This window comes from Miniopterus natalensis, chromosome 16 (genome assembly GCF_054644295.1).
Source record: "Miniopterus natalensis isolate mMinNat1 chromosome 16, mMinNat1.hap1, whole genome shotgun sequence".
Classification (NCBI taxonomy): Eukaryota; Metazoa; Chordata; class Mammalia; order Chiroptera; family Miniopteridae; genus Miniopterus; species Miniopterus natalensis.
Genome location: NC_142096.1, coordinates 43392663 through 43454313, shown reverse-complemented (window position 1 = coordinate 43454313; position 61651 = coordinate 43392663). Strand labels below are relative to the sequence as shown.

At 57.3% G+C, this 61651-nt stretch overlaps 1 protein-coding gene across 1 annotated transcript; it reads right to left on the bottom strand.

The window, feature by feature from the left end:
* Positions 1 to 21533: 21533 nt before the first annotated feature.
* RHPN1 (rhophilin Rho GTPase binding protein 1) lies at positions 21534 to 33205 on the bottom strand. Its single transcript, XM_087825220.1, has 15 exons — positions 33125 to 33205; positions 28473 to 28588; positions 27300 to 27428; positions 26994 to 27069; positions 26287 to 26364; positions 25688 to 25812; positions 25417 to 25583; positions 24998 to 25191; positions 24466 to 24622; positions 24276 to 24386; positions 23658 to 23852; positions 23186 to 23262; positions 22851 to 22997; positions 22568 to 22729; positions 21534 to 22176 (listed from the first exon to the last, which is right to left on the bottom strand). The coding sequence occupies exons 1-15, from the start codon at positions 33203 to 33205 to the stop codon at positions 22006 to 22008; spliced, it is 1986 nt and encodes a 661-aa protein (XP_087681346.1). The 3' UTR covers positions 21534 to 22005.
* Between the last annotated feature and the right edge of the window lie 28446 nt (positions 33206 to 61651).

Sequence of the window (61651 nt, the reverse complement as noted above, 5' to 3'; positions counted from 1 at the left end):
CAAAGCAGAGCCTGGCAGAGGAGGTGCTGAGTAAGTAGTTGAAGGGGAAGCAAGGGAAGAAAGGTGCAGTGGTGGGCTGACCCTGTAACAGCCCCATCTCTTCCCTGACAGGGTCATCTTTCCACATGGCTGTCCCCACTGCCCCACAGCCGGTCTGTGGCTCCCATGTCCCTCGGAACAGGCCCCGCCGCTCAAGCTGTCCCGAGACCCTCCCTCTCCGCCCCTGCCCTCGCCTGCCCCCTTGAGGGCTCCCGGAGTCACTGTCCCTCAGAGGTGCACCCACTGCTGCCTCGCTCCATCCAAGCCCGCTTCCGCCCCTGCTACCAGAGTTGGCCAGGTCCAGGGCTTCGCACACAGGTGGGGGCACTTGGCAGGGCCGGACAACCCCCACATTGGCCTGTTTTTTGCTCCATGCCCACAGGGGGTTCCTTCACCCAGTAAATACCACCTGGGTCCAGGTGGCCCTTGTGCTGTCTTCTACTCATTAACACAGGCTTACTTGGGCACAAGGCTCTGGCAGAACCTCCAGCCCTCTTCTGAGCCAGGCCCAGGTCTAGTCTCCTCGACAGCAGATCTCTGCTTCCTTGTGACTGGGCGGGACCAGTGGCTCTGACCAAGACAACCGACTATCCAATAGGCCGCTGCTGAGCCTCTAGGGGCCTCCTCCTCTCGCCGGGACGGGAGCACAATTGTCCCTTTCCCACCTCTCTGCTCCTCTCTGTCATTTCGGTTGCTTCTAGGGAGGAGCGACGCCCATACCCCACATCTAAGGAAAGCCTGGGCTCCGGGGTCTAAGGGGGCTGTGGCCACTGGACCTCCCTCGTGGCTGCAGGCAGAAGGGAGGATGTCAGGTCAGTAAACAGGGGTGCTGCTGCCTCCCCATGTCTTGTCCCCATTAAGGGGACAATGGGAGAGTAAGCACTTTTCTTTCTTCATTTCCCCGCTGTCTGCTAATATCATATTGATGATAATTTCTCTTTAATGGGCTATTTGCAGTAATTATGATGCACTGAGTGAGTAATTGTGTCTGACTCCAGTGCCCACCATGGAGGGGTAGGCAGCACAGGGCCTAGTGTGGCCCTCTCAGCCCAAGTAGCTCTGCCCTCTGCCTGGGACCGGCCTCTAGCCCATGACCCTGGTGCAGGGGTCCTCCTTGGCTTGCCATCTAGAGAACACAGGCCTCCAAGGACAAGATTCTGGGCTCTCAGCTTCCCAAAGCTTATAGGACCTCTTCCCAAGACAGCGCTTCATAGCACCCCTATCAGAGCCCAGATGGGGCTGCACACCCCAGGACAGGGCACCCTATCCCTCCTTCCCTTCCAGGGTGGCTCCCATCTGGGTTTGGTTTGGCCTCTGTGATTCCTCAAAGGGCCTTGTCATGGGGGACCCCTGGCTTCACAGGTTGTCCCTCATTGGCCTCCATCTCTGCTAAGACATGAGCTTCACCAGCAGGGACTTCCAAACCCTGATCTGCTGCATTCAGGCCCAGTCACACAATGGGCAGCCTCAGTCACTACAGGGTCCTGCAAGGCAGACACCTGGGCACTGCTGCCCCAGCCTCCCTTGTTAGGAGCTGCCACCAGCCCCTCCGACCTGTGTCGGAGACCCCCACAGGGCTCCTGCCTCCTCCCTCACCCTGCCCAGTATTTCCACTTTTCCTTCTCCCCTTCTTGTCTCTCCTGGTCCTTGTCACATACCACGCCCAGACCCAGCTGGGCAGAGGGCACTGAGGTCTCCAGCAGTAATTGGGCTGTACTGTGTGCCTGGGATGTGTCAGAGGTCAGGCAGAGCTCTGCCTTGTGATTTCTCACGCAGAAGGTGATGTCAGGCCCAGTTCTCTGGAGACATAGGAACCCATAGTCCATTGAATCTTTGTTGAGGATCCCCAGCCCACCAAACATCCTCCCAGTTCCCTGGGGCAGACACCCTGCCCTGCTATCCCCAGACAAGAGGCTATATTCAGGACACACACCACTTAAACCTGTGAGGAGCATCCACAGGCATAGACCCTTGCGTCTATCACCACTGTCGCCTCTGCCATCACCACCATCACCACCATCGCCACCATCGTCATCACCCCATCATCACCATGGCTATCACCACCATCACCATCACCATCACCACCATCAGCACCATCACCAACATCATAAAATACAACTTCTTTAATTTCTGAGAAACACTAAATAGCAAATTGGTTATTTTTGCCCATGAAGCAGTAAACAGAGAGGTGTCACTGGGGATGGGGTTTTCTGAGAGGGTCTTGCACGTGGCCACTGTGGTTGGTGGTCAGGAAGAATATTTAATGAGTTGAACTGCATGACCAGACAGGTCGGGGGAGTGTGCAGGAGGAGGGCACTCTAGGCATCCTGAGTGGCCTGAGACAGGCTTCAGGGAGAAGGCACACAGGCCTCAAAAGAAGAGGGCTGGGCAGGGGTGTGGCCTCCATTCTGGGGGTCCAGACCATGCACCCACCATGCCTGGGATGACTTCAGATAACTGCAGTTTGCAGGAAGGTGGGTATAGGTCAAAACTTGGAAGCCAGAGGTGGACTGAGGAGGACTCGCCTCCAGGGACCTGGGGGGGACTGGTGGAGGATGCCAGAATGCCCCACACAGAACTGAAGGTCTCCTGCCTGCCTCTCATATCTCTCCATTTATCCCCCACTGCATGGCCAGGGTTTCTTCATGTCTTTTCTGGTCAATAAACCTTGCCTGCTGGGAGACCTGGGACCTGATAGCACTGTCCCACCCCCACAGACACAGTCTGTCACAATTAGGCATGTGCAGCCTAATTAATTGAGTGGTCAGGATGCTAATTAGCCACTTGATTGAGACCGGAGGAGGGTGAAGGGCAACCTTGGCAGTGAGCATGCCTCTCCTGCTGGGTCTGCTCTCTGCAGCCCCAGCCCTGTCCTGCCCAGTTGGGCCGTCTTGCTCACCCTGTCATCTTCTGGCCTTTTCTGCGTCTCCTGGCTGGGCCCCAGCCTTGGTCCTTGCCCCTCTGACTTTATGGCTCCTCTCCCTGCACCCCCTGGCCACAGTCCCATGACCTTGCTTGTCCCTCTCTGACTGTCTCAGACACGATGGGCCTGGCACCAGGCCACTCTGACTCTCCCTTAGCGTCCCTGCCCAAAGGACAGCTGGTGGGACTTGTGCTCCTCAGTGACAGAGCCCACTCCCTTTCTGATCACTGTGTCCTGGCACCTCTGGCCACCGGCCCTGATGGCATCCTGGACATGAGGGCCGTGTGCTCCCCACTCATGGCAGGCCTCTTGCCCCTCTAGGGTCCTGGCTCATCTGTGATCACTTGGACTCCTCCGAACCCTGGCTTTCCCTCCTCCACTCCAAGCAGCCCCAGACCCATGGGGGGCCTGGACACAGTGGCCTGACAGGCAGGTGACTGTGGCCAGACCCCCACCTCGCCGGAGCCCCTCCCCCGCCGGCTCAGGGAGTGAGTAGAGCAGGTAGGGGTGGGAAGGCTGCTGAGGAAGGAGAAAGCAGCAGCTGGGGGCAGGCGCGGCGGGAGGGGCGGGGTCTGTCCGGAGACCTCCTGCCCCCTTGTCCAGCTCGCGATCCCTGGGCTGCGTCGGCCAGCCCGGGGCACCCCTCCAGGCGCTGGCCCGGCCGGGTCCAGCACATCCCCCTCGTCTGTCAAGTGGGCCGCGAGGACAGGCCTCCGCGGGCTGGGGGGCCTGAGCCCCTTGGGCACAGGCGCCCGGCTGCCCGGGGCTCGAGCGCGGCCCGAGGGGCCCAGAGCCAAACTGCTTCGGGTCCCCGCGGCGGGCAGAGCGCCCCTCCTCTCCTCCCGGGCGTCCCGTCCCGCCGCAGGGTGTCCCCGGGGGAGCAGCGGTTCCGCCTCTAGCCCGGGGCGGGGGGCTTGGGGCTGGGGGCGGCGGGGTGTAGGGATGGGCGGAGGGGTGTCAGCTGGGTGGCCCAGGAGGCCTGCTGGGCCCGCTGCGCCGCGCGGGTGGCGGGGCAGGTGACACCCCGAGCTGCCACCGCGGGTGCCTGAGGCCGTCCCGTGGGAGGCGGGGCCGCGCCCGTGGGCCGGGCGCGGGAGCCAGTGCGCATGCTCGGTTAGTGGGGTGCCGCCCCCCCGACGTGGGCGGGGCCTCGAGTCCGCAGTGGGTCCAGGCCGGCTATGCCCAGGATGGGCGTGGGGTGCATGCAGCTGAGAGGCACAGTGGGCGCAGGTGGCCAGCGTATGACTGCAGGGGACCTCCATGGGGACGGTGGGAGTCCCAGGAGTGACCCTGCCCCTGTGGGATGGCTCTAGGGCCGCAGGGGAGGCAGCCCCCTCAGCTCCCAGAGGTTGCTGCGCACTTGTCTATGAGCACCTGTGAGGCCCCCAGTGTGGGGAGTGGAGCTGAACACCAAGGAGAAGGGTGAGGCCAGGTGGGGGGCAGGCAGAGCCCAGGGCCCACCTCCTGGAAGCTTCCCTCCTGCCTCCTACCCTCCTAGGCAGTGAGTGGGCCCTGTGCTGGGTGCCCTGGGCAAGGTGAAGGGGTGGGGGCCTGGGAGGTGCGGGATCCCCAGAGGGGTGGCGTGCCACCTGGCCCTGGAGGAGCTGGTGGCAGTGTCACTGGGGGGCAGCACTTGGACAGGGCAGGAGGTGAGGAGGGCAGGCACTGGGGGAGCTGCAGCCAGGTGACCACTGAGGGCAGTGGGGTGAGGTCATTCGAGTCAGGCTGCAGAAGGGTCTAAAGGGACATGAGGCCTCATCCTGAGCTTGCTCCTGAGTGGAGTGTCTTATGACCCTTGGCTGTGATAGGGGGAAACCTCAGACAAGGCTTATGGACAGACAGCCTAGCCAGGAATTATCTGGCCACCCATTTGAGTGGGGGCACTGTTGTACATCCTGGAGGCTGCAGATGAAGGGAGGAGTGCTGGGAAGGCCTCTGGGGTGCGGCCTTCTTTTAAAAACCACTCAGGCCAATACTCTTTCATTGAAACAAATAAATTCAATTTTAGCCCACATTTCCTATGTTTTCTCAAAACAGTGAAACAGCTCTGTATTTTCCCAGTCAAATCCATTTGAACAAAGTGGAGTAAGGTGACCACAGATGACACAATCTGGCTGGGGTGGGGGTGCTCCAGGGCTGAGAAGGGTGGCTGGAGGAAGGGAGGGGACTTCAGCCACAGCCAGGGCTTCTCACAGGTTCCTGGCCTCCGGGAGGCTCTGGCTCTGTAGAGGTCCTTGTCCGAGTATAGTTACTGGGGAGCGCTATGAGGCTTCCTCAGAGGCACCCACCCAGTGCCCACCCCACACCAGGAGGAATGGGAGGTGCACACTCCTGCCCCCTCATCCCAGGCCCAGGGGCAGGCCTGAGAATGTGAATGTTTACAGACACTCAGAGATCTTGCCACCTACTCTAATGAGGACACTTGTCCTTAGACCAGGCCTACGGGAGGCCAAACCTTGGGTGAGTGGGAGGGGCAGTCTGGAATGGAAAGGAACTTTGGTCTTGCTGGGGAGGTGTCCATGGACAAACAGATGGACAAAGGAACATTTGGAGATTCCGGACCAGGGGGGCCAGGCAGGTGCTGGGACAGCCCAGAGGCCAAGGACCTGCTCAGAATGTGCCCTTGGGGGTTTGGGGAGGGATGCACAGGGGCCAGGCTGACCATGTGGCTGGATCACAAGGGCCTTGAGGAGGTGGAGGGACAGTGGCCAAGAAAGAGGCTTCCAGGCATTTGAAATGACTTCCCAGGTGGCCTACTGCCAGGGCCAAAAAACCAGAGGCCAGCCCGTGGATGGAGATGTCAGGGCCCTGGCTAAGTGACTGTGGGCAGTGCCCCATGATGTCTGACCTCACCCTTGCCTGCCTCACCTGCTCTGGCCCCAGATGGCACACCACTCTCCCACCCCCTTCCCGCAGCTGTTTTTGGAAGCCATTGGGAACTGGAGCTGTGGGGTTGGGTTTCAGGCCACTCTGCTGGCATGAATAATGCAGCTGGCTGAGATTGGAGGTGACCTCAGCCTAGGGGTGGGGGCACCCCCAAACCTCCTGCCTGTCCACCAGGACACAGGGTTCCCAGTCCTGGTCCTTGTCTGAGCATGCAACTGGCTGTCGGTCCACCTGTGCCCTGGCCTCCGCTGGGGCAGGAGAGGGGGGGAACCCCCTTCTCCATAGAGAGGTGGGGCCTCCCTGGTGGGTCTCAAAGTCTCTATGGCTTGTTCCCCAGACCACTCAGGAGGGGACGGTGCCAAGCTCTGCTGATCCTGAGATGTGCCCCACCTTTGGCCCGCTGGGTGAAAGAGGGCGCACGCCAGCCCAGACTCTCCCAGACTGAGGACAGAGAGAAGACCCTCAAAGCTGGGCGCAGGTCACACCCAAAGGAATCAGACAGCAGGGCACCCCTTCCCTCACCCACCCTCCAGGGCTGTGGGATACGGGCATTCTAAGGCAGGCAAAGTCCCCAAAAGTTTGCCTCCCTGTGTCCCCTCTGAGGAAAGGAGCCCACAGCAGGGAAGAGGGAAGACATGGATTCCAGGAGAGAGGCCCAGGGAAGCAGCCGCAGGACAGTGGCAGGTCGTCCCAAGATGAGAGATAGACTGCAGATAGAAGGTCCAGAAGTAAGGCCTAGGAAAGCCCACTGGAGCTTCAAGCTACTGACATCAAGTGTGGGAGGAGGGCCACACAGAAGAGTGAGTAAGTGGCAGGGAGAGGGAGGGAGGGAGGGACAGAGGGAGACAGAGAGAGACAGAGAGATAGGGTGAGAAGGAGAGACAGAGATAGACAAAGAGACAGAGGGGGGAGAGGGGAAGAGAAAGACAGGGAGAGACAGAGAGAGACAGAGGGAGAGACAGAGACAGTAGGGGGGAGGAGAGGGACTGACTCCCAGAATTGTGAGTCCTGGGACACCACGGTGTTCAGCTGTGGATAGATCACACTGTCACAGCAATGAACAAGAAATGGGGCTCTTACACCACTGCCAATGATGAGGAAGCGCGCAAACCAGGGGTTGGGCAGAGACTCCTGCTGTGTGGGAGGAAGGCAACAGGAACCTGCTAAAGCTGGAAAATCAACAAAGCCACATTCACAGGTTCTTAAAAATATGGAGAAAACACTGACAACAACCAGTGCTGGCAAGGATGGGGAGCAACGGGAACCCCCCTCCATTGCTGGTGGGAACACAGTCACTTTGGAAGACCATTTAGCTGTTTCTTACAAAACTAAACCTACTCTCACAATCCAATCTAGCAATTGTGCTCCTTGGTATTTACCCAAAGGAAGTGGAAACTTATGTCCACACAAAACGTACATGAATGTTTATATCAGCCTTATTCACAATCACCAAAACTTGGAAACAACGGAGATGTCCTTCAGCAGGTGACGCATAAACAAACTGGTCTACCCAGACAGTGGGATACGATCAGCACGAAAAAGGAATGAGCTGTGGAGCCATGAAAAGGCATGGAGGAACCTTCAGTGCATATGATTAACTGAAAGAAGCCAATGTGAAAAGGCTACATACTGAGTCCAACCAAATTACATTCTGGGAAAGGCAAAACCATGAAGACAGTAACGGGATCAGTGGAGGCCAGGGCTCAGGGAGGGGAGGGTGAGCAGGTGGGGCACCGGGTTTTTAGGGCAGTGAAACTCTTCTGTGGACACTGTCACATGTGGATACATGTTTCATACTTTGGCCAAAACCCACAGAATGGACAACACCAAGAGCGACCCTAATGTAAACTATGGACTTTAGTTAGTATAATGTGTCAATTCTGGCTCATCAATGGTAACAAAAGAATCACACTAATGCAAGATGTTGAGAAGGGATTGAGAGGGTACATGGAAACGACTTTCTGCTTGTTTTCCTATAAATATAACTGCTTTTAAAAGCCCATTTATTTTATATATTTATCTATACCTATAAAAGGAAATAGCAAAAGGATGGCCCTGTCCCAACTGGAAGGGATGGAGGGGAGGGGATCTCTGAGGAGCTGGGATCCACCTTCCCCAAGGGGACTCAACCCTTCTCCCAATCCCGGAGTTACAGCTGGAGACACAGGCAGCAGGTGGGACCTTTAGGAGGGGTGGGCTGGATATGGCCCTCCCTCTTCTCTCTCCCTCTGTCCTGTTTCTGAATTTCTATTTGTCTGTCTCTCTTTTCTTTTCTCTCCCATCTCTCTGTCTCTGTTTCTCTCACCATGTCCCTCAGTGTCTGTCTCCCTATCTCTGTCCCTGGCCCCTCTTTACTCTCTTCATCTCTTCCCGCCTCTGGGCCCTGATCCCTGACAAGCTGATCAATTGTTCATCACTGCTCACAGGAGGTTCTAAGTCAAGTGTGGCATCTTAATCAGCACTTCGGCTGTCCCAGGCCCATCGGTTGTCCCAGGCCCATCGACTGCCTGCCCACTGGCAAATAAACCCATTGAACAGTCCCCAGGGAGGACCTGCAAGGGGTTCGGTGAGGGTGTGGGCCCGAGGTTCAGCTTGCTTATGCCTCCAGCAGAAGCAGAGTCCATCAACAACCCTGCCCCATCTCAGGCCAGCCCCACCACCAGCCACAGGGCCTGCCACCCTCACACCCACGTGCTCTCCCTTCAAAATACTTCAGAACTCACCTCCAACACTGCACTGCCCCCTCACCCTGTTGTGCCCAGGACTTCGGCCTGCTGTCCACTCTCAGACCCAGCAGATCTGACGAAGCTTATGAGATGCCTCCCTCGCACTCTGCTCTACTGTGCTGCAGGCAAGCTCCTACCTCCACTTGCAAGTGCCCTGCAGAACGCTCTCCACACCACCTTCATAAGCCCCACAGGATTTCCACAGACAGGGAGGAGATAGCCCCCCTGCCCCCCTGTCAGCGGCCCGGAGGCACAGGTGTCCTTGAGGCCTGCACCCTCCCAATCTGTCTCCGCAGACCCTCAGTGTTCCTCTTTGCTCAGGCTGACATGGGTGTCTACACTGGCCATCCACACAGTCATGTGAGAGGTGGGCAGCCAGGTCTCAGGGCTTCTTGTTTTTTGTTTGTTTTATTAATGTTTTTATTGATTTTGCAGAGAGAGAAAGGGAGAAAGAGAGAGAGAGAAACATCAATGATGAGAGAGTTCTCCTACTGGGGATGGAGCCCGCAATCTGGGCATGTGCCCTGACAGGGAATCGGTTCGATCTCCTATATAATAGGTTGATGCTCAACCACTGAGCCACTCCTGCCAGGCAGTCTTAGGCCTTCTGCACTCCCTGGTTCCTCTGCCCCCTCCTGCCCAGTGGTGGATGCCATCTCCATAGGGGCCCTCCCCACAGTTCCTTCCCCAAAGTTGCACTAACCAACTTTGTAATTACACATTGATTCCTGGGGCCACTGCCGCTGCTCCCCACCACTGGGCAGAGGCCCAGTGAGCCTGTGGTCTAAGATCTCCCAGAGTTCCAACTTTTGGAGCCTCTGACCTGGCCCTGGAGTCAGACCCCTGGTCTGTGGGCAGTGCCACCCCCTGCTGTGAGAGAGGGCGCAGCCCTCAGAGGGCCACAGCAATGTCAGGGTGCAGGGTGAGGTCCAGCAGCCTGCTCTCCTCCCCTGTTCCAAAGCCTGTCCCTGGAGACCCCCGCCCCCCCAGAGCTGGCAGGCCCAAGGTCAGCGGCTGCATATTGACAGCATCCGTCCACCCAGTCTGGTGGAGTAAGGAGCAGGGCACTCAGCTCAATAAGGCCCATCTTGTGAGACAATAAATTTGGCCATTGACCAAGCAAGCAGACGTCGATAAATGAATGGTTAATATAAACATTGTCCTTCCCAAATTAATCCGGGCAGCAGGGGAGGGGCACAGGGCAAGTGGGAGGTTGAAATATGGGAAGAAGTAGGCAGGACAGGCAGGAACCAACCCTGGGCTTTACCCAGGTGGCGATGGGGGGTGCTGGCCCTTCTCTCCTCAGCAGGGTCCTGGGCAGGTTCAAAGGGCCAGATTCAGGGAAGAAAAACCCAAGGCCCAGTTACATTCAGATTTTGGATCAGCAACAGGATTTTAGTGGGAGTCTTGGGCTCGATTGAGGAGTACTCACACTAAAAATGAGCCTCACTACACAGCCAAGGAGTGTCTGTGTCTGATCTGGAGACTCGAGCAGGAGGGAGTCTTAAGACGGAGAAGCTAGGCGGGGCCCAGGCCCCCACTCATTCCACCACCCTCTCAGAGTGATGACCAGCAGGCCACCAAGAGCACAGGGAACAGGCCCAGAGAGTAGATGAGCTGGACATGGTCCTGGAGGATTGTTGTCATAATTGTGGCAGTTCAGCACCTCTGTGGCCTGACACCCTCGGTGGCCCTCACCTATGTGGCCCCTGCTTCTCCACAGTGGGGCACATGGGAATGCTTCCCGGGGTGGTGGGCATTGGCTACCTTTGCAGGGGGCCCCTCTACAGTAGGGCATTGAGTATCTCCCTCTGGTGGCCAGGAGTTCCCACTCTGGGGCTGGCACTGCCCAAGGAGAATTCTATAAATAAACCACAGCCTGCCGGGCAGTCCTGACTGGGGCAGCTGCTGTGCCCGTCAGGCCATCTCCTGCCCCCAAGGCCTGCCCTTGGCCTCTGGCCTCTGGGAAGAGTGAAGGAACTGCCAGACTTCCACCAGCCCCTCTTCCCTGGCCAGCACCCCACTGCTCAGGCCAGTAAGGCAAGTGCTGCACCCAGTCCCAGCCCCCTGGGGTTTGGCTGGCTTCCCATGCACCCTCTAGCCCAGGTAATGAGCAGACAGGCCTAGAGCCCCAGCAGGGTCCGCCTCAGGCCCCTCTAGTGGGTGGGTCATAGGGGGGCATTGCTGACTAGCCAGACCCTGGCTCCCTAGGGCCCAGGCACTTGCTCCGGCTGCTACCAGGACTGAGCTGTGGTGCGGGGGTTAAGGGGTGAAGAGGGTGAGGAGGGGGTGGCCGTGCTGCTACCTCCGTTTGGCATGCTCCCCAGTCTGCCACACGTCCTTCCTGGACAAATAGTTCTCTCAGGGGCCCACAGTGGGGGCTGCCCTCAGAGGCCCCAGACCAGACAAGGTGGAGGGGACTGCAGGTTCATGATTGATAGGGACCTGGGGGTTGCTGCCCAGCCCAAGCTGGGCAGACAGGGAAGCAGCTGTCACCACCTAATGGGCCCTGTGACAAATAGGACAGGGGTGTTGGGGGAATTTCCAATCTGTCCCTGCCCACCAGCAGGGCCTGAGGGCAGGGCAGTTTCAGCAGCAGGAAGGGGTGAACATAGGGGTCTGGGGACCCACAGGACAGGGCTCTGCCCCCTCCAGTTCTTTGGAGGTTCTGGTGGCCCTGAGCAAGGAGGGGGTAGATGGGAGATGAGCGCTGAGGTGGGCCTCTTCCGGCCTCACAGGGAGATGCTGAGCTCAGCACCTCTGACCAAGGGCTTTAGGGACCATTAAAAACCCTCTCGGCTACTGGGCCTGGAGACATAAATTTGCTGCTGGACGGTAGTTACTGCTGCCGCCTCTCCTCCCCCCGCCTACTCCAGCAACCCTCCACTCTTGGGGTCTCCTTGTCTTCCTGCCCTCCCTGGGTGAGACCCGCTCTCTGACCTGCCTGTCCCTCCTTCCAAATGGCATGGACACATGACACATGTGGACCAGCCTGGAGGACAAGCCACTGATCCAGGAGGCCAGCTGCACAAGAACAAACCCTATAGTACCCCACTGGGTGGGCTCCCCGAGCAGTCAAGCTCAGAGACAAGAAGGAAGGGTGCCTGGGGCAGACATGAGTTGGGAGTTGTTTAATGGGGGCAGTTTTCCTTCGGGAAGATGATAAAGTCTTGGAGCTGACTGCTCCGTGCCACTGTACTGCCCACGGAAAAGTGGCTAAGGCAATAGATTTTACCACAAACTCTAACTGTCCCATGTCCACACACTTAGGCCCACCGCCCACCTCCATCTATGGAGACTGGACTGAGGGTGCGCCATACACTCTTACCCCTGTCCTAGCCAAGCCCTCCTTGGAGGACTGTCATGGTGAGGTGGCGGACATAGAGGAGCCCTGGGGGTGCAGAAGGGTGGGGGCTCTAGGCCAGGCTGAGACTGTAGCTCCTGAAGAGAGTAAATTGTCAGCCTGCCCTGGACCAGGCACTGGGGAGCCAGCGCTGGGACACAGAAGGGAGCAGTGTGGGGGTGGGTAGAGGAAGAGTCCTTGGGAACGGGCACCTTCCTGAGAGTGTTTAGAACTGGTACAGTGCTGATCAAAAGCAGGCTGACCTTTAGCTGGGTTATTGGAGTTTTCAATTCTGCAGTTAAGGTCCTCCCCATGGTGCCTTCACCAGGCGTGTCACCCCCAAACTGGTGGCCATAGGGGGTCTTCAGGCTGGGGGCAGGGACCTTGGCAGAGGTATTTGAGACTGACTGTCAGGGCCACTCTCCCAGTCTAGCCACCCCTGTTGGGGGGGGGGTAGCCCCTTCAGAACAGGGCGCAAGGCAGGAGGGGATGCTGACCTGCAGTGCAAGTGGTGCCTGGGCAGGTGGAAGGCGGCCCTCGGAGGCCGGGTGGCAGCTGCCAGCTGCAGGCCTGGAGGGCAGCTCACTGGCCCTTGGTCCGCTCTGCGGCTCTTCCAAGGTGAATAAAACGGCTTGTCCTTCCAGTTAGAAAGATGGCCACAGTCCGGGACAATCGATTGATCTTCCTCTTTAAGAATATTCATGAACACTGGTCCTAATAATGGGTGAATCTTAGCCCTTCCATAGCCTCCCTCCAGGGCAGAGAGCACAGGGTCATGCTGCACACATGGAGGGGTGTCATCCATGCAGGGGACGTGGTGGTGGAGGCTGGGTCTGCCTTTGGGCGCTCCCAGTCAAACCCCAACAAAGTGCCCTGAAGGGGCCCAGGTGAGTGTCTAGTCCACCAAGCCCTGCCCAAGTGCTGTGTTACCCTGGACAGGTTTCTGAACATCTCTGGGCACTAAAACAGAAGCCCAAGACCAGCCCCACAGACCTGAGTGCCTGTGTCAGGGTTCTAGGACACCCCCAGCTGCCCCTCCAACCCACAACCCCTACGGTGGCCAAGCAACATTCTGCTGCCCTGGCCCTGATGGACCCTCTTCTTTGGGTCCCCATGAACGGACCCTTCGTTCTCTACCCTCCCCCTTCCTGCACCAGGTTGTTTCAAGCCTCTCCAGTTAGCCTTGAGAACTCCTAGTCTTTCTTCAAAACTTTTGCTGGTGTCCCTTCCCAGGCAAAACTGTGTCTCCCCTTGGGGTGAGTCCATCTGGTGCCTGTGTGCCACACACCGGAGGCCATACTTGTCACTGCATAGCCCCCCTATCTGCCCCCACACACCCAGCCCACTGGAGTGGGGGGCTTTTTGAATAGGCACCTGGGGGTCCAGGCTCCCCCTTGAGCAGAGACCAAGGGTCCCCAGTGGAGTCAGTAAACCAGTCCCAAGAGTGTTGACTTGTTATCTTATTTGTGAAGCGTTACCTGGTCTGCTGAACTAGCTATCACGTGGGTTATGAGCCACACAAACCCAGACACTACACGAGGGAGCACAGGAGCCCCGGCTCACCCCCCCCCCCCACGTGTCTGCTTTTGAGTGGCCTGGGCTGTGGCTGGGCAGAACTTAAAGGTCAGCTGTGAGCAGGCCTTGGGGCTTCTCCAACAGACCACTCCCCCCAGACTCTTGTGCTGGAGACGCCTCCTGGGTAGTAAGTCAGGCAGGAGGAGGGGCAAGGCAGGGGGCAGGAGTGGGGTTGCTAGGTCCACAGGAGCCCAGCACAGGAGAACCAGAGCATGAGAAACTTCAGGGAGGGAGAGCACTGAGGACCAGAGGGGATGGTGGCAGGGGCCCTGAGGCTGGTACTAACTGAGGTTGCCCACCCCCCACGGTCCATGCCTTACTGCCCCACTGCCCTGGCTATGACCCACTTATCACTGGCCCTTGGAGGGAGGCCTCCAGGCTCAATCAAGAGTGCTGGCCGCAGCCCCACTGTCGCCAGGGCAGCACCAGCCAGCTCCTGCCTTGAGCCAGCCTTGACCACAGGCTGGCTAACCTCAGGGACATGAGCAGGAAGCCCCACTCGTGGCAGTGGGGGAGGTGAGGGCAGCTGGGTGGGGAGCTCCATTCCCTTTTCTTGGGGACAGTGGGTGGCGGCCTTCTGACCAGGCAGGGCCCTGGCCTCTTAGTGGACATGCCTGTGGTGGGAGCTCACTCTCCCTGGTCCCACTAACTGGGGTGGCCCCACCTATGGGAAAGTTCTCCAGACAGGAGCTCCTCCCAGGGCCCAGGTCTGACTCTGAGGCCTTTGCATTGACAGGCAATGCCTTAGAGGTTGGAGGTCACTGTTCCAAAGGCCATGCAGGAGTCCTGGGAGTGAGACCTGGGGGAGGCCCACCCTGCTGGGCCTTGGAGGCCACTGGGGAGCTGGGTTGGGTGGAGAGGCTGTGAGCCGCCAGCTGGGAGCAGGCACCTGGCTCTCGGGGATGCCCCCCAGTGTGGCTGCAGGACTGCTTCACCATCCTGCCAGGCTCCCCAGGGGGCTGCGGACCACACAGTCCCTGATAATCTACTATTGACAAGGAAGGAGGCTATGGGGCAGGCAGCCTGGGTCAGCAGATCTGCTGGGGCTCAGGATGTGCCTGGCATTAATCTGACAGACACTGGCCTGGCCTGCACGGGGGAGTCCAAGTTCCTCTGGCTGCAGGGGGCCAGCCCCCCAGCCTGGCAGCGGCCCCAGGACACCCTTAGCACACTGTTCCTGCTAGGTAGGGGGACCCTCACCTCAGGCAAGGTAGTACGGGGTTGTGACCTCTGCACCCTAGTGGGCAGGCTGCAAAACCATTCTGAGGGTGTGGGAAGGTACAGACACTGAGAAGAGACAGGTGCCCCCAAAGGAGACCATGACAGGAGAGTACCCAATAACAGAGGGAGGAAGACCTTACACCATGAGACAGGGCTGCAGGGAGGAGAGGTTCTCCTAGAACATAGGCCAGGAGGGGAGAAGCAGGGAGCAGGGAACCCGAGGCACACCAGTGAGTTTGGGGAGCAGCAGAGGTCCCAGGAAAGGGCTGTGCTGTGACTTGGGTCCCCACCCTCCCTGGGCATCCCTCAGAGGCAGGACCAGACAGGTTACCCTGCCCTGCCCGTTACCACCCACGGCCTCTGCCTGCCTGATGATTGACGGTTGGCACATGCCGCCCAGCAGGTTGATTACTGGAAGCAGGTTGGCTTAGTAGGATCTGGGAGCCTCTGGAGCCAGGCAGCCAGGCCACCGGGAAACCGCAGACGGGCCTCAGTCCCCTGCCGACATCCACCCTCCTGCCCCAACCTGTACCACTAATGAATTGGGATTTGATCCACAAGACCACAGCCCGCCGCAGCTGCCACTGTCTGGCTCCAACAGGGCTGGGTGAGGGGTGGGTAGCTGGAGCCATGCCCTGAGCCTCCTGAGTGGACTGTCCTGCCGGCTGGGAAGCTAATGTTGTATATATCCCCTGTGCTCATGGCCTACGGCAAAGTCACCCCTCTGGGCTGTGGCTCCCCATGGGCTGCCTCCTGCAGCAAGCCCCAGTGGGTGGGTGAGGTGGGGGTCCAGGGCCTGCAGGCTCCTCCACTTCCCTAGCCCCCCCTGGGCTCTGCCCTGCCCGCCCTCCCCCAGCCAAGACCTGGGACTCCAAGCACCATCCTCTACCCACATCTCCGGTGCCCCTATGGCACCTGCCCCAAACCACCCCTGGGCTTTGCCCCCAGCCCAGCCTCCTGCCCCAGTCCTGGGCTCCCCCCACTCCCCCCCGCTATGGGACCTGCCTCTTTCCTGCTAACCCCCGGCAGCCCATCCATTCCTAGGGGGCAGGGTTGGGGATTGAGCTTCATCTGTCTGGGCAGCCAGCACCCCACAGGGCAGGACCCCAGGAGAGGCTCTGGAAAAGTGCAATGAATGAATGAATGGACGAATGAATGAGGTGAGAAGACACCCAAGAGAACTCAGGAAGGTGGCAACTTTGGGAATGACAGTTTCAGGAAAGAACCCACTTGTAAAGGACTGTACGGTGGGGTGGGGGCACAGGGGTGCAGTGGGGCCAGGGGGAGGAATGGACCCAGGAGAGGGGGCTGCCAGAGCCGCTGTCCAGCTAGAGTCCAGGCCAGAAGATGCCTCTCTGGGAGCTGGATGTGGGGGTGACAGGAGGGGTGCTAGCCTCATCTCCCCAAGAGGGGTCAGAGGGAGAGGGGCTGCTGACAGTGCAGCTGCCAGGGCAGCAGAGTTTTAAGGCAGGATTCCAGGAGAGGGGGGAGGAAAAGAGAGACTTGCCAATTTGATAAAAATCCAACCACCTTCCTTCCCCAAGATGCAGGCCCCTCCTCGGCACAGATCATCGCAGCCAGCCACTCCCCCAGGCCTGGCCTCTGCCTCTTAGGGGTAGGGAGCGCCCTGGGCCAGTGCCTGACAGAACCCCAGGCCTCCTGCCTGCTGTGTGATGTGGGACAGTGGGACAGGGAAGGGCCTCCACTCAGACCTCCCCAGGGCCCTGCAGCCCAAGTGCCACCCGTTTGGTGGGAGGGAGGGATAGGTATGCCACAGGCTGTCACCACAGCTACTGTATCAGCCTCCCTTGTCACCCACACAGACCCACCCTCTCCCCACAGCCAGCAATGTCATCAACACCGACCCCCAGCCACCAACATCACTGTAGCCAACACCACAGTCAGCCTCTCTGCCCTTGTGGCCACAGACACCACTGCCTGCACACCACCATCAGCATGTCCCTATCTGTCAACACCAGCTTCACCACACCACCACCTCACCCAGCCTACAGGGGCCCCTGGTCTGTGTGTTGGGGGAGCCAATGGCGGACTCAGCCAGACAGTGGTGCAGGGCTGGGATCTCAGAGGGTCTGGGCTCAGGAGGCTGGATGCTGGGGGCGGGGTAGCAGGTGTCAGTCTCAAAAGTAAACATGGAGGGGTAATGAATGGCAGAGGGAGGGGTGGGTATTTAACAGCAGCTATGGATCCGCTGCTCCGCCTGTAACCAGCACATTATGAAGGCTAATGGATTTTTGAAGCCAGATTGATTTTTCATTAATTTGGTAAAAATCTTTTTCCTCTCCCCTATAATTCTGTCTTAAAACGCTCCCCCTGACAGCTCGATAAGTCACTCTGGCCTTAATGCACGTCTGGCTCACCCATCCATCGGGGGGGGGGGGGGGAGGCAGGAGCCTGGGGGACTGGCAGTCCTCCCCAGGTAAACACTGCATTGTGCATGGCCCTCTCCTAGGGTGGGCCTCACCGCCAGGACCCCTGAGGACACAACACTGGGCAGAGACAGCTGGAGACAGAAGAAACTGAGGCAGGGAGACCCCACTCCCAGCAGAGTGGCCTGCCTGGCTTTCCCCCTGACCCCAGAGGGGCTGATCTCCACTGCCAGCTGCCCAGGCCTCTGGCCCAGCCTCCTTCCACCAGGTGAGGGGCCCCTCGGGCCTGGGAAGGGCCTACCTGCACCCTGGCCCCCAGCTACCTGAGCAGCAGGGCCCTGACCCTCTTGGGCCCCACACCCACCTCCATCCTCCAGAGACCTCAGGCCCCTTCATTCACCTGGCCTGCAGCTCTAGCCCCCAACTCTCAGAAGGGCTAGCTCCGGGGGCCTGGAGGTGGGAACACAGAGCTGACCACTTTCTCTGCCCCCTCCTCCCAGCTTCTCTCCTGCCCCAGCAGCTCCAGCCTTTGCTCTTTGGGACATTGCCCTACTGTCCTATTCTGGGCATTTCTCCTTGAGATTCTTCTCCCAGCCTTTTCTTGGGGTCTCTAGACTGTCCCCCCTCCAGCCCCAGACACACAAGCAGTTCCCTGGATGATGCCGCTGGAGGCTCTGGGATAGGGGGTGGGGCAGGTGGGGCATTGGGGCAGGTGGGGGCAGTCAGCCTCCAGCTAGACAGCCCTGAAATACAGGTGTTCAGGCCACTGTGACTCAGGGTGGCCCAGCCATGCTCCTCAGAATTAGGGGGAGGGGCAGCCTTCCCAATGTGGGGTTCTTTTTCTCCGGCAGCCTGGGCTGAGCCTATCACTCTAATCCAACCCCGATTATGCCCATCCTACAGAAGGACAAACTGAGGTGCAGACACACAGGATTTGTGTGAGGTTGGTGTATTGGTTTCCTGCGGCTGTTCTAACAAGTTACCATAAACTTGGAGTCTTTTAAAATATATTTTATTTTTTAGAAGTTAACTAAATAAAGTCCATCATTTATTCAGATTGCCTTAGTTTTTACCTAATGTTCTTTTGTTTCAGAATCCCATTTAGGATAAAACATTACATTTAAGTCATCATGTTTCCTTAGGCTTTCTGATGTTACGGTTTCTTAGACTTTCCTTGTTCTGGATGACCTTGACATTTCTGAGAAGTACGGGTCCGCCTTGTCCAGCTCTCCAGCCTTGTCCTGGCTGACTGGCCCCTGGGGCAGGGCCTCCTACCGCCCTCCTCGGCACCGTGGAGAACCACCTCCCATGAACCTCCCCTCGGGATCCCCTGGCCCAGGGGATCACCCTGGCTGGCCCTCAGGGAGCTGTGCAGCTTTGGGGCGTCTCATCCCCTCAGACTGGCTGTGGGTCCCCAGTGCCATTTCCTGCGAGTTCAGCCCACGGACTGACGTCTAGGGGCCTGGAGCGTGGACTGAGGCCGCTGGGCCTCGGGGGAGGGGATGCAGGGCCAGGGGTGGGTAGGCGGGAGCTCGGGGGAGAGTGCGTTGGGCGGGGGCGGGGGGCCGGGAAGGTCCCGCCCGCGGAAGGCCTCCCCCACCCCCCCACCCCCCCACCCCCGCGCCGCGCCCCCGCGCCCCGCCCGCCGCTGCCGCCCAGGTCTCCGACTTCCGTGCGCTCTCCTCAGTTAATCTCTGCTCCTGGCTCACTGCTGACCCAGCGAAACAGAGTTTGCCTTTCCCCCTCCAGTGTTCTGTTGGCAAAGCAAAGAGGCCCGCGCGCGCTCTCGCCCCACCCCCCGGCCCAGGGCACGGCTCTGCAAGCAGACGCGCCTGCGGGGGCGCGGGGCGCGGGGCGCGGGGCGCGGGCGCACGGCCCCGACCGCCGTCTGCAGGCCCAGCCCTGGGGCTGCCCAGGGGCCCTGCTCCGCACCGGGCGCCGGAGGGCCAGGCAAGTGCCTTGGTGCCTCTTCCACGGGCCGCACGCGTGTGGGGCGCTCCGCCAGGTCACGGGATCCGCCCAGGTGTTCATGGAGCTTCTGGATGAGCTGATGCAGTGGGCCACGGCCAGTCTGTGACAGTGACAAACGGTGATGTGACTGGGCCATAAAATGGGGGCTAAGCCCTAGACGTAAGGTGTACCCGTGTCTGGTGAAAGTTGAGAGGTGCCAGCCGGGAACCAAGGAGGGGCAGAGAGCACAGGGAGGGCAGGAATCGGGTTGGAGCTTACAGTGTGGGGACAGATGCATGGGAAGAGACCAGATTCCCTGACACAGCAGAGTGCAGCAGACAGGCTCAGCAGGCACACACCCCTTTTCACACATGCACATCCACACGTGCACACCCAAGAGTCGGCCCCAGTCCAGGCAGCCACTGCCACTTGGAAAAGACTTTTGTCCCCTTGCCCAGGCTGGAGAGGCCCCCACCCCCAGCACACACAGGGCAGGCACTGACCCGACCCTGAACCCCGCTTGCTGAGACAGGTTCGTGGCAAGGATCACCCACAGTACCAGCGCAAGGCCACTGCGCTCTCCTCCAAGTCCTGGTCCTCAGGGAGTGCAGCACTGCACTCGGGGTGGGGTGCAGGCCATGACTGACTGCTGGGGTGAAGCTGTGGGTTCTGCCAGGTCAAAAGACATGCCCTTAACCTCATCTCCTAAGCCTCCTGGAGCAGTCCGCCCAAAGCGGATTCAGTCACGAGAGAGGCCGAATGTGGTGCAGCGGAGGGACTGGGAGAGGCCTGGGAGGTTGGGCACCTCCAGCTGTCTAGAGAGGGGTGGGGTATGGTCTTTGGGAAGAGCCCCCTCCCTGACAGCCTGGTGCAAGCAAGAGGCAGGTGGCAGGCCCAAGTGTTCTTGGGTCCAGAGGGGCCGCAGGAGGTGGGGAAGTCACTGTGTCTCCTGGACAGGACCTGCCAGCCCTGTCATTCCTGATTAGCAGGTAATGGCCTCCTTGACGCACAGTTTTATTAATCAAATTAATACGGGCTGAGGTGACTTTGACTGGTTCTGCTGAGAGGGGTATTCTCCCAGGAGGGGCAGGTGGGTTTTGAGCAACACACCTGTACCCCTGGCCATACCCACTCACCCTTGCACTCACACACTGGCTCCCACTCACCCATGCCCATCCCAATCCCCACTCAGTACCCTGACAATAGCACTAAGGCTGGAGAGAGGTGGTGGACACAGGGGCCAGGTCCCACAGGCTGGTCCTGTCTGTGGACTCCACAAAGAAGACAGTGAGGATGCCTGGAAGGTGGGAGGAGGGAGAGGGCGGGGTCTTGGCCTAGGGGGAGCCCTCCTTGCTCTCTAGTCGGCTTTGGGTCCGCCCCAAACCCACCCCTGCAGATCTTGCCTCCTGCGGCAGCTTTAGTGGGCAGTGGCTGCCCCCTGGTGGCCTATCCGCTCAGCCCCAAACTCCTATCTGCCCAGACTTGTGGACCAGCCCTCCCGCCACCGGGCTTCCACCCAGCCTGCCACTCCCACCTGTCCGAAGCAGCCCTTCTCACCTCTCTGCCCCCCCTTTTAATCCTCACCTGAGGATTTTTTAAAATTCATTTTTAGAGAGAGGAAGGAAGAGGGAGAGTGAGAAACATAGATGTGAGAAACAAACATGGATCAGTTGACTTCCCGTATGCACCCACCAAGGAATCAAACCTGCAACCTAGGTATATGCCCTGTCTGGGAATCAAACTGGCAATCTTTTGGTGTCCTGGACAATGCTCCAACCAACTGAGCCATCCTGCCAGAGCCTCACCCCTCCCTTTGGGCCCAGGATCTGAGCCATCCTCCTCAGGACCTGGGGCAGTCCCCCTCATATATGCAACTTGGGGACACTGAGGGCTCACAGTCTGAGGAGCCCAGCTGGTGCTACAGGGGCAGAGTGAACATGGAGCCAGAGGGAGCGAGAGCAGGCTCACCAGTGGGCCCTGAGCCCAGGAGGATGAGATGGCCTCATGGCAGGTTCCGAGTGAGGAAGCAGCCTGGATGCCCAGGCAGGGCTGCAGAGCGGGGGCCAGGATGGGGGGGGGGGCAAGGCAGCTGGGAGGGGTTGCAGGGGAACACTGTGCAGCAAGTGGGGCCGGTATGAGATCTAGGCCCTCAACACAAAAGGGGGTGTGACATGTCAGGATGAGGGAACATGAAGGGGGGGGTCCCTGTTCCATGCACAAAGGGGGACAGTAATAGGTATTGTAGGAGTGCACCTTCACTGGAACCCTGCCCAGAGGGAAGGCCATGCACAGCACCTTGGTTGAAGGGAGGGGCAAGAAGGAGACCTGGAAGCCAGGGAGGGAGCTGAGCCTTGTCCAGGCTATGGGTGCCTGGCAGGCTGGTGGAGGGTTGTCCGGCAGATCACTGTGGGCCAGGTAGAAGCTTCACCTGGGGTGAACCCAGCCCCGAGGGGGTGTGTGGACAGGGCATGGCATGTTGGGGGCCAGGAGGAGGGAGACAGGCCAGCTGAGGGATGTTGGGAACCCACTGCAGGGAGGGTGAGGAGCTGGGCTGCAGGGGTGCACTGCTGACACACCGTCCCACCCTGCACCAGCTCGTGGGGAATGGCTCCTTCAGGCTCAGATACAAGCAGCTAGACACTCCCTACTCATCCTGGGCCAGGGCAGTTCAGACGCAGCCTCCTGGCCCTTGGACTATGTGTTCAGAGTGACAGTGACACTTTCCGTGTGGGTGCAGTGCCAGCCCCTACACTGGGCTCAGACACACCTTATCTGACACTGTCTTTAATGGGCAGCTTGGGCACTAGGCTGGGCAGCAATCTGGCCTGAAGGTCCTCCAGGGTCGGGGGAGGACACAAGGGGGTCCCCGCTCCCAGCCAGCTGAAGACTATGTTGGGGCCCATCTGTGTGGAGAGCCCACCCTTCACTGCCTCCCTGGACACCCAGGGTGGCAGCTCAGGGCTTGGGGATTGGGGACAGCTTCCCTCCAGTCTTGCCCCTCTTGGCCTTGCAGCTCCAGCCAAGGAGGGGCCTGGGGCTGGCTCTGGCAGGCCCTGGCGTCTCCCAGCCACAGTCCTTCTGACTCCTCAGAAGCCCCCGCAGGGCTGGCCTGTGGTCCCCCTGCAGCTGGGAAGAGATACGCAGTGGTCAACAGGCCTGGCTTGGCCCACCTGTGGCCAGTCTGGTGCGTGTGATGGGAGGAGGCAGGTGGTGTGTTGAGGGCATGTTGGGGGTTTGTGTGAGGGCAGCCCAACAGTGGGGTCCCCACAGGTGTGCCACGCTGGGGTGGGTGGAAGCCGTGAGACAGAGCTCCTGAGGCAGCACCTTTGCCCGGAGCCTCCAGGGGGTGTGGACTCACAGGCCCTGGGAGGGGTGGAGACCACCCCAACGAGGGCGCCTGTGCGTCAGCCTCCCGTTTCCAAAGCCCGTGCAGCATCTGTGGATGTCTGGGGCCTGAAGGACTAGGTTTGGGTGGGACAAGGATGTGGGGACACCCTCCCAAGGGCCAGGGGCTCACCATGCTGGGCAGCTCAGCACTGGGCAGTAGGGTCGCCACCTGCAGGCTCACGCCCTCATTACCCACACCCTTCAGCTGGGCCACCACCTCCGCATGCTTCCACCACTGGCATGGCTGCCCATTCACAGACACGATATAGTCGCCCTCCTGTAGGCCAGCTGCCTGCAGGGAAACAGGACAGTCTAGTCTGGAGTCCGACATAAATACCCCCTTCCCCTGCCACAGTCTGGTCTCCCTCCACCACACAAGCCACCTCCACTTAGCCCAAGGGCTGGGCCCTTACCGCAGCGTGGCCCCCAGGAATAACTGCAGCGATGAGGACGGGCGAGTCTCCCCGCAGCGTGAAGCCAAAGCCACCCTCCCCTCGGGTCACCTGGACGGGACCCATCAGCCGCCAGTGGTTCTTGGCTGAGAACACGGACAGGGGCCCCTGAGGGGCATCACAGGTCAGAGGCCTGGCTAGGCAGCTCTCTTGGAGGAGTCTCCGCCTGTAACACTGCCACCCCAATCTCTACATCCTGGGACAGAAACCAATGAGGTGCCAGGCAGGGCTGGATCACCACTGTGGGCCTGTCTGGGGGCCTTGCCCAGGGCAGTGAAAATGGGAAGGGTGCTCACCAGTCGGTGGAAGATATCAGCCACCTTCACCCGGGAGAAGCTGGGTGCCCTGACCTCCGCTCTTTGGTACGTCTTAGCTGAAAGGGCAAAGGAAAAGGTAGGGTATGGTTAAGTCCAAGGCTCATGGGCCTCCAAGCCCTTGGGACACAGCTGGATGTGGCTCAGCCACAGCAGAGTGGGTGACACTGGTCCCTCTTGGACATCCGCGGCCTGGCTGCACCCCACTATGGGAGGAGACTCAGGTGGTTCCTGCCTTGGTGGTGCAGGAGGTGCTGGGCATGAATCAGGTGCAGAGTGGGGGACACAGAACAAGGGGGCTGCAGCGTGGGTGTCCCCCAAATACCTTGCTCCTTCAGCTCACAGTTCTGTGGGTTGTGGAAGGTGACTGCATCTGAACCAGCAGCTGCAGGGCTTCAGTTCCCCCAACCCTCAGGTCCAGGACACACCCATCCCAAGGGGCCAGGCTGCTCACGCTGGATCTCAGGGGCCTCAGCAGCCTCGAAGAAGTCGTCCTCAAGATCCAGCTCTGAGTACTTGGCCAGCGAGCGCCGCAGTGCCTGGACAAGCACAGCCTGCAGCAGGTCTACCCTGCGCAGGGCACGGCACACAGCGTGCAGCCGCAGCGCCTCCTCCTGCCCCAGGATGGCACGCTTCAGGTGGGCCTTGCCTGTATGGGATATGGGATATGGCCAGCACACGCATTTCACATGCCCTTCCAGGTTGCCCATCTGGCCTTTCCAGGTTGCACCCCAACTCCCCCGCCCCAGATGTGACAAGAAGAGGGCAGGTGACAGCTTCTGGATCCATCTTGACAGCCAGTCCATGAGGAGCTGCCAGGGGTGAACTGCTGGGCTGGGGGAAAGCCCCCTAGGTGTGCTTCCACCTGCCAAGAAGGCTGCCGCAGTTGCTGGGGCCCCTGCTCTCGGAGTCACCCAGCAGGCTGGGGGCATCCAGGAAGCAGGTTGGCTACCCCACCCGCCAGCTTTGAGACACCAGGAGTGCCCAGAGGGGCGTTTTGTGAATGGTTGGGTGGGGTGGGCCACTCAGCCCCCCGGCAGGGGGCCCCAGCACCCTCCTGTGGCTGCCTCACCAAGCTTCCTGCGCTCCTCAGGCACCTGCGGCAGTGTGGGGTACCAGGGCTCAGATGGAGCTGGGGACCTGAGGAAGACCTGCTCCAGTGCCAGGAGCTCTGCCTTGGCTGCTGGGGGTCAGAGAGGGGTATGAGCCCCTCTGCGTCGAGGTCTCTGCCAGCACACAGGCTCTTGGGGCTGGGCACTCACAGGGGTCATCACAGAGGGCCGTGGCTGCGTGGTAGTGGGCCAAGGAGCGGAAGTACTCTGCCTTGACGTTCACCAGGGTGGTCCAGGTAAAGGGGATGTAGTCTCGGACTGGTGGCTGGACCATGGCCCGGTGCACCAGCTGGTACTCGGCTGCCACCTGCCAGTGCACAGGGCAGGACAGTGGGACCTCTGAAAGGACTCCAGGACAAGCCCCACCAGGCCCCACCCTAGGGACCAGACTCTACCGGCCTTGGCCAAAGTCCCAGCAGCACTGCCCCTTGCCCAGTTCCTGCTCTGATTAGTGCTGTCCCAGAGCCCCTCACACTCAGGACCTTGGGTCCTGACCAGCCCCCCAGAGACCAGAACAATACCTGGCTTTGGGAACCAGTAGGAGACACAGCTGCTGCATATTGCCCAGGCACTTATTACAGGCCCTCCTGCCCACTGAGTCACCGCAGCTTGTCCAGGCCCAGACTGAAGGCCCAAGATGCTTGTACAGGTCTCCCTTGGGACAAGGGCTCTCCGTCCTCACCTGGGCGGCCTCCTGAGCCAGGCGCAGCTGAGCCAAGCAGTCATGAGAGGCCATGGGGGCTGGTAGCGAGAGACCCTCGAAGACACACTCCTGGGCCTGGGCGGTCATGAGCTGCTCCAGCATGGAGAGCGAGGCAGGGCTCATGTCAGGGCTCGGTGCATGGGAAAACTTCTCTCTCAGGAGGCTGAAGGCGCCTGCGAAGGGGTGCTCACAGCGGCCTGGCATGGCTGCCCCACACCCCTCAGCCCTGGCTCCAACAGCACCTGTGCACTCACATAGGGGCTGTAGGCTTAGCCCCTCACACTGAGGGCTGTCTCCCCCCCCCCCCCCCCCCCAGTTCTGGCCCCAGAGAACAGCTGGCACCTGGACACGCACACACATGCACCTGCCCATGGCTGTGGGGTTGGGGCTGTCCTCACCAGCAGCCCTCTGAAAAGCCTCCACTGCACAGGTGGTGCCCTCAGGGCAGGAGCGGTCCTGGCGAGCCCCGATCTGGGTGTGAAGGGCTCCGATGTTGAAGAGCACACTGCCCTTTTCAAACGCCAGGGCCCGCTGCTGGGCGGGGACCCCTGTGAGCGAGTCATACCTACAGGGTTGGGTCAGGCTGGGTGGAGTTCCAATGCAACAACCCAAAAGATTCAGAAATGGGGTGCAGGCAGGGGAGGTCTTAGGCACCCCGCTCAGCCCTACCAGTGGAAAAGCAGTCCCAGGCTCCGGGCAGGGGTGACAAAGCGTGCATCCAGGAGGCAGAGCTGGTTGTAGTAGACCATGAGCAGCTCCAGGCCTGACTCACTCCGGCTGGGGGTCCGCACAGCCTGCAGGGCAGGAGTTGGCTGGGCCACACCATCTGGGCCCATCCCAGCCCATCCCACCACATGCACACCACCCTGGGAACCTCCTTGGACATCATAGTCCCACGAGAGCAGCCAGGGTCTAGAGTGGACAGGGTCACACCAGGGCACATCTGTTCTTCCTGGGCGGTCGTGGGCCATGCATATGCCCCAGGAGACTGGAGGGCACAGGGAGGGGACAGGCATGGAGCAGCCATTCCCAAAAGGCTACAGTGCCTGGCATACACAGAGCCATCTGCATGCCAGGGTGTGTTGACACACATTCAAACCCACAGTGTGCCTGTGTGCCCACTGTCCCTGGAGCTGCCCCAAGGTAGAGTCCTGTGGTGTAAACGTCTACAAATAAACCCCACTTTGTTGTTCCCAATAGTTCACCTGTACACTGGGTGTGGCAGGTGTCCCTGTGGGGTGGGGTGGGGCAGGGTGGGGCCCACCAACCTGCCGAAGGTCTGCCAGCTCCCTGATTTCCGCCTCATAGGAGGTGCCATCCTCTCCAAAGTGCCCAGAGATCAGCTCCTGATGGGGGTATGGGGGTGGCACTGGCCTTCCCTGGAGTCTCCCAGCCCAACATGGGGAAGACCCAGAGTGAGGGGAGGCCCTAGCTCCTGGAGAAGGGCTGACGTGGGTCCTCCCCTTTGGCCACGGGAACCCCCATCACCACAGGTGTGGGACCAGACTCGGTGCTGTTTCTACTGGAATTCCTTCATTAATCCCTGTGTGGCAGGTACTATATGCCACAGGTGAGGACACTGAGGCACCTTTGCACAGGGCCTGCTGGGCAATGGCAAGCTGGCTCAGGACAGCCTGGCTCCTGAGCCCCAATGAGGAGCCAGTGGGTTTTCACAACACAGGCTCTGACTGTGGGGTGCGGCCCCCAGCCAGTGGGACCCTCAGAGCAAGAGTTGGGAACTTGTGGCTATCTTAGGGCTTCTAGCAGGATGACAAGCTCTGCTACACCCATCCTAGGTGGGCTCTTCTCCAAAGCCCACCCAGTCAGAATCCCCTACATTCTAGGGAAGCTGGCCGTCCCCAGGTCAGACCTTTCTCCCTCTGGGCCTCAGTTTCCTCATCTGTTCAATGAGATGGCTGGACCAGGAAGCCTCCAAGATCCCCCCAGACCCCAGGATTCACAGGCCAACACTCACCTTCAGGGCTGTGGACCAGTCCACCTCCTTGGTCTCCTTCAGCCCCAGGGGGATCATGGGGACAGTGATACCTTCACTAGAACCAAAAGCATTGAGTCCAGACTCTAAGAGTGGACCCTACTGTCCCCAGAGACCATGGAGTCCACCCCTTATCACTCCTGCTACACACGACACACCTCTCCCTGACTCTGAGATACATCCTTGCATCCCCACACATGCCACACAGGTGCTGTCCTGCATCATGCACCTTCCACACATGCACACGCACAAACACATGTACACATGCACACACACACACACATGCACCTCCAGGGCCTGTCCGTGTCCACGTCACAGTTGAGCTCCTCCAGTTCCTCCTTCAGCAGCTGCAGGCTGGAGTTGACATAGCTCAGCTCCAGGGCCACGGTCTCTCTGACTTGGGTGTTGCTGGTGGCTCTAGGGAGGCCAGGCTGAAGTGAAGAGCCAGCCCTGTAGGTGGGCCACACACCCCTGGGCCATACTACAACCTCACCCACCCTGAGCTCCAGCACCCACTTCCAGGGGGCAGCAGTAGGGTCCAGGGCCTGCGAGGTGCCCTCCCCCTTCCCGAGTCCCCTGTGGTTCATGCAAATTCCTGTCCATGTGTGAATATCCTGACTCTGGCCCAGGGCTTCCAGGAAACAGCCTCCTTCCCCTCCCCCTGCCCCTCTCCCCCGGACACAGGCTATGACCTCTGCAGATATTCCAAACTCACTTCCCAGGAAGGGATGGGTTAGACCCTCTGTGCCTGCATTTGGGTGCCCAGCAGAGGGTCCGTGGGTCCCTAGGAAGGCCACGCTTGGGGCAGGATTGGGTGAACAGAGGCCAGGCTGCCAAGTTAAAGGAGGGGCCCTTTGGACCCAGCAGAGCCCCATCCTGGAGCCTTTGGCTATCTCTGCAATCACTGGCCGTGGCTCAGGCCATCACTCATAGAGCGGGCTCATGGAGGTGTGAGGTCCGAGCACACATGCAGCTCACATGCCCTAATGGAGAGGAGCCTTTCCCGGTTCCCCAACCTTAGGACACCGGTCATTTGCCAGAGCTCAGTCTAAACAGTGCCTCTCCTGAGAAGCCCCCACTGGTCACCACAGGCATATCAGACATTGCACATAGGCATGAACATCCCCTCCAGCTCCGCTCCAGCCCAGCATGGAACTTGGCTAGCCTTGAGCTGACCCTTGCCAGTGAGGTCCGTCAAGGTGGGGGCCTGGGCTGTCTGTGAGGGTCTTGGCTGAGCAGCATGGCTGTACCAGATCCTGGTGGGAGGCCCAGCCCCAATTCCTAGGAGTCTGCATTGGCCACGATGACCTGCTCCTGAGTCCCTCTCCCAGGCCGGACCGGAAGAGCAGGCACTGCCTGGGTCACCACCATGCCCTCACTGCCCAGTGGGTCCTGGCTCGCAGGGCACCTCTGGGGATGGAGGCACTGCTCTGTGGAGGGCCTCAGGTGGCCAGTGCTCACCTGTAGAGGTTCTCAGCGCCTGTCCGCATCCGCAGCTCCTTGTTGATCTGCTGGTGGATGTGGGCCCTGCGGCTCTGCAGGTGGCTGCGCTGGGTCTGCACCAGGGTATCAGAGCCCTGCAGAGAGGCACAGGTCACAGGCCAGCTGCCCCTCACAACTGCACAGCGCCCCTGCGGCGGGGCGAGGGGTCTCTTGCCTGTAGGGAAGGGGGTGAGCTGGCCCACCTGGCTGGGGTAGGTGAGCATGGAGCCTGGGCTCAGAGGGTGATGCCAGGAAGAAGGGCAGTGGGCAGGTGACACAGTGGGTATGGGACAGAGTTGGCACTGGGCACCAGGAAGAAGCTGGGCTGACTGGGGCCCAGCAGCAGTACGATGGGGCTCTGGGTCTCAGCCCAGCCTTGACACTCAGTCAGTCCTGGGTAGAAGGTGGCCAACTGCTCACCATGCATCCTTCTGCACTTTGGAATTTTGTTCCCAAGCCCCAACAACACCCCCCCCCCCACACACACACAATTATTCTAGCACACTCTTAGGCCAGAAAGGTGCTGGGAGGGCAGTGACTGGGTGCATGCAGGTAGTTGGAGGCTGGCTCTTGGGTCCACCCCTGTGTGGTGCTCTGCCCATGCTGCTGCTGCTGCTGGACTCCATTCCAGCTGGCTGATGACTCGTGGGACCCTTTGGCAAATGCCCAAATCACAGAACCAGGCTTGCTCAGCTCACAGGCAGCAAGCCAGGCCTTCCGACTGCCCACTGCCTGCCCTGGCTGCGGCTCCTCACTGCAAGTGGGCAATCATGCCAGGCTGCCCATGTTTCGGGGCCCCAGGTGAAGATCCTTGAGAAAGCTTAAAGCAGTGACGTGTGGACTCCTCACCGTGGTGATGCTGCAGATGGGTGAAGCTCCAGCCAGGGAAGGAGAAAGGGTTCTGCAGTGGCAGGCAAGGGGAGTGGAACCCTGAAAGGCTTTCAGTGCCCCAGTGGGACCTACCGGTGACAGCCATGGCTACCATGCCTCCTCCTAGCCATTTAGGGATCTCCTGTTTTGGTTAGTTTCCAGCCCAGGAATCAGGAAGGACTTCTCAGAATCACCTTGCCAGTGCCCATATGGGTGTTCACTCCACCCCTGAACACAGAGCACAGAGGTGAGGACCAAGTGCCGCACAGGCCGCGGCCCCAGTGGCATGGGCAGGAGGAAGGTTTTATTCATTTAGTGTTGACCTCGCTCAGCCTCCCTGCAGTGTCTACTTTCTTCCACATTATCTGAAGATGTGGCTTATTTTCCTTGGTATGCCCCCTACTGTCACCCACAAGGCAGTTTCAGACCTGGGGACTCTAGCTTGCCCCAGCACTTGAAGAGGGCTCCCTAAAAATGGCTTCACACCCTCCCATAAAGAAGGCTGCTGGCTCACAGCCACCTGGGTTTACAGCCCAACGTGTCCAGACTCTAGCATTCTCAACAAAGGTCATCAGGGAAGACTTCTTGTAGGAGGCACTCTTCTGAGACTTGAAGGACAAAAGGCTGCCAAGTGGTCCTTAGATAACTGGGGAGAGGGGACGTGTCCCCCAATGAACATTGGGAGAAAGCCGTGGTGGCAGAGGACTCCCCACTGTGTCATATGTAGATGGTGGGGGGGCTAGTCTCAGGGTGGTCCCAGGAGGGAATAAGATGAAACATGGCTCTCCTCCATCCACTCTGCTGGCTGAGTATTTGGCTTCCTGCTGGCTGGTGCCTCTTCTCCACAGAGCCCCCCCCCATGCCCCCTCTGTGCAGGAGGAGGCCTGAGACTCTGGGGAGGGAGTGAGGGGCAGCCAGAGCCCCAGCTGCATCCCTCTCCTTCTGAAGGTCCAATTGTAAACCTCCAGCAGGTTCTCAGTGTTCTGGGTGAGCAGCCATGGCTGTCTGCCAGGGGTGGGGGTGGTCTTGTGCTGGGCAGCGGCTGTGGACTCAGCAGGGCTGTCCTCACAACACGGCTCATTTGGTCTCTGGTGTCAAGTGCTCTTGGCGAGGCATGTTGGGAGTCAGAGAACCCCAGCTTTTGAGCCAGGCCCACTCTGAGATCTGCAGCACCCTCATGACCTTGACCCTAATGCTTTCGCCAGGCCAGGCCAGCTGGAGTGACCTGGGTGGGAGGTATGGGAGCGAGCAACAGAAGTCCGATTTCCACTGCTGGATGGATCCAAAAACCCTGCTCATGCCTGGGTGAAACTAGGCTCTATGGTGAAGGAATTTGCCAGCGGGAAGAGGCACAGATGCCAAGTAATCAGCATTCACCCATCCAGAACCCAGCTGGGGTGGAAAGGGGTGGAGAATGGAGAAGTCCCCTCACAATCTCAATACTATGGCCCTGACAGGACAGGTCTGGTGGCTCTGGCTGCCTGGAAGCCCAAGGCCCATGGCCCCCAACAGCCCAAGAGGAAACAGCATGGGCGGTGGCTAAACGGGAAAGGTTGGAAGACAGTTATGTCAGCACAAATCAGGAACAAACAGCAAGGGCCCCACGCCCTCCCCAGGCTCCCCCTACCTCCGCTGGTTCCCAGGGAGAGGTCTTCAGGCCTGGCAGACCAGCTTCCTCCTCTCAGAGCCCTTGGTTCTGCCTGCTGATGTCCTCCAGCCTCAGGCTCCCACCCCCCCTTGATCTTACCTGAACACAGAGGAACTGGATTCTCCAGGAGGGTGGACACTCAGCACCCCCCCACCCTCCACCTCTGCCATCCCCCAAGGGGCACTGCTGCCAGGACATGGTGGTTGCAACCACACACATACTAGATGGACCACAGATCAGGCCACGCAGGACAGCCGAGTAATACCCCCCCCCCACGCCCTCTGTGATGTTCACTTGGGCACTGGTCATCTTTAGATGCCCTCAGGCAGACCCTACCCCCGAAGCCCCTAACTGGGCTGGGCTTCTCTTCAGTGGTCATTTACCTGGTGTGGTGAGCCCCCACTCAATACTAGGGCCAAGGGGGTATCCCCTGGACACCCTCTCTCACTACTCTTGGGGCAGAGGCACCACCCACATTTGTCCACAGGGACCCTGACCTAGGTGTGGCTTTCACGGGAATGGCTAACCAGTCCTGTACTGATTCTGAGTATTATAACCAGTATAGGGGTCAGCCTCTCTTCAGTCTGGAGACAGGGATTAGGTTAGACTTTCCAGGTAGCAAGAACCACCAGAGCAAAAGTGGTTCAGAGGAGTGAGTGAGGGTATGCAGTGTCACTCAGGGCCGAGCAGGGCTGCGGTCTACACCCCACCAACCTGCTCCGAGCCCAGGGTCGCCTTGTCTGGACATAGGACACTCTGACTACTGGGTCATCCCAGAGAGAAGGCTGGAAACAGTTTCTGCACCCTACCCAGGGTGGCAGTTGGGCAGAGAGCCTGAAAGTGTTGTCCACTGAGCCCTCTGGAACATCTTGTGTGAGCAACCTCCCCAACATTCCATCCAAAACAACATGTGCTCTCTAAAGGCCTGGCTGCACTGCAAGGAAGTGAGTTCACAAAGGGCAGGTGAAAGGCCTGCTGCCTCTCCAGTGCCCACGCTGGGGGACCACTGACCAGTGTTCTCCCCAACATAGTTGCCACAGCACCTGGCATCTCTTGGGGGGTGAGGAGGGAGGAGCCTGCCCCTCCAGGGGTCTGGTCAACATCATGTGGCCAGTGACCTGGAGCCCATGTTCCACCTGACACCCCCCTCCTCCTCTCTGGAAGGCCTGGGCCCCAGGCACACAAAAGCTGAATAGAGCAGAGGAGGTAGGTCCTCTGTGCAGTCTGACATGGGAGAGGGAAGGGGCAAAGACCACTGCAGGTGCAGGTGCCATCTCTACTTGGTGGCTCAAGAGTGAATGATCTTGGGGGCATGGATGCCCAATGCTTGTCATGAACACTGGGGCAGCCTCAAGGTGACCCCCAGGTGACACTCAATTTCTGGGCTGCAGAGTGAGGCAGCCACAGCGCCCCATTTTTCCCAGGCAGATTCCGCAGGCCTCCACCCCCACAGCCCTTCCGGAGCTTCCCCAGTACCCCTGGAAATGGTCCACAGTCAGCGCCCTGGGGTTAGGGACTTCACAAGGGGGTGGATGTGCAGGGAAATGAGGAAGGGACAAACTCCTCAGATGTGAAATCCTCCAGCCATTCCCTGTAGCTGGGAGCCTTTAGCCGCCAGCAGCTCAAAGTTTCAACAAATACAGAGCTGGGCGCCCAGGGCAAAGCTAGACAGCCCCGGGGAGAGGGAGGTTTTAGGAAAGGTGGAATGAGAGGCGCAAGAACACAGCCAAGGACCCTGGCTGTCACAGACCAGAGCCCAACACCTGCCAGGGAGGGGAACCCAGAGCATCGAGAAAACGGTGAGCTGGAGTTGGGCTCTTCCCGCTCCCGTGCTGCGCGGGAGGGGCCCTCTGCTTCCTCCTCGCACGTGACCCTGAGCAGGCAAGAGAGGAGCCAGCGCAGGCAAGCGCCGTGGGTTATGGCCCTCCACCGGGCCTCAGTTTCCCCAGCGGTACGCCCAGGTTGCCTCTTGGGACAAGCGAGGCGTGGGAGCGGGCCACCTGGGAGCGCTGCCTTGCGCTCGGACCAGAGAAGCGACGCGCTCCACCGTCTCGCGCCCGCGCGCTCCGGCGGCGCCCCCGCCCGCCCGCCCGCCCGCCCGCGGTGCGCCCACCTTGCGGACGCCGCCCGCAGCCTGCCGCCGGGCGCTCTCCCCGCCGGCTCCCGGGCCGTCTCGCCTCTCCTCGGGGACCATCGCCGCTCGCCGCTGGGCCGGGCCTGCCTGGAAGCCGAGGCCCGCGCGAGTCGCTCCCGGACGCCCCGGGGGAGCGCGCGGTCCTTTCCCCTCGGGGGCGGGCCGGGGAGGGGAGGGCCGCCCCCCGCGGAGCGAGCGAAACTTTCCGCTGCCCAGTCGGCGACGGCGGCAGTCCTGACGGACAGCAGCTTCTGCCAACCAGAGAGCGAGGGAGGTGGCTCCGCGTGTCGGGGCGGTGTCCACCCACCCGCGGAGTCCCGGGGGAATGCGGTCGCCCTTGGCAACCGCCGGACCCGACGCCGAGAGGCAGGCGGGGCGCGCTGCGCAGGCGCGGCGGCGGCTGGGGGCGCGGCGAGGAGGGGGCCTCCGACCGTCGGGCCGCGGCCTGCGCGCCTCCCGCGTCCGCCGCCGCGCGGTTTTGTCCGGTCCTTCGGCCGCAGGGACCTTCCAAGAGGCGTGTCCCCAAATGCTCACAGTGGAGTTTTTAACGGTGTTGAAGGAGCCAGCGCCTTCTCTCCGGCGCGGGCGCGGGCTTCGGCCGGCCCCGCGCGCGGTAGGTGCCGTCGCACGGGCCACCGTCGTGCGCCCAGAGCGCGCCCCAGAACCTGCCTCCGGAACCGGCTTCCAGAATCACTTTATGTCCACAACCTACATCAGAACGGACTTCAGAACTGGCCTGCTTCCAGAATTGCACTCTCCGGAACCGGCTTCCAGAACCCGCACTCCCTGCAGGGTCGCCCCAGCCACGCGCCTCCACCCAGGGCTCTCCTGACTTCCCTATGTTCCTGGCAACTCAGATTCCCCGTGGGTTCACCTTACCTTAGAACACACACCGGTATAGGGGCAGGAACGCCAGAGCATAGCCAGAAGCTAATCTGTTATCAGGCTCCTCTAGAGTTCCAGCCGGACTCATCCGCCCGCCCCCCCGCCGTGGCGCTGCGCCCGGGCTGGTGCCGCGCCGCGAGCACCGCGGGTCCTGCCTCTCCCCGAGCTAAGTCCTACGAGCTGAGCTCCCTGCCCACCTGGCCGCAGCCAAACAGGACGGTTTTTAACTCCAGGGAACGGAAGTAGCTGATAGCTGTGCAGGAAGTAAAAAGTAATCATAGAATGTTACTTGACTGAGCTGTGCATTTCCTACCATCACCATGACACTGTAATCAAGATGCCCTGGCCTCCCGACCCCCAGGACAGTTACACCGGGAGTGTATTAGGAGGAGGAGAGGGGGAAGGGGGAAGGGGGAAGACCAGGAACCTTCACCCTCCTGAGGCTAAGTCAGTAGACGAGACCTAAATTAGAAAGTGAAATTCCTCAAGCAGAAGCATGTTGTTCAGAACTGTGGAATTCAATGCCAAGTCATCAGCTCAAGGAGTTATTAAAGGGGTTGCCCCTGGGGAGAGATGGTGGGGCCCTAGGGGAGGCTGCTGTTTTGCTAAGCAGGTCTTATGAAATTATGTCCCTTCCATAGCAATATGATCCCAGAACTTGTTTTTTAAAGAGGGAATGTCTAGAAATTGACCACAAAAAAACATACAAAATAAAACAGCCATTTGGAAGTGAAAATATATTTCTAAATGAGATTTGAATGAAAATAAAAAGACAAAATAGCACATTACCTAAAAAGTAGCAAGTAAATAACATCATATAACATTATGTAATATATAAATAACAATATATAATAACATATATAAACAATATGTATATTATAAATAATGATATATAAGTAGCATTATATATGTATGGAATAAGCCAAAGAAAATTCTATAAAAGGTGAGTTTGTTGCTAACAAATATATATATATATACACACACACATACATATATAATAAATTAACCAAACCAAAAGAAAGTAGTAGAAGGAATTACTAGAAGTTAACATCAGTCACATAGCAAAAAAGCTGAGTGTTTGGGGAAGAAAGTAAGGTTGATAAACCCCCAAGAGGCTCGATAGGGAAAAAAGAGATTAAGCTAGGATCTGTCTCTGGCTGCACGAGGTTGGGATGCAAGGAGGTGGCTTAGCCAGGCCAGTGAGGTGTTCATTGTTTCCCCAGACCCCCATTCAGAGGTGGAGGCTGCAGTGTGGCCATAAGGGCACCCATGCCTAGCTCAACATGTGACTTCAGCCTCACAGTGGAAACGTGGTTACTCCTCCTCTGGGTGTTCTATGTTCAGGGAGGAAAAGAGGAAAGCAAAATGCCTCCAGCTGCCCTCAGAACTCTGCCACGTGGTTGCAGGTGGCTTCAGGGGGGTGGGAATGTGTCGTTCCTGCTGATGCATCGCCATGCCCAACACGGTCAGGACTCTGTCCATCAGGAGAAGGAGAAGGAGAGGGTTCTGGGTGGGCCAGGAGTAGTGGCTGGCTCAAACGGAAAACAAATACACAAAAGGCAAAGTGAGAACTGAGCCCAGGAGATGGTGAGAGCTGTGAGAGAGCACTGTGAGAGCGATTGGAAGACCTAGAGAGAATGGGTGATTCCGCATCCAGTGTAAATGACCAAAGTTGACCCAAGGAAAGGGAGAGACTATGGAATAAACTGCTGAGGGGCACCGGACTTTATTCATCCCACAGGGAGTCGCTCTGACCTGCAGAGACAGGTGCTCTCTGGGCTGGTCCAGGCACCCCAGACTGTGAAGGGGAAGCACAACTCACCCAGCTAAAATGCCAAAATCTAACGAAGAGAGAGGCCATGCTCTCTTCACTGTGGATTCGTTTCACCCACACACATGAGCTGTTGGCCCTGTGGGTGGCCCAGCCCTGCCTGCTTGTCCTCCTGTCATTATAGAATCCCATTTTCCTCCTCCGTGAAGTCATTTGTTCCAGAGAAAGAGGGCCAGTCTCAGCCCCAGAAGGTGTAGACCAATGGTGATAACCAAAGGGTGTTGGAACTTTGAGGGGGGCCACAGTGTATCAGAGGCAGAGATATGAGACGGCCTGTGACGCCAAGCACCCCTGCAAAGCCGCTTAACGAGATCATGGGCTCAGACACCAGCAGCACACAATGATCCACAGTTGTCGTCCTGGTCTCCATTCCTTTGCCAGTAATTCATCTACACCCATAGGCTTACGATGCATTTTGGCCAGTTGGGCAAGAAGGGAGTGTTCAGGGGGCTCCTGGGAGAGTCCCGCAGGAGGAGACCATGTCTCCCCTGCCCCCAGATGCTGTCATGACTGGGCAGAACACCAAGACCTGCACTGCCATCTTGCCTGTGACTGTGGGGGAAGCCACAGGTGTACTGAGGGTGGCAGAGAGCCCTGGCCCTGCTCCTCCTCTGACTTCTGTTTGGTGAGATAGCAAATCTTCCTATCAGCTCAGATACTTGGAGTTGGGCTTTCTGATATTTGAAGCCCAAAGTGTCCCACGTGAAGACATGCTCTCCCATGTTGAGAGTAGGGGAAGGCCACCTGGCAACAGTGGGCCGCCTTTTGCAAGGCATCAGGCCATCAGGCATTTGCAAAGCTGCTGGCATTCGGCGCTGGCCGAGCTGCAGGCGAGCAGGCCGTCCACGTGTGAGGAGAGAAAGCCCTCAAGAAAGCTATTAATGTCTAAAATACTCAGTCTCAGCTTCAGTGAACCTGCTTTAGAAACTGAGCCTTCTGAAATAAAAATGTCAAAATTAGTAGAACAAAACAAAATCAAAACCTGGCTATAACACCAGTGTCCCCTAACAGGTCTGAACAAGGCTACAGTGGCCTCTCCATGTTTTGGGATATAATGAGGTTCTTTTAGAATTAGAGCTTAATGTGATGGTCCTAAATAAAATCCACGTGATATTGTTAAGTAACTAAAACAAGCTGAAACATGTATGTGGAAAAAAGCCCACATTGTATTTTAAAAATAAAGACATGGAAGAAACTCCGAATGCACCTGTTCCTGCAATTGCCAGGGCACAGGCCAAGGTGGGCCTGCTCCGCCCCTACTGCCACATCTGGCTCCCTCAGGCCAGTACTTGGGTTAATCCTGACCCAAGGATATTTCCATTGAGTTTTTTAGAGAGAGTGGAAGGGAGGGGGAGAGACAGAGAGAAACATTGACGTGAGAGAGACACATTGAATGGTTTGCACGCCAATTGCACCCCCCTCAACCGGGGCTGGGGATCAAACCTGCAACCGAGGGATGTGCCCTTGACCAGAATCAAACCCGAGACCCTTCAGTCCACATGTTGACACTCTAACCACTGAGCCACGCTGGCCAGGGCGGGGCCGGTGCTTCTGTACCATCAGACTTGTCAGAGCAAACATGCACAGCTGCCCTCGGACTTTAAGGCAGAGGCACGAGGAGACTGTGAAAGTGGAGGAGCATTTGGTGTGAAAAAGCAGCAAACGGGGCAGCAGGCGGAGGGGGCGCAGGTCGGCAGAGGGGCTTCCCACATTCAGCAGGCAGGAAGTGCTGACGGGGCCTGCCTGACACTTTAATGATCAATATTTGCAAATATGAGCCCAATAGGCTCTCAGTGCGAATATGCATGTCCAGATTCTTGAGCTGAGAGGCAATTCCGTCTCTTCTCCAAGTCTCTGATGAGGACCTGGCTGTCCCTGGACTTGCTGACTTGCCCAAGACCCAGTGGCTGTGAGGTGGGAGATTGGAGGTGGGACCTCACAGTGCCCAGCACCTATGACGTACATCAGCCCACCTCCTGGTGGGGACAAACCATGGGTGATGCCACAAGTGAACAAAAAATGCCATCAGGAGGTGGTGGGCGAGACAGAAGAATATGGAGGAAGCAGCTGACTCTAGAAAGTTCCCACCAGGCCTGGATTTGGCCACTTAGATGGCTTCCCCAGAAGATGCCGAAAAATTTGGGTTCAGTCCTAAAGGTCTGGTGACTCGATGGAAACTGGTGGCACTTAATGGCGTCGACTCTCAGGTCCCAAGTCTCAATTAGGCAACAGTGCTGTTTACATTCACACTTTTTCAAAATGAGGCACAGAACTGGGGAAGCCAGACTTTCACCTCACAATTGTCTGCCCACTGCCCCCGGAGTTCTGGAAGGCACCTCTACTTAGAGAGTACATGACGTAAACGGAAAAATAAATAACCATGAGGCATGAAGAGAACAAGACAGAGCGCTGTGTGCAAGCAGCTGTCGGGGACAGATGGAGTAACGGGCGGCCCAGGACCGAGGAGGCCTTCATCAATGGTGGTAATAGCTGGCCATGCGTCAGCCGAGGTAGAGGAGTCAACAGAACGTGAGAAATGAATTGTTTGTAAATACAATCAACAATTTTGTGTTCCCGAGAAAGCCATTTATCACTTTGGTAAAAGATGCACCTGGCTTCCTGGTGAGATGGGGCCATTAATCCCACCCAAGTCATGGGGCAGCTCAGGGCTTTTGAAGGCCCCAGAGAACAGACACACATATTTATTCTTATTTGAAGACAGGTTGACAGTCATCTGGGGGTAGGGGAATTGCCACCGGGAGCATGGGCTTGCAGTGGGGACAATATAAAACGCTACTTTGAAACGGAGAGAACGCCTTAGAGCCCTCTCTGTAGGAATGCCTTGCTGAGGGGCCCTGGCAGGAGGGACTGGGAAGGCCCTGTTTGTGCTCTCAACCCTCCTGGACACCAAGGTGCTGAGACTGGTCTGACCACTGGCTTCCTCAACTTCTGTAGTCATCCCACTGCCGAAAGACCACGTTGGGCTGGGGGAGACAGAGCACTCCCGAGGGGCAGAGGCCAGATGGGGGCAAGGTACTCGGCCATGTGTGGGCCTGGGGTGTGTGCACTAAGAGCTGCTTTGATGAGGATCACAAGTAAACCCACCCACGTCTGAGGAGTTCTGCTCTAGGGGGAGCAGAGAACTGACAGGACATCTGGTTGTGGGATCAGGAGAGGGCTGGGGGTGGAGCCTGGCTTTCCCACAGCTACCAATGGTCTGACCACAGTAACAGAAGGCAGAGGAATGGGGCACAGGCAGGGCACGTGTGGGGTTGGGAGGGTACACACACGCCCTGTGAGCTGTTTCTGGGTGTTGGTGACACAGGAAGCAAGGCCCCCACAGAGAGAGTGGCCTAGGAGGGTGCTGGAGGCCCCAGGATGGGAGGATGGGTCAGGCCTGGGGTGGGGATTCCTGGCAGGTAGGCGCTCTGTGGCTGCTCAGAAGGTGGAGGGCTGGGTTTGACCAGGGTTTGCAGGGGTGAGAGGGAGCCTGGGATAAGCTGTGCCTCCCCGATAGCCTGTGACAAGTACAAGGAAAAAACTTAATTCCAAGGACTCACTCATTTGTGACCTAACCCAGATTCTGGGGTGAGGGAGCTCTGCCATCACTACTGGATACCAGCTGTTAGACAGTTTTGGATATAATTTACAAAATATTTTTGACACTTGCTCAGCCAGTCAACTGACAAGGCTCTTACCCCAAATCTGGGACCACCTAGACATAGCTACCCTCAAAGACATATATCATCAGAAAATATGCATCATTTATTTACCAAGCAAAAAAGGGGGCATTATTCAGTGGAACCAAAGCTTCCTTCTCCCTGAAAACCTGTTTCTATTTTCCACGTCTGACTAATTTTTAATCTCAGTGACTGAGTGGTGATGCCATTGTCACTGATGCTGACAGTGGGTTTTTTAAGAAGCATATGATAGATGTTGCCTTCATGGTGTCCTTTTTTTGGTTATTGTTCCTGTGGCGTTCTGAATAAAATGAGTTCAGCCTCCATGGGGCTCTAGTAAATCTGGGAACAATTGTAGATTAGATGCCATCTTTATGCAAAGCAGCCATGGCACATGCTCAGAGGCCGTCTACTCGGCAGAAGGCAGCTATCTGGCCATTAGTCACCAGAGCAAGAAAACAGCTATTTACCTAACATCCATTTGTTAAGAAGGCAGGAAAATGGCATCTTTAATAACCTCAAACAAAGGCACTAGAACTGATAAAACCACCATATTGTAAAGTAAGGGAGCAAGTGTGTAACAGCCCCCCGTTTCCCCAGGTGTAAGCTTTAGGCAGGTTTCCTGTCTTGTGATGGGGTCTCGGGGTCAGAGGACAGCCCTACCCACCTCGCCACGCAGCTTCTCTGTTCCCACCTCCCACCACCCTCATCTAGGCATCCTCACCGCCATCTCCCACTGGACAGAGGCACCCAGGTCCCCACAGGCCTCCTGCTCCAAGGCCGTCCAGCTCACCGAGGCCCAGTCATCTCTAAAATGCGATGGAAGCAAGTATCTTACCGAACCTGACGAAGCGCCCGCGTGCCTGCGGGACGACACCCACACCGTGCCGAGCCCTTCCACAGGCCCCCGCGCATGGGAGCACGCACACACACACTCCCACTTCTCCCCACAGGCTTCTCACAGTGCCCAGGTGTGCCAGCCTGTGCCCGGGGCTTGCTGGAAGTGCTGGGTAGTTGATGGCCCCGGAGCAGCCCCAGCCAATGAGCAACAGGAGGCAGTAGACAGTCAGAGCTACCTCGCTGGAGGTGTGTCCTGAGTTCTCCCAGAGGTCCCAAGGTGGGAGAGCCCCCAGCACAAGGTGCTCATCACCACCCCTGGGACTGGCCTCTTTCTCTTTCCTGCTTCACTCTCCCACGCTGCTACCGGGGCTTCCTGGGCCCACCCTCCAAATGAAGTACATATTTGCATGAAGGCTCCGCAGCTGAGACTCGCGCGCGGCCCGACACAGCTCTGTCCCTGTGCCCCATCTGCGGCGGTGCCCTGGTCCACACGCCCCCGAGAGCCTGAAGTCCGTTCTCCACTCCCCGGCCAGCGCCCGCTCAGCTCCGGGTCCGGCTTGCGGTCAGCGCTTGCGGCCGTCTCCCCGCGCCCCGCGCCCGCGCAGGCCCGCTTCGGGCTGCGTGAGAACTCGCGCGCCGCGGCCCCGCTGGAACAGCCCGCGTCCCACAGCTAGGGGAGCTTCTCTCGAACATCCGGCCGGCGTTCAAAATAGCAAAACTGTGGGAGCGTCTCCATTTTTTGAGGACACTGAAGCCCCGTGGGCTCTAACAGTCGAGGGCGGTGAAGCCAAGTGTCTGAGAGCAGAGGCGGCCAGCCCCCTGCGGGCCCCACCGCACGCCCCGCGCCCCGGGCCGGCGGCGAGTCTGCAGTTTGGCTGGGGGGCTGAGCTGGCCGCCGCGCCCCCCCCGCGCGCCCCCCGCGCCCCCGCGCGCCCCCCGCGCCCCCCGCGTCCCCCCGCGCGCCCCCAGCGCCCCCGCGCCGCCAGTCGCCAGCCTCCGCGCGCCCGGGGCAGCGGGTCTTCTAGGAGCCGGCGGCGGGGGCGGCGGGGGCGGCGGGGGCGGCGGGGGCGGCGGGGGCGGCGGGGGCGGCGGGGGCGGCGGGGGCGGCAGCTGCGCGCTCGCGGACCCGGTCGCAGGCTGCGGGGTTGTTGTCTCTGGCGCTGGTGCGGCCGCTTTTGGGTCCCAGAGTGACCCGAAGAGCTGCACAGAAGGTGGAACGTGTCTTGAGGGCGCAGGGGCCAGGGTGGGGGTGGGGGTGTGTGCGAATGAGGCCCTGTCTTTCCCCTCGGTGACCCCGTTTCAGTGACCCCGGCCTTACTCTGCACCAGCCCCTTCCTCTCAGTGTCCCCGAGGTTGCGCTTTTGCTGAGTCCCCAGCCTCTGGTCCCCCATTTCCCTCGGGGTGCCCCTCTCCTTCCATGTCTCCCTCTCTGCATGACTCTCCGTGGCCCCTGGGGGCTCCTGTGGACGCACCCCTTACCCCCAAGGGCTTTCCGCCCTGGAACCCGAGCCCCTGAAGCCCCTGAGAGCCCTGGGTGGGTTTTGCAGCCACAGCGCTGCCCTCGTCGCCTGAATTCCCGCCTGCTTTCCTCTGTGCCACCTTCAAGGGCCCATCGTGTTACATGTCGAGCACACAGCTCTTTCTTGTTTTAACTTTTGGTCAGACGCGTTTAAAGCCATAGCACTCAGCTAGAATTAGCAAGCAGGTTTTTCACTCTGCGCCTGCTTGCAGACTGCCTGTGATATTTAATGATGATGTAAGAAACCAGAGAAAAGGCTCATACCCATTCACTAAGCTTCCTGGACACACTAATTACATCCTGGGGTCAGGAGTGTCAGGACCACTGGAAACCTCAGAGCTGCTGGCCTTGGCTGTTCTTTGGGCTTTGGGTTGGCTGCTGTTGTGCTGCTGTGTGGACTTTGCCCACAGGACGGCCAGCTGCTGGTAGGGCCAGCCACAGATTGTCACTGCCAAACAGCCCAGGCTCTCCTGAGAACCCACCTGCTGCTGCCCTGTGTGTTTTCTTGCAGTTGGGGCCACACAATTGCAGATACAGAAAAGGCGATGGGAGATGGTCAGGGACATGGTTTGCAGCGGTTCTCGGTGAAGGATACAGTTGCCCTCACAAGGTAATAGAGCACTTTGGGGAAGGAGTGGCCTTTGCTGGGTGCATTGTCACTTTTGTTAATGGGTAGCTCAGCTCCTGTCCTAGCCTGGCCTAGCTGGCCACATCCCCCCACTAGAGGAAGACAGGAGCGGGTGCGCACAGAGACACAGGGCAGACCGCCTGCAGCCCGCTGTCTGGTACCAGGCTGCAGGAAGAGGCCATCTTACCGCTTCTCTGTGTAGTTTGTGTTTCTTGCTTTTCCTCCCTTGGGAGTCACCTTACTTTTTTTTTTTTTTTCCTTAAAGGAAAAGAGAAAATACTGAGCAGATGAAGCTAGAAAACTCAAAGGAACAAAAAGTGCAGAAGTCAAACCAAGAAAATCAGGGAAGTCGTGGGAAAGACCAAGTTTGAATCTTTTATGTGCTGTGAATGTTTCATTTTTAAATGCACAATCTTCATTCATTTTTTTAATCCTTACCTAGGGCTATTTTTTCATTGATTTTCAGAGAGTGGGAGGGAGGGAGGAGGGAGAAGAGAGAGAGAAAAAAACATGGACATGAGAGACATGCACCCTGACTGGGCCCGGGGATCGAACTGCATCCGAGGTGCATGCCCTTGACTGGGAATCGAACCCTCAACCTTTCGGTCTGGGGGCTGATGCTCTAACCACTGAACCACACCAATCAGGGCCAAACACACTGTGTTCAGTATAATCCATTCTTCACTTTTTTACCCATAAGTCTTTCTGAGTGTTCACGTCATTTTGATACATTTTTAAATATGTACTTTGTGTTCAGAAGGCTGCTGCCTCCCGCACACTTAGAGGCAGTTCAGGGGTGGGTTTGGTCATTCAACTTGGCATCCTTGACACAGCTGCAGCCACTTGCAGAGTTCTAGGGAATGGGCAGCGGCTGGCTGGGGATGTCAGGGTGGCCTGGACCTGACCTGCTCACATACTCCCATCCAAGTACTAACGAGGCCCGACCGTGCTTAGCTTCCGGGATCAGACGAGATCGGGCGTGTTCAGGGTGGTATGGCCGTAGACGCTGGTCTGCTCGCATACTGAGTGTCATATTCGGTCTTCCCAAGGGCCACATGCAGGACACATTAGTGGTGGTCTTAGCGTCTTAACAGCAGGCCTAACCACTTACCTTGACGTGGAAATGCTCTCCGTGCACTCTGTTACTTTGTGACTTGCAGCAGGACTTGAAAGAAGAAAGTACGTTCTCCACCTCAAAGGAAGCTCATGCCGGGGTGACCTTGTTGTCAGGTGAGCATGTGCTCTGTCTTCTTCCTTTGCAGGAGGTGAAGTGGGGCTGGGGAGGAAGCGCTGGGAGTGCTGTGAGAGGTGAGCAGCATCACAGCCTGTCCCGAGTCTGGCTTTTGCAGTGGAATCGGGACCTGCATGCCCTGTTTTAACCTGGTTTTTACTTTCCTGAAGCAGGAGTTAAAAATCCAGGTGAACTGTAGAATGGTTGGTAACATGAACTGCTGTCTCACGTGCAGGAAATCAATCTCTGGCACATTCACGGGAGTGAGAGATTTGAGGCCAATGTCCTGAGGACTGGTGGGGGGCCCTCTGTCCTCTTGGTGGTTTGGTTTTTAAGTAAATGATCTTGTCAGAAACCATTGTAAACTTGGTAACAATCAATGTAACCACATCCTTTTCAAAGAATAGAACCAAAAATAGTTGAAAAGGCATTAGGCACTCGGCTGTGCTGGCCTTCCCTCCCCTACGGCCAGTCCCTCCCTCCCTCGCCTCAGGTGGTGGTGGACACAGCTTCCTTTGTGCCACAGACAAAGAAAGGACCCAATGAGGAAACTGGTAGGTTTTGCTTTTGAAAAACTTGGTGCCATAAATGAATCCATAGCATGGTGATAGGCTTTGTGTCTCTGTTCATGGTGACTGGAACAGAAGTTTCAGAATCAGAGGGTTTGGGCAATGTTGTGTCAAGTAGGATTTCCATTTTTGACTGAAGACCCTGGCCTTGGAATACAGGAGTTGTTTGACTTGATGTTTTCTCTGAGTCACATCACATGGTGGTCACTAGTTTCCTGCAGTCTGCTCTCCAGGGAGAGGATGGCTGGTCGGTCCTTCCATGTCTACCATGTGGTGCTTCAGCCACCCCCAGCCTTGTCCTTCCCTGGCCCTACTGTGAGCTGTGTGGTCCGTTCTCAGTAGGCTCATGGGTACCCAGGCCCACACATTCCAGGTTGCAGGCAGCTCAGGTTGCAGAAATTGGGGTTTTTATGGTGAAAAGTTTCTAGCGTTAAATGTTGCTGAGATTTTACAAAAATGCTTGGCCAGCCAAACAGAAATATGAGTGGCCCATGAGTTAAATCAGCAGCGTGGAGCTTCCATGCTGTGGACAGAGGCAGGATTTCTCTCTGTGCCTGACGTTCTGTTCCAAGTCTGCTCTTTTTCTCATGGAAAATGTCAGAAAGTTAAGGAAACTTTTCTTTTGTGTTCTTTTTATTGTGATAAAGTTTATGTAATATAAAGTTCATAATTTTAAGGTGGCCCGGCCAGGCGTGGCTCAGCGGTTGAGCATCGACCTAGGATCCAGGAGATCAGGGTTCGATTCCCTGTCAGGACACATGCCCGGGTTAGGCAGCTGATCAATGACTCTCACATCATTGATGTTTCTATTTCTCTCTCTCCCTCTCCTTTCCTCTCTCTGAAGTCAATAAAGATATGTTTAAAAAAAATAATAATAATTTTAAGGTGTACAACTGCAGTGGCACTACATGCATTCACAGTCTTGTGCAGCCATCACCACTAATTCCAGGAACTTTTCCCCACCCCAGGAGGAAACCTGTCCGCTCACACCACTCCCCCAGCCTGACAGCACCAGCCTGCTCTCTGTCTCTGGATCGCCGTTCTGAACAGTTAACACGAGCGGACTAGGCAGTGTTTGTCCTCTGTGTCTGGCTGCATTCACTTAGCATGTTTTCGAGACTTGTCTGCATTGTAGCGTGTCAGCTCTTCCTGCCCTTCGTGGCTGAAAGAGTCAGCCGTTGCAGATACCACGTTCTGCTTTTCTGTTCATCTATTGATGGACATGTTGGGTTTCTGCTTTTGGACTACTGTAAATATTGCTGCTGTGAACATTCATGTACAGCAGTTCCTTGAATCACATCATTTTGTTCAATGGCATTTTTAAAAAAATATATCTTTATCGATTTCAGAGAGAGAAAAGGAGGGGGAGAGAGAGATAGAAACATCAATGATGAGAGAGTCATTGGTCAGCTGCCTCCTGCACACCCCCGACTGGGGATCGAGCCTGCAACCCGGGCATGTGCCCTGACCAGGAATCGAACCCCGATCGCCTGGATCCTAGGTCGATGCTCAACCGCTGAGCCACACCAGGCCGGGCAGTTCAATGGTATTTTATTACAGTAAGAAAAAATGTCTTCCCGGCTGGGGCCACTGTCTGTGTGGAGTCTGCACGTTCACTTTCCCCTTGCCAGATGTATTTTCTCCTCTTTGCTCTATCCATCCTAGTGGGTGTGAAGTGGACTAGGCAGGCCTGACGCCCCGTAACCTAGTGCCTAGGGTTCCCCCATCAGGGCCCTTGGGTGTGTGTGTCTCTGAGTGGCCACTCTGCTCTGGCTGATTACGTCTAGTCTCTCTGTTTAGTTTGGGTTTTGTTTCTGAGTGGTTACTTTTGATGACTGTTTTGCTAAATTGATGATTCCAGGCAGTGGTAATATTGGCAAGTGGACAGAGGTGGGCATGTGGATGGCAGGGGCTGGCTTTGCGCTCTCCTGTAGGTGGGAGCTGTGCCCAGCTGCTCTTGCAGCTTCCGCTGCTGGCTTGTGACTAGATTGGAGCTGCGCTCGTCCACCCCCTGCTCGGAACCTTACCATCCTATTTCCTATGTGTATTTCAAAAAGACAAAGAAATCTATTGAAAAGATTGGAGAATCTACAAGATTATTTTTAATCTTTTCCAAGTGAGCAGCAGGTTTACATATTTGTGCATAAATTTGTGTTCCAGGTGCACACAGACCAACAAGTCATTGAGGACAAATACCTGTGAAAAGCCCTCCAAGAAAAAAGGCTGGGTGAGTGTCTCCCAGCGGATTTTCAGGACCAGCTTTGTACGCATGCGTTGTTTGTTCGTGTAGCTATAAGATGACAGCGAATGAACTTAGGAATTTATTGTGAAATAAGTCAGTGGAGCCTGGAGGGATGGGGAAATGGCGTCAGATCAGTTCTTCCTGATGCCCTGCCCGGGGTTTGTGCTGAGGGTGGGTGAGCTGGGGGAGGGTCCACCCACGCACGCTGTAGGTTCCACTCCTGACATGGGCCGTAGGGCTGAGGCACAGAGGGACGTTTTCCGAAGTTCAGTCGGAGGCGATAGAAACACGGTTTGGGTGCCACTCTGAAGACGGTCCCTGTGGGAAGGGGCAGGGTGTGCGCGGGGCCCCAGTGTGAGGCTGTCACTGCAGAGCCCTGTGTGCTCTTTGGTTTCTTTCCCTTCCAGGCGGACAGCCAGCCCCATTGTGCGCCCCTCTACCTCGGTGACCTGGGGTGTGTGCTGCCTGTGACGTGGGGCCCACTCATGGGTTCTCTTTGTTCTGGGCAAGGTTCTGAGACCATGAGGAGGTGCTGGAGACAGGATGAGCTGGCTCTTGATGTGTGAGGTGGTTCCTGAGGAGGGGTCCCTGCCAGCCCTGCCAACAAGCACCCTCGGGAAGAGAGATGGCACTGGGGTAGGAACCAGCCAGGGAGAGGACCTGAAGAAAGTGAGAATAAACAGAAGAAAAATAAAGAAAAAAATCGGAAGAGAAAAGGCAGAAAGGGCTTGAGGCGGCCCATGCTGGGATGTGGGAGCTGTACAAAAGCGTGGACCCCAGAGAAGGGGGTCCCCACAGGAGTGGGAGGGGTGTGAGTGCAGACGCTAGCCGCAGGAAGAGGAGGCGGGAGGAAAGGGCGGGCGGGCAGGGGCCAGAGAGGAGGGGGCACCAAGTGGTGACAAGGAGACAGAAGCCCAGCACTGCAGACAGGACACGGAGGACGCAGAACCAGCTGCAGCAGGAGGGAGAAGCTGCTGATCTGCACATGCCGAAGGCGTCATGAAGAGGAAACAGATGTGAGGCGAAGATGCAGAGGAGGGAAACGGCATGCGGGTTGAAAAAATTAAGAAAAGAAATGAAAATTTGGGTGGTGGCACCAAGGAAGGAGAGAGGACACAGAGCGATACGTTCGACTTGGAGGCTGTGGCTTCCAGGAAAGATCAGAAAAGGAAGCCGGGCACAGCAGCAGGGGACGCGGCTCCGGAAACCGAGGCTCAGAGGCCAGGAGAGGCAGAGCCAGGGAGTGAGGCGCAGACGGGACACGGTGAAGGGGGGGCGTCCTCACTGCGAGCCTGCCCAGGAAGAAGACGCAGCAGAAGTGCAGAGAGAGGATGGGTGTGGCCAGAAGCCGGGAGGGGAGCGCAGGTGAGAACCGAGGCGGAGCTGGTGGGCACCGGCTGCCTGGAGGGAGAGAGGAGGAAGCGGCGGCTCCCGGAGGGAGCCAGCAGCAGGTGGGGCTCGTAGGCCCCACCCTCCCCAGGGCCCTCGGGATCCTCAGGGCCCTCTGGGAGGCTTAGGCAGTGCGTGTGAGGGGAAGAGGTGTGCACACTCTGTATGTCCTCGGTGCCTGCTGTAGGCCTGTGGGGAGGCATGGTGAACTCCAGAATGTTCTCGAGGGGGACAGCCTTTAACATGTAGGATTTATAGGTACCAGTGAGAGCCGGCACTGAGGCAGTGTGTGCTGGCTCTGGCTATGGGGCTTTTGGTTCATCCCTGCTGAGGTGATATTGTTATCTCCATCACTCAGGTCAGGAAACAAGGTACAGAGAAGGTAAGTAACATGTCCATCGTCACACAGCCACTGAGCAAAGCAGTGGACGTTGGACACCTGCACTGTCCCATATGGCAGCCACCAGCCACATGTGACTGTGAGCACCCAACATGTGGCTGGTCCCAACAGAGACCGCGTGTGAGTGTAAAAAGCTCACAGATTTGAAAGACAGCATGAAACAGAGAACACATGCTAATTTGTCAGTTTTTATATTGTCAGTTTATATGTCAGTTTTTATATTTCAATGTCATTTCACATTGAAATGACAATATTTTGAATACATTGGTTGAAGTTAACTATATTTTTTAAATGACATTCCTGTTTCTTTTGGCTTCTAGACAGGTAAACTCCCCATGTGGCTCTCACGTCAGTGCTGGGCGTGGGGCCACCCACCTGGGGTCAGAAAGGGCTTTGCTTGCGTTTGCTCCACATTCAGCAGTGGTTTGATTTTGGGGAAATTACTTAAATTTTCTGAGCCTGTTTCTTGTGTGTGTGAAATGGGATTACTGGCACCTGCTGGGAAGCATTACTGTTCAGTTTTGGGACACCTGTGCAGGGTGACTTGGGGTGGGTGTGGAGGGGTCTCCTTGTGGGTGGATTGAGTCTCTCTGATGGCTGATGACCCTGAGTGCCTTCTCTGGCTCACTGGCCATTTGTATGTCTTCTTTGGAGAAATGTCCTTTCAGATCCTTTGCACGTTTTTTGGTGAGGTTGGTTGTCTTTTTATATTGAGATGTAAGTTTTTTATATATTGTAGACACTAGAGTCTCATCAGATACATGGTTTGCAAACATTTTGACCCTTTCTGTGGGTTGTCTGTCTGCTTGTTTTCCTGATGGTATCCTATGGAGCCCCAAGGATTTTTGTTGTTGTTTTTAAATTTATCTTTATTGTTGAAAGTATTACAAATGTCCCATTTTCTCCCCCCAATTGACCCCCTCCACCTCACTCCCACCCCTTCCACAGGCCTTCACCCAGTTATTGTCTGTGTCCATGGGTTATGCATATAACTTCTTTGGTTAATCTCTTCCCACCCTCCACCCCCCTTCCCTCTTCCCTCTGAAATATGATTGTCTGTTGCCTGCGTCAGTGCCTCTGGATCTGTTTAGTTTGTCCGATTGTTTTGTTCATTAGCTTCTTCGAAAAGAAGACCCTTCAACTTTTCCTGTAGTGCTGGTCTGGGGGTGATGAACTCCTTTAGCCTTTTCTTATCTGTGAAGCTCCTTATCTGACCTTCAGTTCTAAATGATAGCTTTGCTGGGTAGAGCAATCTTGGTTGTAGTTCCCTGGTTTTCATCACTTTGAATATTTCTTGCCTGCAAAGTTTCTGTTGAGAAATCAGCTGACAGTCGTATGGGTGCTCCGTTGTAGGTAACTAACTGCTTTTCTCTTGCTGATTTTAAGATTCTCTCTTTGTCTTTAACCTTTGGCATTTTAATTATGATGTGTTTTGCTGTGGGCCTCTTTGGGTTCCTCTTGTCTGGGACCCTCTGTGCTTCCTGGACTTGTAAGTCTATTTCTTTCCCCTGGTAGGGGAAGTTTTCTGTCATTATTTTTTCAAATAGGTTTTCAATTTCTTGCTCTCTTCTCCTTCTGTCACCTCAATAATACCAATGTTGGGCCATTTGAAGTTGTCCCAGAGGCTCCTTATGCTACCTTCATATTTCTGTATTCTTTTTTCTTTTTGCTCTTCTGGTTGGGTGTTTTTTGTTTCCTCATGTTCCAAATTGCTGATTTGATTCTCAGCGTCCTCTACTCTGCTGTTGATTCCCTGTAAATTATTCTTCATTTCCGTTTGTGTAGCCTTCATTTCAAATTGGTACTTTATTATGTCATCGATTTTCTCAGTTATTTTCGTAATACTCTTACTAATATGGTTGAGCATCCTTATAAACAAAATTCTGAACTCTGTATCTGTTAGTTTGCTTGGATCTATTTCATTTAGTTCCTCTTCTTGAGATTTCTTCTGTTCTTTCCTTTGTGACATGTTTCTTTGCCTCTGCATTTTGGCTGCTTCCTGGTGTTTGTTTCTATGTATTAGGTAGAGCTGCTATGTCTCCTGGAATTTGTAGAGTGGCTTTGTGTAGTAGGTGTCCTGTAGGGTCCAGTGGCTCAGCCTCCCCAGTCACCTGAGCTGGGCCTTCTAGGTGCTCCCCTGTGTGGGCTGTGTGCACTGTCCTATTGTAGTTGAGCCTTGGTGGCTGTTGGCGTCACTGGGAGGAACTGACCCCCAGGCCAATCGGCTGTGAGGACCAGCTGCAACTACAACCAGAGAGCTGCTGTGCTGGAGACACCCCTATGGAGCAGGATTTACTTCAGTGGAGCTGTGGTGTTCACCAAGTGCGCCCCTTGAGTGTGTCACTCGTAGATGTGGTAGGGTTGTAATCCAGCGTGGTCGAGTCTGACCACCAGGTGCACTGTCTCTGGGGCCTCCTGGGAGGTGCAAAGCCAGCCTGTGCCAGTGCCTTGCCCAGGGCCACCCAGCATGAGCTACACAGCAAACTGTAGTTGGCTGCTGCTTGTGCTGGGCTTGGAGGTGCCCAGGAGAGGCCAAGCTAGGAGCCAATGCAGGCTGTTGCTCGTGCCAGGCCTGGGGCCACTTATCAAGCTGTATGGGGCCGCTGCTGCTTGTTTGAGAGGTTTTAGGAAAGTCCTAAGCATGAGGCTGGAGAGGCCACTTGCACAGAAAAGCCCCTGGAAATGGCCTGGATGAGCTACAGGTGGGGAGGGGCGGGGCCTCCGGGAATCACGGGGCGGGGCCAAGGGTGTGAGTCAGGTGCTGGCGATTCAAACATGGCGCCTGCCTGCCGGCTGTGTGCGGGGAGGACTCGCCAAAGGAGCCATGGCCTCCGCCAGCCCTTCTGCCTGGGAGGAAGCTGTCCCTCCGCCTCTCGCCCAGATCTCAGGCAGGTTGGTTCCTCCCTGAGTGTCCCAGGTCCTTTCAGGCTGCTCCCGGCGCTGGGCTCAGAGGGAGCGTCCGAGTGAGTCCGTGCGCTGGCCCTTTAAGGGTAAAGCCTGGGGCTCCCGCGGCCTCCGCGACCCTCAGGGACAGTCCCCCCTGGTTTCACAGCCCAGAGTTGTGGGGACGTCTCTTCCCGGCCCTGGAGCCCTGGGCTGGGGGCCTGCTGTGGGGGTGGGACCCCTCGCTCCTCCGGGACACCCCCACGGCCGAGATGTCCCTTGCGGGTTAACCCGCGGCACCAGGTGTGGGCCCGCAGCCGCGTCTCTGCGATTCAGCCCCAATCCGCCTGCGTCTCCGCCCCTCCTACCAGTCTGGATGCTTCTTCATTTCCCTGCTTGTAGGGCTTCTGTTCAGCCAGATCTCAGGAGGTTCTGGGTGATGGTGGTTCTGTATTTTAGTTGTAATTTTGATGTGGTTGCGGGAGGTGGTGTGTGCAGCTGTTACTTAAGCCTCCGTCTTGTTTCCTCCTAAGTTTCACTATGTAGCTGTGTGTGGGCCTGAGCGCTGCAGTGTTTGGTTTATTTTTATTTATTTATTTATTTATTTATTTATTTATTTATTTATTTATTTATTTATTTAATACTATTTTTTAAAAATATATCTCGATTTCAGAGAGAAGAAGGGAGAGGAAGAGAGAGAGAGAAACATCAATGATGAGAGAGTTGTTATTGATCGGCTGCCTCCTGCATGCCCCTGACTGGGGATTGAGCCTGCAACCCAGGCATGTGCCGACTGGGAATCGAACTGCGATCTCCTGGATCCTAGGTCGATGCTCAGTAGCTGAGCTACTCCCGTCTGGACTGGTTTAGAATTTTGTGTGGGGCCAGAGACTGACCCTCTCGTCCTCCTGGGGTCTCAGTTCCTCCATGTTTCCTGGAGCATTGAGGGGCACAAACTGTGTCCAGTCTCCCTTAGTGGCCACTGTGCCCTATGCTGAGGTTTATTTCTGCAGCGGTGCTTCCAACTCCTTCCTGGGGGATATGGGGGTGAGGTATAGGGGAGGTGGGGTTCTCCTGGGAGGTGGGGTTCTCCTGGGAGCTGGGTGGGTTAACACCCCTACCCTTGTGCACAGGAATCCCTGGGACAGGAGGGCATCTTTCTGTGGCCTTGCCAGCCCTCCCAGCTCTGAGGGCATCAGGAGAACTATTAGTTTATGCAGAAACTTGCCTCACTCCTGGAGCTCCAGCCCTGCTTCCTCACTACAGCTCCTTGGGAAAGCACTCATTGGTTATCTGTGACCCCAGGACCTGGTAGCCATGACCCAGAGCAGGCTCTTGGTAGACATGTGGGTCCTGGGGAATAGAGTTAGGCTCTGCTTTGGCCGCACTGGGCCTTGTCTGCTTGTCCGCAGAACCAGTTCTCATCTGTGGTGGAACACTGTCTCAGGAAGATCTGGAGACAAACGGGTGGTGACCTCAGTGGCAGGCCTTGGGGATTATGTATGTCCAGTGTCAGGCCGTACAAGTTATCCCCACAGTGAACAGCACGCCCCTCCCTAGAATCCCACAGGCTGGCGCCCCTGGGCCTCCTCTGCCCTCTCCTCCTGGCCCAGCTCCTGGAAGGCAGGGCTCTCCAGCATATAGCCTCGAAAGTACAAACAGCTGTGGCTCCCGGAGGAGCTCTGTGGGGGCGTCTAGACATTCTCTAGGACTTGGGGGCGTCTCTGAAGGGACAGCTGGAGAAGGCCCATGGAGGAGCCTATCTGCGCCTTTCCCACCCAGTCAGGCTCATGCACCTTCCGTAACAGTAGCTTCCCAGCAGATCTGAGCCCTGTGGATGGGGAGGTGTGGTTACGTGACTAGGGGTGCTGAGGCCAGGAAGGTCAGTCCCAGCCAGCTCCCCCCAGCAGATGATCTCCTGCCTGCTCCTCACCATGCTCACCTGTGAGGTAGAGACCTCAGTGCTCACCTACGTCAAGTCACACAGGAGGGAGTCCAGAAGGGACACAGGAAAGGCTTGACCTGGCCTGCTTGGGAGATGAGGGCAGAGCCTCCTGGTCTTGTCCTCTAGGTGGAGGAGGAGAGGAGCCCTGAGGGAGTGAGGTGGAAGCAGCTGGGCCCAGAGGGCCGTACTGCACCCTCCTACGAGCCTGCACCCGAAGGAGTTCATTTCTACTATGCCGTGACATGTGAGTCCCTCCTCCCCCGAGGACCCTGCAGCCCTCTGGGCTCCTGCCGGTCACACTCACACTTGCCCCAGCAGACGGCCAGCTGGGATCACACGTTTCCTTCTTTGTTGCCCTGTTGATGGAGTTTTTCTAATCCTCACCGAGCGATATTTTCCCATCGCCTTTTAGAGGGTGGACGGGAGGGGGGCGAGAGACATCCATGTGAGAGACACATCAGCTGGCTGCCTCCCGCACGCGCCGACTGCGCTCGGGGATGGAGCCTGCAACTGAGGCACGTGCCCCTGGCCGGAACTGAACCCGAGACCCTTCAGTCTGTGGGCCGACACTCTGACCACAAAGCCAAACTGGGCAGGGCTGTTGGTGGAATTTTTGGTTTAGCATCTACTTCTCTGAGCCAGAAGTAAACTCCGTGACTGGCTGTGCAGCTGGAACTGTGTGGGTAGCTGTAGGGACAGCAGTGCTGCAGGCGGGGCCTTACTGATGGCACACTGTGCCCGATCCAGCCCGTGGCACCCACTGTCCTTTGAGATCCAGGTAGGCAGGAGGTGGGCAGCCAGGGAGGCCTGGGCCAGGAGCTGGGCCTACGTGGACAGACTGAGCTGGGCGGGAGCTGAGTCCTTGGGCCTTGGCTATTCATGGAGTATCCTCTGTCCTCCTGAGAAGCTATTCTGAGAATTGTGCTGTTGTATCATGAGTGCCTTTTCTGTAAATATCAAACTAGTATGTATTTATTTTCCCAACACTTGGTTATGAATTTTCAAACACAGAAGTTGAAAGAGTTTCATTGTGAACAGCACATCACCTGCTGTAGCCACTGGGCCACTGGAAGCATCTCTGTGATACCTGCTTGCTCCACAGTAACACACAGGGAGTCAGTGGGCCAGGAGGTGGTGGTGTTTAAAGGTTACAGCACCTACGTTAACTCAGGTTTCTGCTTTGAAGCACTAACTTTTAAAAAATATATGTCTTTATTGGTTTCAGAGAGAAGAAGGGAGAGGGAGAGAGAGAAACATCAATGATGAGAGAGTCATTGATCGGCCACCTCCTGCACACCTCCCACTGGGGATCGAGCCCGAAACCCGGGCCTGTGCCCAGACCGGGGACTGAACCTCAATCTCCTGGATCCTGGGTTGATGCCCAACTGCCGAGCCACACCCGGCCGGGCTGAAGCATTAACTTTTATTTTGCTTCAGTAATTATGTGGAAGATGTGTTTTAAAATTGCTGACCATAAATTTCCATGTAGGTATAGCAGCAAAAGAAAATGTTAAAGCAGGAAAGACGCGAGTAAAGGCAGCTGTGGACACCTGCCAGCTCCAGCCCTGCTCAAGGTCGTGCAGGAGGCAGCCGATCAGCGTTTCTCACATCGATGTTTTTCTCTCCCTTCATCTCTCTCTAAAAATCAATGGAAACATATCCTTGGGTGAAGACTTAAAAAAAAACAAAAGACCAGGAAGCCTGGTTTCTGACGTGCTGTGTAGGAGGGGGTGTGGGCTCCCTGCCTCTGGTGTCTTCTGTCCACAGGAAAGCCCATGAAGTTGATCTTAGCAGCTGAGGAGTTTGCCACATTTTATGAGAAAAAGTTGGATCATGAATATACTACTAAAGTTTTCCAAAATAACTTCTTGTGACTGGTGAAAGGTACGTACTGTGGGCGACTGGGCAATTGTCCTGAACCTGTCACACCATCGGCTGCTGTCTCTCAGCCTTGTGAAGAGCTTGGTGGCCACGTTTTGGTGCTCTCTGCCAGAGTCTATTCCTCTTGCTCCCAGGATGTCACGCCTGTCCCTGTGGAATGGGGTCTCGAGGGTGGGGGGTCCCTTCTGCCTGTGTGACTGACATCAGTGTTGTCCTATCAGGAACATTCCTGGTCTGGTTTTGGGCAGGAAATGACAGCAGAAGAGAGGAAAGTAATCAGGCACCTGCACAAGTGCAACTTCACAGAGGTCCACAGAATGTCATGGACAAAGCCACAGCACAGAAGGCCCTGCCCAAGGTGGAGAAGCAGGTCAGCCTGCCATGGGCGCCAAGTGGCCAGGCCAGGGCTCAGTGTGCTCCAGGATCCTGGGGCCTTGGGGTGGGAGGCACTGTCACATGCAGCTGAGTGACCGACCCTGTGGTCTCACAATCCGCTGTGTGTGGGATTCTGCTAGTCGAGTCCCAGGAACTCAGCTGTAGCTAAGGGGCCTCAGACAGGTCTGCGTGGTGGACGTGGGTTCAGGGTGGCCATGGGCGTGCCTGGCCTTGGGGCCTTCACAGCCCAGCCAGCCCAGCCAGGTGGGGCCAGGTCCAGGCCAGCCTCTGGGTGCTGAGGTCTCTCTCCACCACTGATGTCTGTGTCGCATTCTCTTCACACAGAAGCTGAAGGAAGAGGCAGAAAAGCTTCAGCAGGAGTTTGGTTACTGCATGTTAGACTGGACACCGTGAGGAAATAGACAACTTCAAGACCGAGCCCCCTGACTTGTTCTGGGGCCATGGCGACCACCCCAAGATGGGGATGTTGAAGAGAAGAGTCCTGCCCGAGCACATGACCATCAACTGCAGCAGATGTGTGGCCACGGGCTGATTCCTGTTTGACCCTGACTACCTGTAGGGGGAGGGGGGTTAAAACATGTCCCACACTGGGCACATCTCGGAGTGTCACTGTGCCCATAGGTGTGGCTCTTGTGTGAGGTCCCACCCCACCCGGAACATTTGTCTGCATGTTTCCAATGTATTTTTCCATAGTTCAAATTTCTGAGATAGTGTAATAACATGTTTGGAACTGATTGTAGGAAGGTTCCAGTGAGTGCAGGGGCTACGCTCCTTGGTGGTATCTGTGCTGCACCTGCAGGTAGTGTGGCCAAGCTGCTGTCCAGGCTGGGCCTGTGTGCATGTGTGGCCGCCCTGGTCTTCCTGCACTGGGACAGCTCTGAATGACCTGCCACATGCCTGGCAGTGCAAGAGCTGAGGAAGGAAGAGGTGGCACCATGGGGTGTGGTCTGGGAAGCCAGGTGGGCAGCCCTGGGATGAGACTCAGGCTGACCTGCCCCCTGACCTGCACACATAGCACCAGTCACCCAGGAGGGTCATTCAGAGAACAAGAAAAACATCCTGACATTGCTGTGCTTGGGTCATTCCTCTGCTGCAGGGACTCAAAAATCCCCGAGCCCCTGGCAGGCCACCTGTGGAAGGAGGTGCGCAGTAATCACACGGTCACGTGGCTGGTGGCGTGGACGGAGAACATCGACAACTCCATCAAGCACCTCATGCTGAACCTGAGCTCCAAGCTCAAGGTGAGGCCAGTGCCTGGGCTCCTTGCCCTATGCACTCGGCTGGGGCCACGCCATCTACTAGGGTCCGCTGGTGGGGTGGGCAGGAGGCCAGTGCCTTCTCAGGCCTGAAATTGGCGGGAATTAACAAGCCAATTTTAAAATTGTATTGTGCCCCACAGCCACTTTTCTTAAAAAAACACACAGGACTTTAAATTTTACACTCTAAAGTTACTGAGTTTAGACTCTACTCCCAGCCCTGCCCCTGCCCAGCAGGGGTACAGATGGCAGAGGTCCCCAGGGACCCCAACTCCTGGGGGGCTGGGGGTCAACAGTTCCCTTGATTTAACGGGAGTGCAGAGGGTTTTCTTTGCTATTCTCTTCATTTAGGGCGAGAAAGACTGGCAGAAGTACAAAGTGGTTCGACGCCTGAAAAGGGTTGCGGGCCAGATCCGCTGTCCGTATTGGGCAGACGAGAAGTCATGGGAGATGAAGTGACAGTGGGCAGTGGCCCTTTATTTCGTTGACAAGGTGGGGTTCCCAGGCTTTCTTGGCTGCTGTTCCTAGAAACACTCCTCAGAGACCTGGCTGGAGGGGCAGCTGTGGGGATGGCAGGACATCTGTGTCCTGAGCTGGAACCTTGGGCTGACGGAGGGGCATGTGCCTGTGTGCGCACCCCTGCCCATATGTGCATGTGTGTGTCTGTGTGTGTATGCGTGTGCGCACATGCACACGCACCATGCCCCTGACTGAGCCAACTTCACTGGCTGGCACTGAGGGCCAGGAATGAGGAGGAGGCTGAGACTGTGGACACGGTGGGCTGCTGCTCCCTCTCCGTGGAGCATTCCCAGCTGCACCTAGAGACTGAAGGCTGCCAGCACGTGTGGGATTCGACTTCCTGGGAAAGGACTCGATCTGCTACTGCAACAGAGTGCCCGTGGAGAAGCCTGAGTGTTCCCGTGGGGCCGCAAGGCCCCAGATGTGAAGACCTGTGGGTCTCATGCCTCAGCACTTGCCCTTTAGCTCTGGGTGCTCTCCCTGTTTGCCTGAGTCATTAGGGGCCTGAAAGAAACACGTGTGGGCCTGTGTGCCAAGCCCTGTCCTGCTGGGGGCAAAGCCTGCTGTGCGAGGGGTTCTTGAGGGGGGACGTGCACTCACGGTGTCAGCCCAGGTTGCTGGAACAGGTGCCACAGCACAGTCCTGAGGCCGGGATTCTGAGACAGGGTGTTGGCAGGGCTGAGCTCCCTCGGAGACTCTGGGCAGAGTTCTTTGTGCCCCCGGCATCTGGAGGTGCCCCCTCCGTCCTTGGCATCTTGGCTGGATGCAGTGTCATTCCAGCCTCCGCCTCCATCCTCACACGGCTGTCTCCTGCCTGTGTCTGTTCTCTTCTGTGAGGATAGTCATGTTGGATTGGAACCCATGCAACCCCACTGTGGCCACGTCATAACTAATTACAGGTGCCCTCTTGCTGTGTCCTCACATGGCGGGGGTGGGGGTGGGGCCGGGGGGCACAAGAGGAAGTGCTCTAGGGGCCTCTCGGGCAGTAATGCCGTCGCCAGCCACCTCTGCCGGTTGTTGGGAGGATGAGAAGACCTGGTGTTGGGTCTCCCTCTGTGTCTGCAGAGTGAGGGCCAAGCTGGTCACTTGTAGCTGGTCCCCTGGTGTCCAGCCGAGCGAGGTTCACAGAGTGCTGTATGGGACGTGCCCCATGCTGGAGGGCAGCGTGTCTGCTGGAGAGAGGGTCTGGGCCGATGCAGCTGGGAGGCCGTGGCGCTCCCCGAGAAGGCCTGGAGGAAAGGGTGCACAGGCACAGCCCACAAAGGGCTCTCATGGCAGGACTGGCCTCTCCGGGAGGAAGTGGTTCCCTCTCCTGAAGTGGCTGGTGGAGGAAACTGGACAAAGGGGCCTTGGGGCCCTGGAGCGTCAGGAGCGCAGGCCGGGGACCTGGGGTTGCCTGGGAGGAGCCCAGGGATAGTGGAGGGAGGAGGGTGGGAGCCAGTGGCAGCCTTGTGACTGACCCAGTGGAGCAACTGGGGCTGAGTGACCCTGCAGGAGGTCGTGTGCTCAGACTGCCTAAGAGAAAACCAGCCCAGCTGCCTCTGGGTTCCCCGCCTGCGAACATGCCTTCAGGTCCTTGCTCCTGTGGGCCGCATCCTCTCTGCACCGTCTGCCGCAGGTGTACAGGAACGTGCAGCTGTTCACAGAGAACGCGGGCCTGGGATGCCCTCTCTGACAGACTGAGCCTGCGCTCCTTAGTGCCGTGTCCACTGGAGGGACCAGGGACCCCGGGCGGCTCGGCCTGTGTCCAGATGGCCAGTCTGACAGCGGCATGAGCCCGAGTGCTGGCTCTAGCACGTCCTGTTGCACAAGAAGGCTGAGGGTCGCCCTTGTCCCAGCCCCCCCAAATCCCAATCCTTCCTCCTGGACGTTCAGGATGGGAGGCTGGAAGATGTTTAGGATATGGCCCTGTAGGAAACCATGATTCTAGACCCCTACCCTCCCAGTGTCCAGACTACCAGCCTGAACAAGCACCTTCAGGGCCTGACGGGTGGCCTGAAGGCCAAGGTGCTCTGGACCTACAGCACCAGCGCCAGGCTGCAGGAGCAGCTGTGTGCCCTGACTAGAGGTGACTGGTCTGGGGAGGAGTGCAGCCCACCTGGCCTGAAAGGACCATCCAGCTCTGGGCCAAGTAGGGTCAAGGATGTGCCCTGGGGACCCAGGCATCCTCCGGGCCCTTCCTCAGGGCCCACTGCTCTGGGCTATGGCCAGGTCTCCCTGGGGCTGCCTCGGCCCAGCACTCCCTTGTCTGTGACAGCCCCACAGCTGCAGTTAGGCCCCCTGCCCAGTGTCTGCTTAGCAGTCAGATTTTAAGTACCGGCCCCCGCCCACCTGCACTCTGGGCCCCTCGGTGGAGGCTCCTGGGCAGCATCCCGATGCCTGGTTGGTGGTGATCATCTGCTCACACCCAGCTCTGCCCTGGTTTATGGGCCCCTTAGGCAGGCTCCTCAGCTGATCCCAGGCCTCATGCGAGGGGAGGGCTGCCATGTGAAGTGCTGACAGGAGCACTGGTCACCCCTGTTGGCCTGTGGCCACTCCCATGTGTCAGCTGAAGACAGCATGGCCACCAAGGTTCTGTCCTACAGCCAAGTGAACCAAGTCATGGCTATTCTCTGCAGCCATCAGCGGGCAACTTTCAAGACCTTCAAAGTTGATGCAGAATCTCTAGTCAAAGGTGAGCATTAACACAGAAGCCCACCGTGGGGGCTGCTTGGTACTCCTGTGAATCAGGCCGCCCAGGGCCAGGTGCTGAGGGGAGAACCAGCAAGGGGAGGGCCAGTGGCTGGGACTAGCATGGCCTGGTGTGGAAAGAGTTCTGGTCTAGGAAGGTCAATGAGCAGGGGGCCAGTAGGGCAGGTGGTACGTGTGGGGCCTCTGGGCCTCACCCTGTCTCTGGCCACAGTGACCTGTCAGGGCTGGCTCAGCTGGGCCTTTTCAGGGCACTGGGGTCAGCAGCCTGTGGACGGTGGTCCCTGGGGTGGTCCAGTTGGGGACAGGAGTAGCCCTGATGGGGTCCCTCTTCCTTGCAGAGCAAGGCAAAGCAGCAGCAGGTGGCCGAGGCCCAGGTGGAGCTAAGGAAGGCGAGGGTGGACCATGAGTCCAGGGAGGACGGCAGGTCCAAAAGTGAGTGTCTTGAGGGTCCAGCCCCTCGGAGTCAGGATGGGTGACTGTGAACTTCAACTCCCTGGCATTCTCTCCAGTCATGATTTTGTGGTTTTAGAAAGTACAGTGTCAGCAGAGCCACGGCTATGACTTAGTGAAAGGGTGCAGACAAACCAGCAAAGGGGACAGACCTGGGCTCCTGGAGTCACACAGATGTGCTGGTTTCTCTCCTGCGAGCTGTGACAGCACATGTGAAATGTCACCAGGGGAGCCCGTTAGGGCCTCAGTGCCAGCGCTCCTGGGGCTGGTTATGTGGGCTCCTCTGCCTGGCACACAGCAGACTAGACTTGGGACCTTTTCGCTTGTGCAAGTTTAGGCTCAGCACATCACGCACATCAGGGTGATAGGGACCCTCCTGACACCTAGGTGGCCAGGCCTGCTGTGACTGTCCCCACATTTCCGTGTAGAAGTCGGCCTATGTTTGATGATTACTCCTGTCTTGTGGCTGCTGAGCTGCTCTGCTGGCGCCAGTGTTTTTAGTGGATTCTTCAGGATTTTCGATGGTGCCACGTGCAGGTGGAGACCCTTTACTTCTTCCCTCCGGGCTGATCACTGACTGGACTCCAGCACAGTGCTGACACAGGTGAGAGAGTCCTGGGGGATTCACTCGCCTTCGGGACAGTGTCAGCAGTGGGCTCCTTAGCTGCCTTCATCAGGGCGAGGATGCCTCCTGCTGTCCCTAGTTGGCAGAGGTTTGTTTCCTCCACAGACGGTGTCATCTGTGGAGGTGACTGTGGTCTTTCTCCAGCTGGCGCGGAGTGGGTTGCGTCGCTAGCACTGTGTTGAGGCCAACGCTTTGTGGTTCCCCTGTGGTCTTAGCTTTAGTGCCAGGCAGTGCTGGTCTCATAAGAAAGGAAGCGTTTCTTCCTCATTTTGTGAAAGTTCGTGAAGACTCGGTGTCAACTCTTCTTTAAACATGTCAAGAGTTCAGAGTGAAGTTGTCTGGGCTGGGCTCTCCTTTGGGGGACTCAGTCACCTCACTGACTCATGTCTCCCTGAGTCGGTCCTGGTTTGTGTCCCTGGGTGTCTATCTCACCAGTGTCTCGTCTATGCTCACTTGTTCAGGTTCCTTGTCCCTGCTGGTCAATGTCCCTTTCTCCCCGATCCCTGCGGCTACGGTTCTTAACCGTGCGGTGTTTTCACGACAGGTGTCTTGGGTGCAGAGCAGCATTCGTGACAGTTGGGTGGTGTGACTGTCCATGTGTGCAGACCTGCTTTCCGGGGCGTCAGGTACGGGTGGGCTCCCTTTC

Excerpts from the sequence above, each read along its gene's own strand:
- RHPN1 (XM_087825220.1), bottom strand. The coding sequence starts at position 33,205 with ATGGTCCCCGAGGAGAGGCGAGACGGCCCGGGAGCCGGCGGGGAGAGC. Across the intron at positions 27,429-28,472 it reads GGCGCTGAGAACCTCTACAG|AGCCACCAGCAACACCCAAG; the intron begins GTGAGCACTGGC and ends TGGCCTCCCTAG. Across the intron at positions 22,730-22,850 it reads TTCCTGGGGGCCACGCTGCG|GCAGCTGGCCTACAGGAGGG; the intron begins GTAAGGGCCCAG and ends GTTTCCCTGCAG.